This window comes from Salarias fasciatus, chromosome 4 (assembly GCF_902148845.1).
Source record: "Salarias fasciatus chromosome 4, fSalaFa1.1, whole genome shotgun sequence".
NCBI lineage: Eukaryota > Metazoa > Chordata > Actinopteri > Blenniiformes > Blenniidae > Salarias > Salarias fasciatus.
The window spans coordinates 15,925,908-15,997,996 of record NC_043748.1 but is presented as its reverse complement, the minus strand read 5'-3'; the positions used below and the strand labels follow the sequence as shown (position 1 = coordinate 15,997,996).

Below are 72,089 nucleotides of genomic sequence, written 5' to 3'. Positions count from 1 at the left end.
GCATTTGCATCCACCATGATCATGACAAAAGGTCATAATTCCCTAATGACAAACTCCAAATATGAAGTTCATTACTTTTTGGCAAAATGGATGTCCTAGTAGGCAACCAGGTTGAACTACACTGATGTTCCAAATGCAAATGGGTGTTGGTATTCAGAATATTTTATATGTTAACAAGCCCAAAGTTTGGCTATGATTAATTCACAGAATAAGTATGACCCTGTTAAGCCATGAACAAATCCTTGTTTGCACATAAACATTTTACTGTTAACTTGCCAAAAATGGAACAAAACCATGACATAAGATTCTTTATTTGAGAATCACTGGTCTGAGGGCTCCTCCTCCTGTTACAGTCGAGGTGCAGATGGGTTTTTGTAGAGGGGGAGGGCAGTCTTCTGTCACTGTGAGTACCTGGCACAGTAATACACAGCACTGTCTTCAGGCTGCATGTTCAGGCCTTTAAGAGTCACTGTGTTGCTGGAAGCATCCACATCAATTGTAAACTTGCTCTTGAGTGAGTCTTTATAGTGTGAGCCTCCAGTATATCTAATTCCAATCCACTCCAGTCCTTTTCCTGCAGGCTGTCTGATCCAACCAGTCCAGTAGCCGCTAACAGAATAAGACACCTGACAGGCGATGGTCAGGTCTTGACCCTGCTGTATTATCATAGAGGCAGGTTGTGTCAGCTGTTCACACTTCCCATCTGTTTGAAAAAAAGAAAAATAAAAGAAATATATCACTGAGCACTGAGCCATAAAATAACTGAAATATTTTGAAGACTCACAAGATCCAAATGCCAGCAACAAGAACAGAGCTGCAGTAAACATGATGTCTTGAAACTCAGTTGAAACTGATGAGATGTGAACGTCTTCCTGATGTCAGTGCTTTATGTATGTGACTGAAAAGGAAGAACACTGAATTTGCATATTGAATGCATGAATGTGGTTTAAATGACTATCAGGGTAGTAAAACAGTGACTTAAGATGAAAGACAATCAATCAATCAAATTTAAGTTGGTAACGCTTCCTTTTACAGTACGGTAATTACCATGTATTAACGTGGTAATTGCAGGGTAAGTACCATGTAATAAGGAGAAGTTATTGTAAAATTACCATGTAATTACAGGGTAACTATGTTGCTAATTACCTAGTACTTTCAGAGTAATTACCAAGCCAATTCCAGGCAAATACCAAGTAACTACCTGGTAGTAAGTATTAATTACTGGGTAATTATAATGTATATAGCAACTATGTCGGTAATTGCAAAGTACTTACTAAGTAATTGCTAAGTAATTACCATGTAATCATTGGGAAATGTAGACTTTTTACTAGGTATTACTAGGTACTGCTAGGTGTGTACGCTATATATTTCCCTATAAGTCAAGTGTTTTTTACTACTTACCTGGTAACTTCTTACTATTTCCCAGTAACTACAACATTTACCTGGTAATTACGGTTGAACTGTGGACTACTGCAAAAGGAAGTGAGGCCTGTTTCCACACTATTACCTGGTAACTACTTATTCGTTACCCAGGAACTGCAAAAATACCTACCTGGAAATTACATAGTTATTAAAGTGGATTTGTACTGTAAAAGGAAGTGAGGTCTGTTTCCATGTTATTACATGGTAATTACTCATTTATTACCCAGTAAATAGAAAAATATTTACCTGGAAATTACATAGTTATTAAAGTGGATTTGTACTGTAAAAGGAAGTGAGGTCTGTTTCCACGTTATTACATGGTAATTACTCATTTATTACCCAGTAAATAGAAAAAAATTTACCTGGAAATTACATAGTTATTAAAGTGGATTTGTACTGTAAAAGGAAGTGAGGTCTGTTTCCATGTTATTACCTGGTAATTACTCAGTATTTAGCCTGTTACTCGGAAACTTTCACATACCCCACACACTTGCACCAAAAATGCAGCAAACCCCATCAGTGTCTGTGATACAGTCTCTGAACAGCTCACTGTATCTGTCAGATCAGAGTTTCCATCAAAACCACCATCACCAGCCGTCAGATTACATGAAGATGAACGCATTATTATTACACTTCCTCACTCCAAACACTTCACTGTGACAGACATGCAAAACAAGAGAGCTGCCAAAGATAAACATTTTAATCAAATGGAGTTCAACTTCTTATAAAACAATTTACAAAACAGTGCACATTTTTAGCAGTCAGGCACCTTTTTTTTTTTAAGAAACAGAACAGATTTCTTTTGCAAAAAAACAAAATACAAATAACAGTGATAAACAATCACTATAAATCAACATTAATAAGTACACTGCTCCAGTCTTGTGAATTCACATCATGTGTTTTCTGCAGACCCGTCTGGTCTACAGGAACCCTTGATCTCCATCATCCCGAATACCCAGGACCGCCGTCGCCAGGTGTTGTCACGTTGTGCACGTCCAGACTTGTACCTCCCTCGGCGTGATGGAAACGAAGACAGCACAACTGTTCCTTCTTAATGCTCAGGGGTTATTCACTTTAACACCCAAACCCCAAACGTGAGAACTGAAAACATACAAATATACATATTAATAAACAGAAACTTACACAATAAAGAAATATACACATTGCATAAAACACAAATATCTTTAAACCTTCAAACATACACATGAAACCGACATTACAACCGAAACATTCACCCAAGCCTGAACCTCAGCCACCCAGCACCAGCTGCAGAGCTCCACACTACCACCACGATAATTAGGGACCGAGCCCCGGAGGGCAAGGTGGCCGCAGGCCACCTTGCCCGTAGGGCAAGGTCTCTATTGTTTTTCGTTCGTTTGTCGTTCTCGTTCTCTATTATTAGGGACCGAGCCCCGGAGGGCATGGTGGCCGCAGGCCACCATGCCCGTAGGGCAAGGTCTCTATTGTTATTCGTTCGTTTATTGTCGTCGTCGTTCTCTATTATTATACTAACGCCCAAATAAACGCGAATTTGACCCCCTAAACATGCACGAAAACTCACCAAAGTTGGCACGCACGTCATGACCGGCGAAAAATTTTATAAAATGGAAAAATTGACCCCATCTGCTCTCTAGCGCCATCTAGAAACAGTAAAACAGGCGCCACGGCCCACAGGAATGTCGCAGAGAGATCAAACCAACGTCGACGCGTTCGTCTCATCGAGATCTACATTTCACGCGCTGACACCTCTGACCTAAATCCAACAGGAAGTCCGCTATTTCCCTTTCAAAGTAAAATTTTGCTCAAAATCACTCCTCACGAAAAAATTATCTCCTCCGAGACCGTTTGTCGTACAGACATAAGAGTCACACGACGTGAAAGAGGACAAATTTCTCTACAAAAGTTGTGAACAACTTTGTCAAAAGTCTAACGGTATGGATTTTATTAGCGTACAAAGTTGGAAGTCTGAAATCCTGCCTTGCTCCGGCCCTCATCCGTTATAATGGGGAAAAAAGGAAAAAAGTCGCCTTTTTTCAGCACCTCGAACAAGTGGCGACTGTGGCTAAACCGTGACTCCTATCAACAAACCGAGCACACGCAAAGTTCCAGCAGGTTCTCCCGAACAAGATGATGTAACATAAGTGGGGAAAATATCATGTTATATGTATGTTTTCACAGGTAAGAAAAGGTGTGCGCTCTGCATTTTTTGTGCTCTCAGGTATAATGGAGCCGGATGGGGAAAAATCTCGCGCTTCTCACAAGCTGAGGCCTCTGGGGTCCAAACTAAAAGTCTGACTGCTCTGAAAGCCTCACCAACTGAAAGACAACAAATTTTCCTATCAAACGTGATATTTTTGGTTCAGTTATGCCAAACAGCAAAGGAACAAGGAGCAGTTGTTTCCCCAAAAAATACTTTTATTTTCTCCTCTCTCCACTCTAAATCACATTACCATATATGGGCATGCATTGCAGTTACACAGCTGACAGCAGCTGCCAATCAAACTCTGCCACTGATTGCCTTCATTCAGTGACTGTCAAAAGCAGCTGGGAGAAGCTAACAACTCCTTGTTATTTGATGACTGATGCCACCAGCTCCATGTTAATGGATGGAACATGCTAACAACTCAATGTTAGTGGATGGGAGATGCTAACTACTCCATGTTAGTGGATGGGAGATGCTAACTACTCCATGTTATTGGATGGGAGATGCTAACTTCTCTATGTTAGTGGATGGGAGATGCTAGCTACTCCATGTTAGTGGATGGGAGATGCTAACTACTCCATGTTAGTGGATGGGACATGCTAACAACTCCATGTTAGTGGATGACTGATGCCACCAGCTCCATGTTAATGGAAGGAACATGCTAAGAACTCTATGTTAGTGGATGGGAGATGCTAACTACTCCATGTTAGTGGATGGGAGATGCTAACTACTCCATGTTATTGGATGGGACATGCTAACTTCTCTATGTTTGTGGATGGGAGATGCTCGCTACTCCATGTTAGTGGATGGGAGATGCTAACTACTCCATGTTAGTGGATGGGACATGCTAACAACTCCATCTTCGTGGATGACAGATGCCAACAGCTCCATGTTAGTGGATGGGAGATGCTAACTACTTCATGTTAGTGGATGGGAGATGCTAACTACTCCATGTTAGTGGATGACAGATGCTAACTACTCCATGTTAGTGGATGGGAGATGCTAACAGCTCCATATTAGTGGATGGGAGATGCTAACAGCTCCATGTTAGTGGATGGGAGATGCTTACACCTACATGTTAGTGGATGGGAGATGCTAACTACTCCATGTTAGTGGATGACACATGCTAACTACTCCATGTTCGTGGATGGGAGATGCTAACAGCTCCATATTAGTGGATGGGAGATGCTAAGTACTCCATGTTAGTGGATGGGAAATGCTAACTACTCCATGTCAGTGGATGGGAGATGCTAGCTACTCCATGTTAGTGGATGGGAGATGCTAACAACTCCATGTCAGTGGATGGGAGATGCTAACTACTCCATGTTAGTGGATGGGAGATGCTAATAACTCGCATTATAGGGGTTGGACGTCTCAGTCCTGGGCCAGCAAGGAGGCTCGGTCCCGACCAATGCCGCTTGCGGCTTTAATTATACTAACGCCCAAATAAACGCCAATTTGACCCCCTAAACATGCACGAAAACTCACCAAATTTGGCACACACATCCGGATCGGCGAAAAATTCGATAAAATGGAAAAAAAACCAGCATCTGCTCTATAGCGCCACCTAGATCCCGAAAAACGTCTAAAACAGACGCTACGGCCCGCAGGAATGTCGTAGAGAGATCAAACCAACACTCACGCGTTCGTCTCATCAAGATCTACATTTCACGTGCTCACACCCCTGACCTAAATCCAACAGGAAGTCCGCTATTTCCCTTTCAAAGTAAAATTTTGATCAAAATCACTCCTCACGAAAAAATTATCTCCTCCGAGACCGTTTGTCGCACAGACATAAGAGTCACACGACGTGAAAGAGGACACATTTCTCTACAAAAGTTGTGAACAACTTTGTCAAAAGTCTGACGGTGTGGATTTTATTAGCGTACAAAGTTGGAAGTCTGAAATCCTGCCTTGCTCCGGCCCTCATCCGTTATAATGGGGAAAAAAGGAAAAAAGTCGCCTTTTTTCAGCACCTCGAACAAGTGGCGACTGCGGCTAAACCGTGACTCCTATCAACAAACCGAGCACATGGAAAGTTCCAGCAGGTTCTCCCGAACAAGATGATGTAACATAAGTGGGGAAAATATCATGTTATATGTATGTTTTCACAGGTAAGAAAAGGTGTGCGCTCTGCATTTTTTTTGTTCTCAGTTATAATGGAGCCGGATGGGGAAAAATCTCGCGGTTCTCACAAGCTGAGGCCTCTGAGGTCCAAACTAAACGTCTGACTGCTCTGAAAGCCTCACCAACTGAAAGAAAACAAATTTTCCTATCAAACGTGATATTTTTTGTTCAGTTAGGCCAAACAGCAAAGGAACAAGGAGCAGTTGTTTCCCCAAAAAAGACTTTTATTTTCTCCTTTCTCCACTCTAACTCACATTACCATATATGGGTATGCATTGCAGTTACACAGCTGACAGCAGCTGTCAATCAAACTCTGCCACTGATTGCCTTCATTCAGTGACTCTCAAAAGCAGATGGGAGAAGCTAACAACTCCATGTTAGTGGATGGAACATGCTAACAACTCCATGTTAGTGGATGAGTGATGCCACCAGCTCCATGTTAATGGATGGAACATGCTAAGAACTCCATGTTAGTGGATGGGAGATGCTAGCTACTCCATGTTAGTGGATGGGAGATGCTAACTACTCCATGTTAGTGGATGGGCGATGCTAACTACTCCATGTTAGTGGATGGAAGATGCTAACTACTCCATGTTAGTGGATGGGAGATGCTAACAATTCCATGTTAGTGGATGGGAGATGCTAACTACTCCATGTTAGTGGATGGGAGATGCTAACTTCTCCATGTTAGTGGATGGGAGATGCTAACTACTCCATGTTAGTGGATGGGAGATGCTAACTAATCCAGATTAGTGGATGGGACATGCTAAAAACTCCATGTTAGTGGATGGGAGATGCTAACTACTCCATGTTAGTGGATGGGAGATGCTAACAGCTCAATGTTCGCGGATGGGAGAAGCTAACAACTCCATGTTAGTGGATGGGGATGCTAACTACTCAATGATCGTGGATGGGAGATGCTAACTACCCCATGTTAGTGGATGGAAGATGCTAACTACTCCATGTTAGTGGATGGGAGATGCTAACTACTCCATGTTAGTGGATGACAGATGCTAACAGCTACATGTTAGTGAATGGGACATGCTAACTACTCCATGTTAGTGGATGGGACATGCTAACAACTCTGTGTTAATGGAAGACAGATTCTAACAGCTTCATGTTAGTGGGTGGACGTCTCAGTCGCTGGCCGGCCGGGAGGCTCGGTCCCGACCAATGCCGCTTGCGGCTTTAATGATCAATAAAACACCAAGCAACACGGAAATATACACACCTCACTGGCTGCTTCACATTGTAAGCCGTTTGTTTTTGTTCTTTTTACATACTTTTTGGAGCGTTTTCCCTCTCTCCACGTTTGTGTGCACCACTTAATGTGGTCCTACCCGGAACGTCTGCAGAGGGTTAGTTCCGCCACTCGGTGATATTTATATTTAATTAAATTTCGGTTCTACCTCGACTGAGAGAAAGCTTATTTATGGCAGAACGTCTGCAGACACTTGGTGATATGGTGATATTTATATTTAATTAAATTTCGGTTCCTACTCTAATGAGAGAAAGCGTGTTTACGGCGGAACGTTCCGGGTAGGACCACATTAAGTGATGCACAGATAAACGCGGAGAGAGAAAATAAGAACAAAAAACTCCGTGAAAAGAGCAAAAACAAACGGCTTACCTCCTTTACAATGTGAAGCAGCCAGCGAGGTGTGTATATTTTCGTTTTTCTTGGAGTTTTATTGATCATTATCATGGTGGTAGTGTGGAGCTCTGCAGCTGGTGCTGGGTGGCTGTGGTTCAGGCTTGGGTGGATATTTCGATTGTAATGTCGGTTTCATGTGCATATTTGAAGGTTTAAAGATATTTGTGTTTTGTGCAATGTGTATATTTGTTTATTGTGTAAGTTTCTGTTTATTAAAATGTATATTTGTATGTTTTCAGTTCTCACGTTTGGGGTTTGGGTGTTAAAGTGAATAACCCCTGAGCATTAAGAAGGAACAGTTGTGCTGTCCTCGTTTCCATCACGCCGAGGGAGGTACAAGTCTGGACGTGGACAACGTGACAACACCTGGCAACGGCGGTCCTGGGTATTCGGGATGATGGAGATCAAGGGTTCCTGTAGACCAGACGGGTCTGCAGAAAACACATGATGTGAATTCACAAGACTGGAGCAGTGTACTTATTAATGTTGATTTATAGTGATTGTTTATCACTGTTATTTGTATTTTGTTTTTTGCAAAAGAAATCTGTTCTGTTTCTTAAAAAAAAAAAAAGGTGCCTGACTGCTAAAAATGTGCACTGTTTTGTAAATTGCTTTATAAGAAGTTGAACTCCATTTGATTAAAACGTTTATCTTTGGCAGCTCTCTTGTTTTGCATGTCTGTCACAGTGAGGTGTTTGGAGTGAGGAAGTGTAATAATAATGCGTTCATCTTCATGTAATCTGATGGCTGGTGATGGTGGTTTTGATGGAAACTCTGATCTCCTGACAGATACAGTGAGCTGTTCAGAGACTGTATCACAGACACTGATGGGGTTTGCTGCATTTTTGGTGCAAGTGTGTGGGGTATGTGAAAGTTTCCGAGTAACAGGCTAAATACTGAGTAATTACCAGGTAATAACATGGAAACAGACCTCACTTCCTTTTACAGTACAAATCCACTTTAATAACTATGTAATTTCCAGGTAAATATTTTTCTATTTACTGGGTAATAAATGAGTAATTACCATGTAATAACATGGAAACGGACCTCACTTCCTTTTAAAGTCCAAATCCACTTTAATAACTATGTAATTTCCAGGTAGGTATTTTTGCAGTTCCTGGGTAACGAATAAGTAGTTACCAGGTAATAGTGTGGAAACAGGCCTCACTTCCTTTTGCAGTAGTCTACAGTTCAACCGTAATTACCAGGTAAATGTTGTAGTTACTGAGAAATACTAAGAAGTTACCAGGTAAGTAGTAAAAAACACTTAACTAATAGGGAAATACATAGCGTACACACCTAGCAGTACCTAGTAATACCTAGTAAAAAGTCTACATTTCCCAATGATTACATGGTAATTACTTAGCAATTACTTAGTAAGTACTTGGCAATTACCGACATAGTTGCTATATACATTATAATTACCCAGTAATTAATACTTACGACCAGGTAGTTACTTGGTATTTGCCTAGAATTGGCTTGGTAATTACTCTAAAAGTACTAGGTAATTAGAAACATAGTTACCCTGTAATTACATGGTAATTTTACAATAACTTCTCCTTATTACATGGTACTTACCCTGCAATTACCACGTTAATACATGGTAATTACCGTACTGTAAAAGGAAGCGTTACCTTTAAGTTTTAAAATGATGCCTAAAGTGAGTAAAACGCAACTCTAAGTGCTTCACGAGGGCTTGTTAAAAATATTTTTAAATGAGAAATATGTGAAGCGTATACTCATACACACACGTGCATTCATATGTGTGAATGCCTAACTCATACAATACATGCACTCACATATGAGTAAACATCAAGACTAATAAAATTTCACCAACTTAAATTAGGGAGGGGAAGTCGATATATGATCATGGAAATGTTGTCAATTGTAGCCCTTTCATTTCATAACTGCAACATAAACTACAATTTGGTGTGAAGATGTGACAAGGCTTTGAATGTTTGTGTGGTTCCACACTTGTTTTGTTTGATTGAAGGGGAAAATAGGGTTGTTTTGTTGGTTAAGGTCACAAACTCCTGTCATGAATGGATGGATGCAGAAATAAATTAATAATGGTGTGAGAGCTCCACCTCTGGTGACTTTCAGTAGTTCGTGCTGAGTGGTTTTTGTTTAAGTTCACCAGTGTTTTCTCTCATGGTGCATCTCTGGCACAGTAATACACAGCAGAGTCTTGAGGCTGCATATTCTGTCCTCTGAGAGTCACTGTGTTGCTGGAAGAGTCTGTGGAGATGCTGAACTTATTTCTGAGGGAATCTTTGTAATGTGTTGTAGATCCAACTGCCACTCCAATCCACTCCAGTCCTTTTCCTGCAGGATGTCTGATCCAACCAGTCCAATAGCTCCTCACAGAATAAGACACCTGACAGGCGATGGTCAGGTCTTGACCCTGCTGTATTGTCATAGAAGCGGGTTGTGTCAGCTGTTCACACCTCCCATCTGTTTGAGAGAGAGAAAAAAAAAGGAATGTTTAAGTATGAAAGTGAGTCATACAGTAACTGACATTTATAGAGACTCACAAGATCCAAATGCCAGCAACAGGAACAGAGCTGCAGTAAACATGATGTCTTGAAACTCAGTTGAAACTGATGTGCTGTGAACGTCTTCCTGATGTCAGTGCTTTATGTATGTGACTGGGAAGGAAGAACACTGAATTTGCATATTGAATGTGATCCATGAATTAAGGATGGTCTAACTCGACTATCAAGTTAACACTTTACTTTGTCCATAAGTCTTTAAAGGACATCTGTTTCCATAACTCAGGACCAGTACTTTATACATGCAGCTGAATGTTGAAGCATGTTTGAATTAAAAGTGATGATATTCAAGCTTCTTCTCTGATGCAAGAATCAATACAATGTTCTCAAGTCTCTAAAAAACTGAGCAGCGATTCACCAAGAATTTAGACGGCTATGTCATGATTATACTTTGAAACAGTGATGGGAGCAAATTTTGCTTGGATCATTGCTACTTGAACCTACACTGAAGGATTGACTTGTTTATTTTGTCATTCCACACAAAACAAACTAATTTATTCCTGTAGAGATGATCTGTTGAAAGAAAAGTCAGGGGATGAAGAATGAAACTTTGTGGTATTATTCAGTTTTTACTAACCAGGAACACAACAAAAAATTAGAATTTGAGGTTGACATCAGAGTTACACAATGAAACAGGTTTATGACTAATTACATGAAAGAGGCAGAACAGACAGGAACCACTGACATTCCTTGATGAGAGTGATCCAAACAACTGCTGTTACAGCGATTCTTTCACCCCAAAGTCCAGCAAACAAGAACTAATAATTCTCTTCGAGGAGGAGGTCCCGACTCGCAGATACCAACAAGCACTCGCGGAGATATTTCTTTAAACTCAAAGTTCCAGATTTATTTAAACAAACCAAAATGATCTCCGTGGTTGACTTAAATCAAAATAGAACAAAACAAATCAAATCTTTCTATATTTTTGTGGCTCTACTGTCCGCGCTTTCTGTGGTCTAAAAACTGTTTCTCTCCTTCCTCCTTCCACACTTCCACACCTCACCAGAACCCCTCACACCTGCGCTTTTATCCTGATTGCAGGGAGGAGAGCCTGACTGGGAGGAGGAGAGATACAGACTAATAATTATCCACAAAACAAACACGATCCCTAATTTTTCTGACCATAACTTAAATATATATCAAATACAAAATTAAATTTACTTTCTTAATTGGCTCCAACAACTGCAGCAGCCTGAAGAACTGAGGGAGTCTTTACAATGAGAAACGGGGAGAAAGAAAAAACTAATAAATCAATGAATAAATAGATTAATTAGTTGATACAAATGTGAAATGAAAAGTTTGCAAATCAATGCAAATCCAGCCTTATTTCCATTCCTGACTGCCTTTGATCAGATCCAAATTCTTCCATCATCAAGCTGTTGATCCTCTGATACAAATGATGTTTATTGTTACCTCCATTTAATAGCTGATTTAAATCACCAGTGTGTTTCACTGTCAGTGCCGACAAACTTCATGAGGTACTTTGATATAGCCATACTTTATGACACGCTTATATTTGGTTTAATTAAAAGGAAAAGGGAATAAAACCCCTTAACTGTACAAGTGATTGCTGCAGTGAATTTAAATGAAATGAGAAACAAGAGCAAACTGAGGTTTGATCACCGTTGAGGCCATCTGATACATTTGTACGTTGGCATCAATGATCCTCTTTCATAATAAAACTCTGGAACGCAAAGGGACAGAGATCAGCATTTGCTCCTTCCTCATTAAAACAGATCCCATGCAGGCTATTTTTAGCTCATAGGACAACATGCTTGTCCTGTACGGCCACGTGTTGGTCACTGCAGAGATCCTCTGTTGATGTGAGTCATGGTGTCTTTGGCACAATAATACACAGCAGAATCCTCTGGTACTAAATTGGACAGTGTCATATATGTCATGCTGCTGCTGTCGTCTCGACTGACTTCAATACGTCCCCTCAGGCTGCTGGGATAATTATTACCACTAGGATTAGAATAGCTGCTTCCAATCCATCCCAGTGCTTTTCCTGCAGGTTGTCTGACCCAGACCATAACACAGCAGCTAAATGTGAAGCCAGATCCTCTGCAGGACAGACGGAGAGTCTCTCCAGGAGTTTTCACCACTGGACTGCGAGTGATGGACTCCATTGACTGCCCTGAACAGTCTGAGAAACCACAGAAGAGAGTTAGAAAGTCATCTGGAAAATTTCTTGAAATCATGAAGTCGCTGCTGGCTTGTGGTAAAAGCTGAAACCAAACAAGCAGGAGACTCACAGGGCAGCAAGAGGGCAACCAGCAACCAGCATGGGCAACCAGCATGTTCCAGCATGTTCATCCTCCTGAGTTCAGAGATCTGAGCCCTGAAGCTCCACACAATGAACAAGATGAGTCAGCAGGACAGAAGTACACTGCTCAGAGGAAAGATTTGCATCAGGAAATCACATTGTGGAAATGGGTCATGCACTGACTTGTGTTTCCATGAGAAACACAGCAGAGTCTTGAAGCTGCATATTCTGTCCTCTGAGAGTCACTGTGTTGCTGGAAGAGTCTGTGGAAATGCTGAACTTATTTCTGAGGGAATCTTTGTAATATGTTGTAGATCCAGCACGTGCCACTCCGATCCACTCCAGTCCTTTTCCTGCAGGCTGTCTGATCCAACCAGTCCAATAGCTGCTCACAGAATAAGACACCTGACAGTTGATGGTCAGACTCTCTCCAGGCTGCACAACCACAGAGGCTGGCTGTGTGAGCTGTTGACTCCTTACACCTGTGGAGAAACACACTTTGTCGTTAAACACTGTGTTACGTCTGTGCAGACAATCTGCTGTGATCAGAGCGGCAGCATGTCTGCCTCACTGACACTCACAGGATGCAGCAGCCAGCAGCAGCAGAGTCACAGAGAACATGGTGGAGGGAATCTGGTGGGAGCTTCTCCTCTTCTGGACAATGAGCAACATGATGTCAAGTCTTTATAGTAACACTGAGATTCTGGCTGATTTGCATAGAGGACAGTGAAAATACATTAAAGAGGAGGGACTGTCAGACCAGCACCAGTCATCAAATGGAACCGAATTAGAATTTTGTGTTTTGCTTTTAATTTGGACAAATCAGTTGATCAATCAATTAATCAATCCTCCCTCATTTTTAATAGCACTTTTCATATTCATGAAAACAACAACGCCAAGTGCTGGACAGTAAAACCAGTCATAAAAACAAAAAGAACAACAAAAAAAAAACAAAAAAAAAATGCAAAAAAGTCAAAAATGTTGCTTCATATTCCTCCATCTTCTATGCTGCTTTGGAAAATTTGAAGGTTTTGGTGAACTGGAGTCAATCCCAGGTATCAATGAGCAAAGTTAACACACATTCTTTATTGTGGGGGTTGATTTTTGTTGTTGTACATCAGTTCAAATGCTGCACAGCAGGATGGTGCAACCGTGTTTCAGATATGATTAACTATAATACACTTTCTTTTAACTGATGATAATGACATAATATAGTTCAACATGTTGAGTTTTTGTACATCTGCTCAGCTGACTTGAGTCACTGTGAGTCTCGAGCACAGAAATAAACAGCAGAATCCTCAGTCGTGACACTGTTCATCTGCAGATACACCTGCTTTTTATTGTTGTCTCTGGAGATGGTGAACCGGCCTCTGACTGAGTCCGAGTAAAAAGTGCTGCTGCCATCACCGTAGATGTAGGCAATCCATTCCAGTCCTTTTCCAGCAGGCTGTCTGATCCAAGCTGTATCGTAATTGCTTGTTCCAAACCCTGAATATGTGCAGGTCAGTCTGGTTGATTCTCCAGGCCTCTTTACCACTGATTCAGACTGAGTCAGTGTTTGACTGTCAGCACCTGTACCAGAAACATAAGATATTTCAATTGAGCTGTTATTTGAATTGAGGCGTGACTTTTTTTTTAATCATTTGTCCTTACCTGTCCAGTTTATTGACAAGATGAGAAAAACAGCCACATAATGAAGTCTGATCATTGTTGAATCAGTTTGTTTCTGATCAGTCTTCAAGTGTTTTGGTCAATGATGATGAATGAGTTTCTGTCATCAACTGTCTAACATATAAAGGAGGAAGTGATCAGAGTTTGCATCAGCTCCTCCCTCTCAAAAACAAACACACCTTTTCTTTAACTGCATTTCTTGCCATTAGTTGTTATCTCCTTGTCTTACATTTCTCCACTGTCACTGTTTTATCTTATTTGTTTTAGATTTTAGGATCATTCTGTTACGTGAGGATGCTCTTCCTCTTCAGCTCAGCAGCATCTGGTCTCTCCTCATACTTCATGCAGTGTGTGAAAACACACAATTTATTTACCCTGCAACACCTGCACAGCAACATTAAGACATTAAAATAAGACATTTGGTAAAAACAGGAAATAGCAAAACACAGTGTCAAACTGAGTCATACCGCCAAAAACTGAAAATATAAAATGATGATTGAAATCTTTTGTGATCTTTCACTGTTGCTGTTTTCATAAATGTATGTGGTCAAAATATTTCTTGTGGAAAAGTTGAGAATACTTGATAACATGCAGACAACTCTCCCAAAAGTGACGTGTGGTTTAATTAATCCTGCTAATTTGCTTCAAATGCTGAATAGAAAAAAAAAAAAACGTTGGCTGAAGTTCAAGCTTCAAAGAGACAGCATTTGGACAAAATATGAAGGAACAGATTTTTAGACACTTCAGTCATTTGAACTGCATTGATAGTTACCAGCCTGCTGCTGCCCCCTTGTGGAGGATTTACAGTAACACAGTATTCTCAACACTGGTTAGAATTCCAAGAGATGTGAGACAGTGTTGGTCTCTGGTTACTGTGGGGCCACAAAACTTCATCCTCATTACCTGAGAGCCAAATAGTGACTGATCATATCTTACACATGGATTATGGCCACTAATTCAATGAAAAGTCCCACAGGAATCTAATGATAACAAACGTGTTTACATTTGACTTTTACTTCTTGAAATAAACCAAGTGACAAAGTAAACTGGACCAATTTTATTTGATACCAGGTTCAAATAAGATGAACATCATTCTGTGAAACTAATGGTTTATTAATTCCTGGTAATCAGAGCCATATCATTTCCAAACATGAAAACGAGAGGGCTTAATTTTGAAATGGACCTTATTGTCCTTTATTGTACCAGTGAACTGGTCTGACATTATTAACAGTAGAATGCTCTTTTCGTGGCTTCATGTTGCAGCTGTTCAGGCTCTGGGAGGTTTTCACTCTGGTCTGCTGATGCTCTTTGTTCCCAGATGAATCCATGGTGTTTGATGGCTGTTCACTGAATCAGAAAGCTGCCAGGTGATGTTCAGACACTGACCGAGCTGCACAGTCAAGGTGGCTGTCAGCTGTTCACGTTTCACACCTGGAGAAGAAAACATGCATATTTGAACAAAATCTAAAGACACACAATTCAAGATTTCACATCAGACAGTTGGGAAGGTAAATTTCCACACAAGATGCTGAGTTATTCTTGAAGATTAACTTTCTTAATCTAATATAATGATTTAGAGTTTTCCTAAGTTTTCAACCCCGTTAGTCCATTTTCTTTCTCTTTCTGAGGGACTTTCATGATCTCATGCTGCATTTTATCTTAACTTTTATTTTAGAAAGTTGTTGATTCATTCATTCATTTTCTTAGATTTGGATTTGTTTTTTTAACATCTGTTCTGGGCTGAATGTGAATTATTATAATTTCTGTTCATTTGTACGTAAATATAGGGAGAACTTTAAAAATTAGACACTACAGTTGATCGACTACCTGAGTGTCTGTTGTCATGCAGGGAGCAGTTTCACTCTCACATCCTGTTCATGCTCAAGCAAATGCAAAACAGTCCTGTCAAGCATCATTAGCAGAGCAACAGCTACGACTGAAACTGGTTTGCATTGCAAGGTCACTAAAATGGTTTGAACGCAACACATTTTCTCTGAAGCGAGCACCTGCAGAAGCAATAAGAGCACTGAAATAACACTGAGAAACAACAAAATTTTTATCAAAGTTATCTCTGAAGTTTCAGTCATGTGAAAAGTCAAACTAATATGATTTATGAAAGTGTTTATTTATGACCATTCAAGGATACATGAAGACTCTTCATGAATACAAACTTGATAAGTCATGAAACCTGAAGCAGTGAATTTATTTATTTTTTTACTTTATTTATTCTGATGCTGGAAATTTGATAGAATGGACTGGGATAGACTCCAGCATCCATGATGGATGAATGGATGGATTTTTTTTTTTTTTTACTTTTTGTTTTTTTTTACTTTTTCATCAAACTTGTTTAAATTAGTTTGGATCAAGCAGGATCAATCAATCAGACAATATTTATTCTTGATGAACATTTCAATCATAGCATAAATATTTTAAAAAGCAGCCAGTTCTGGAAGAGAGGCTGACACCAGTAAAGTACTTCATGTCAAAGGTCAAAGTATATTCAGCACATTACAATGTCAATTTATCCCAAAACATAAAGGTACGCCATGATGAAGGACTCTTTCATTTATGATTATGACAGAAAAGATCAGAAGAGTGTAAGGCAAAGGAAATGTGATTCAACTATAAGAAGTGAATTCAGTTCATTTATCTGTATGAAATGTTTTAGAAAAGGATCAGAGCAGATACAAAAATATCTTCAAAGTGATCTGATGACATTATTGCATCTGATTTATGTGATGCTGAATTAGTTCGTTCAGGATGATGAAATTGGTGAAGTGAATCAAGATCAGCTTCCTGTTAACTCCTCATTCAGCCCAAAGTCACAGTGTCTTCTGTAACGTTTGTTCACCGTCACAGATTTGGGCAGACTGCCATGGGGTCCCCAGCCAAAAGGGCAACACACTCTGCCAGATCACTCCAGAAGTAGCCAATAGGAAGCCCTGATGTGTTTGGTGTCATCCCTCCCAGATTTGAATTCCAAGAAACCCACAAGGTACACAAATACAGATAGAAACACACAGCTCAGATTGACAGTGACTCTGTGTGTCAGTGTGGATGTATGGAAGAGAGGAGACACAAAAAGAGCCTCTGTACTTTCAGATGAATGCACCTTTCTATCATATACTGCCACAGTGCATCCAGTTCCGATCTGTCAGCATCTTCAAATGTCTCCAGGGCTGCTATTTCACATGGAGGTGGTGCTCTCACACTGCTGCATGTGGAGCTTTGTCTCACTCTTGTGGACGACTGGAGTACTCTGAGAACACTGTGTGGCACAGGAAGAACTTCTGGTCCTGGAGGGCAACACAGGCCTGCATGTTCTCAATGTCTCCACTTGAATTTAATGAATTTGCTTCTACTAATGTCAGCAGACAGCCTGGAAACAAGGCACTGTTTTAAAATCAAGTGTTTTGAAGCCAGGAGACACTGAGACCATGCAGAACTGCAGCCCTCGAGTATGAGATTGAAAGTAAAGCTTTTGAGATTAATTGAAACATTTGAAGGACAGGAATGAAATACGTAATTTATTGATCTTTTTTATGCATCAAGTACATATAAAATCACAGAAAAAGTAGTTTTTTTTTAATTGTTTCTTGACTTTTTTTTTCACACAACACAACACCAGAACTACAAAAGCAAAGCAAAGAAAACTGAACACATCTGGGTGACATGGCATCACAATCCTCAAGTCTGCAGGGAGTCGTCTTGTCATCATTTGGTCTGTAAAAGAAACAAAACACAGGAATGTCTCAGCTTATTGACCAGAAGCAACTGTCAAGCTGAAAGAAAAGGCAGAGTCTCACCTTAAACATGGTAGCAAAAACACCGTAGACAACAGAAATAAGGAACAGGATGAGGAAGGTGAAGGCCATGTACACAGTTTCCACTCCTATATCTTGGCTCACTTCAGCATGGACGATGTGATCTAAAAAATCACACTGCTCCAGGGTGTCTGTGATCAAATATTTTTTGTTTGACAGTTCAAAAGTGATTTTGTGTCTGGCATGCACTGTTAAATATGCTGTTATATCATCTTCTGGAAAACATTGGCTGAATGGATGAAGTCTTACCTGGTCTGGATAGATTCAGGAGCTTTGTAAAGCTTGCATGGGTCACCTTGCAGGTGAACACCACTCCTGGTAAGAAGTCGATTGGAGACAGACGGAGGTGGCTCCGAATGCTAAATCTTCCATCTGCACCTCTTTGTGGCTCACTGGTATTGTAATCCCGCAATTCTGAGGTTCCATCACGAAGCCAGGTGATGTTGATGGCTTCAGGAGTGAAGTCAAAGGCGAGGCACACAAGTTCATTAGAACTCTGAAGCAAGAGGACTGAAGGTTCACTGAGGGCCACTGGAGCTGAGGAAAGAAGCAGAAAAGCTTTTTATTGTTTTGGACTCAGGCAAATGTGAGCAAACAAAAATAAACAACTTACCCAGAACATCCTTCATGGTGCTTCGAAAAGGTGTTTCAGATGATTCATGGATGACAACGCAAGAATATACTGGTGTGTCCAGACTTTTGGATACGTTTAATTTACTGCTCATGGAGAAAGAGCTGCTCCTCGGGTACTTCCACACTGGACCATTGACGTACCGAGAGGATGGAAGTTTCTTTCCATTCTCCTCCCAGTAGACTAATATATTGGATGGGGAAAATCCAGAAACTTGGCAAACAACCGTGAAGATATCTGACACTGACATCTCAGAGGCGGTTGGTTGAATTATCTTCACTGTTGGTGGGAGCAGATCTTGACAAACACAAAAAGACAGAAACCAAGGATCAGTTGTTTTTTCTTTGAACTGTATCTGTTAGTTTATCATGAGAACAAGCAAGTTTCTCAGCCAAGTTACTATTTTTACAATGAACAGTCATATTTTTACCACTACCTCTGCTTTTGCTGATACGGGCCTCGTAGCCTTTGTTGGAACATTGATGTTTTCCCTCACAAGACACTTGTTTATATGCATGCCAATCCTCTGCTGACACACCAAAGAAGCTCTGCATCGTCTCTGTCCCATTGCTGTGGCTCTTTGGTTGCTGTGGATAAACATTTTGTCCAAAATACTTGCTATTGTCAACCTTCCAGCTGATGGAGAAGTCTTTAAGGTGGTGACCGACCAGAAGGCAGGTGATATTCATCAGAGCCTTTTCTTTGCTCTGAAGCTGCTGCACTGGCGGTCCATGAACATAAACCTCAGCAATCTGAGAGGATGCTGGAGTCACTGAAGAACAAATGGAAAGAAAACTGCAACATCAGTCAAATGGAAATAGAGAAATGATTGTGATGAGATTTGATTCAGAAGTGGTGAGACTGTATTGATCATTTCCTGACTAATGTTGAGTGTTGTCGGGTTACCTGAGCAGACACTGATACTCCTGTTGACTGCTGTGTTGAGAGACTTGTCAGAGACTTCACAAGTGAAGACGTTCCCACTTTGCCAATCTGATCGAGGAACTTGAAGTTGACTGGTCACTGCTACACGCCCATCTGCACTCATGGTGATGGCGCCTTTTGTTGAGGAAGAGCTGATCTGGAGCTCAGGCAACCATTTGATTTGAGGGTCGAAGCCACTTCCAGAGCATGAGAGTGTTTGTGAATCAGAGTCCTGACTGGGGATCAGAAGAAGTTCCACTGATGGATCCACTAAATGAGAGATAAATCAGAAAACTGATGAGTGAATACATTGATTTAAACAGATAAATATATTTATGAATATTCCACTCACCAAAAATATTGCCAATAGATTGGGAGGAGCTGCTGCTGGAAAAACCTTGATTCACCTTGCAAGTGAAACTTTGGTCTTTTTTCCAGTATTTTTCAGGAACATTGAAGTGTTTGGTCACTGAATGAATGTCTGAGGCTTTGTGAAAATCAACATATTGACTGTCAGAGATGTCAACTCCATTGGCCTGAATTGTGATGGAGAGATCATGTGAGGAAAGTTGTGTGATTTCACACTTGAGCACAGTACTGTTTCCCTTGAGAAGATCTGGAAGAGATCTGCTTATCATCACCACTGGAGCAGGAACTTCAGGCTCTGAGAGATAAAGACGGCAGAAAACAAAGAACACAATGAATCAATAAGTCTCTTCAGCAGTGTCTGATTTTCAGGTTGAAAGGTGATCTTACCTGTGATGTTTTTGGTCTTTTCCACAGATGAAAAACATGCATGTTCAGCTCTGCATGTAACATGTTTCAGCTGCTTCCACTTTGTTGAAGGAACAGTTACTTCACTTGTTACATAACTTGTGTTTTCAGATTTAGAAACAGTGTTACTTGGTGCAACTTGTTCGTTCAAAAGCCAGGTCACCTTGGCATCAAAAACAGTGCTGATCAAGCATGTGGCTTTCACATCAGAGGTAGCCGTCATCACAGTCTTGAAGCTGGGAGTGTCCAGGATCATAAAAGGAGGAGTACTTGCATGCACTGAGGAGAAACAATAAATGACATGAACCATAATCACTCAGTTCCTCACAAAAATGTTATCTGAACACATTCTGTGAATGTAATAATTTATTTTCAGTGTATTTAATGAAGAAGTTCACATTCATACTTACTCTCACAAATACTTGTTGTTTTTTCATATTCACTTCCTTCATGAGTGGCCTTGCATGTGAAACTGCTGCCTGTTGTCCACTCTGTGATATTTGGCTCAATCTCACTGCTGAGGCTGAAGGTTTTTTCTCTCCCTTCCATACTTTGCAGCTTTAGTTCGTTTGGAACAATATTCAGGGGTCGTTGGTCGTGTTGCCACTCCACACTCAGTTTGTCTGGATAGAAGCCACTGAGAGTGCAAATCAGTCTGACTGCTGAGTTTCCCAGTTTACCTTTCCAGACAGGGTACAATGTGATGTTTGGTGAGACGATCCGTGGTTCTGAGACAAAGAACAGATGATTGTGTCTTCACCATGCTTCACTGTACATGTGGGTTATGAACAATAAACAATAAATAATTTGGCCAAAGTGGTACATACCTTCACATTTTAGAAAGTAATGAACTGTTTTATGTGTAGTGTGTTTGTGTTTGGGCCAGATGGCAGAGTTGTACTTTTACATAGTTTGTGGTGTAATAAATTCAGGTGGAGACAGGACTGGAAGTCTGTTACACAGATGTTAAACATGATAGGGCGGAGTGATCAGGGCAAGCGGCCAGCGGAAGGCTTCACAACACCCAGGCAGCTTTAGTTCGTAGTTAGTAAATGAGTACTGAAATAAACAGAAGTGAAACAATGCAAGGAGCAACGGAGCACAACAGACAGCAGGTGTGAGGCGTGGCGTGCCAGGAAGAGAAGCGAAAAGCACATTTAAATACGTCTTGACAGTACACAGTTGTTATCAGAAAGCCTTAACGGAGCTTTGCATGACTTTGGCTGAAGGTTTTAGTTCTCACATGCAGTAATAATAGTCAAAAAGTAACCAACTGTAAAGATTCTCACATTACACATTGAGTTTCACACACACTGTTGATTCCATCTGCTGGAAATAAACACAACATATTATTTACAGAAATACAGAAAATTAATTTCTATCTTAATAAACAACTCATTTTACAACTACATAAAATACAGTGAAAGAGAGAATAAGAAGCCACATCATTTCTGAACTTCATTTAAACCTTTTATTTCAAGAAGGCAAACAAAGACATAAACAGCAAAAAACATCGCTGTAACTACTTACATGATAATAGGAATTTGTCAGAGAAATGATTTATGATATATACTTCCTTAAGTTTTCATGAAACAGATATGATTGTACTCCTTGTTTCATTTAACCTGAAAAGAGATGTTTTGAAAAAAGATAAGAAAATTGAAAACTCAAATGTAAATGGACAAAAATGACCAAGTGCTTTATATTTAATATCACTTATTATACATATTACATACAGGCATGATGGTGTTCATAATATCATCCCAAAATACAGTAATTATATAAGAAGTAATATTCTTGAAATTGTCAGGAACCCTCAAGTAACAGTCACTACAAGTTTGCACATTTTACCTCTTGGCAAAACAAAAGTATTTTATCTTTTCTTGTAAATGTCAACAGCATCAAAGTGTATAAGATGAGTGCTGTAACTGTGCATGCATCATTTATTGTTGAGAATTCTTCATTAGAATTAGAAGTGAAGGAAAAATGAAACTGTTGGATTAATAAGATGAATAATTACTGAAAATGGAAATTTGTTTCACTTCATTGACAAAACAATTCTGCTTCAAGATGTAGTTATGGAAAATGTTTTGTTTTATAGATATGATTAGGTTGCATTTCTTTTTGTCAGTGTTTAAAACCATCAACTGTGAAGACTTTTTCTGATCCATATCTGTGCTTGACAATATAAAATGACTTGTACCTTGATAGCTGTAGTTCCAATAGTGAACAGCAGAGTGAGGAGGAAGAGGATGATGAAGGTGAGGGCTGTGCTCGCCATGTTGTCCTCTTCTGCCCTCTCAGCATCGTCCTTGTTTGTTTCAATCAGGCGCTCTAAATGTAGAATATAGTCATTGTTTGATTAATACTTGCCACCATTTAGATCTTGCTTTAACGAACAGCTTGTGTGAAAATGATTCTTCACATGGGAATGTTGTCGTCAGTGCAGAATTAAAAAGAATAAAGTTCAGGCAAATGCTCAGTTGTATTTTAGGAAGTATGCACGATAAGTCTCATTTGATTTCATCATCTTAAAAACACAGTGTCAGTGGCATTAGGTTCATTCTGCCTGCAGTGATCCTGACTTGCTTTTGAAATTGATAAATATTGGTGGTTTGCTTCCCTTGGCTTGTACGAGAGTTTCTTCATTGTTCGACTCAGAAACAGCCGAGGTCGAGTCAAACTGTTGATTGTATGTGGAGGGATGAAGGACCCAGTAGAGCAAACAGCCACACACACAAGTCACAGAAGCAGTGCTGCTGCACTATTCAAGAACAATATGAAGATGAATGGGACTGATTGGATCCTTTTCTGAAGTTGGTGAAGAGATTTTGGCAAAGATTTTTTTGTGTTGTTCCAGAACTCAAGGCAGATAAAATCAGTCTCTCTCTATGTATGTACATATCTATATATATTTAAGTATTAATGGCACAATAGACATACAAAAAACAGTCGCACACACAATATTCAGGTTGAAGAACGACATAACTGCACTTAACAAACATGAACAAACATTAAAGGATTTGCAAAGATTTTTTTTTTTATTTTGATTTTGAATCTGCAGTGAAAACACACAAACACATTGTAATATCACAAGCAACAAACATGAACATCCAAACAACAGAGGACACAGCGAGACAGAAGGAAACATCTACTGGGCCTTGCACGTGTCGGGGACATTCATGCTGAGGTTCACCACGTTGTTCTTTTCAAATGTTCTGTAGCCAATGGATCTGACAATGGCTTTTGTTGTGTTGACCAAGGACTCGTGGTAAACGACACAGCTATACACAGCATCACTGTCGCTCCACTGGTCAAAGCTCAGTGTTAACTGGCCGTAAGCAGAATACGATCCTTTGCTTTCTACAGGGCTGGTGGTGTTGAAGTCATATTTTGAACCTGCTTCCTCATCGTTAACAAGCCAAGAGACAAAAACCTCCGGAGGAGAGAAGTCTTTCACAAAGCAAGTCAGGGTCACCCTTTCTGTTTTAGGATGTTCAACTGGTGGCAGCATAAACACTGAAGGCCGCTGACATTGTTTACCTGCAAATATGAAAAAATCCATTAGATATAAAGCCACAGAGGAAAGTACCTTATGTTCCCAAGAGAATATTTCCTAAATAATAAAAACCGAGGTAGTTTGTGGAGTGACAAGTGGAAGGAAGCACTGGTTTTACTGGACACTTGCAGAGCTCTTACCGATGTCCTTTTGGTACTCTTTCTTCAGTGGCTCTATCATGTTGTCATGCTCGACCACACAGAAGAATCCTGTCCCCTGGCTCCATTCCTCATAGGTGATGTCAATAGTATGGAAAAGTGTGCTTTGCTTTCCCTTGCCAGGCTCCAGCTGACTGCCAGCTATTTCTTTTCCGGAGCTGTTCTCCCAGAAAATCTTTTCCACTCTTCCCTTGTTTACCTTGACTTCACAGGTCAGAGTTCCTTTTCTGTTCACAGACATGTTTTCAATTGAGGGACCTTCAATAGTTACTTCCACATCTGCTTCTCGACACCCATCACCTAAAAAGTGAATAAAAACATGACCTGAATGAAAAGTGTTCATCATGGAAAGTGAACCAACATAAATGATTAAAAGAACATGTCATGGTGTACTTACAGGTTGTGGTGGATTCTTTGTAGGTCACAGATTTGCTGATATTGTCTTTCCCTTTCCTCTCAAACACACATGTATATGTAGTACCTTTACTCCACTCATCGGGCTCAACACTGAGAAAACTTGATGCGCTGTACAGTGTGGTTTCATTCCCCGCTCTTCCTGCAGAAATGGTCTCAATCTTGTCTATTTTGCCAGTGATTTCTCCTGTATTTTTCTGCCATGTTATGTTGTGTTCCTTTGGAGCAAAATCTTTGGCAATGCAGGAGAACGTAACCTCATTGTCCTCTTCAGAGAAACACACTTTAAGAGTTGGTTCAATATATTTCACCTCTGAAAAACAAACACACACACATATGTATGCAGAAGCTGGAAGGAATATAGATATATATACAGAAGCTGATCATGTGTCACAGTGTTCATCAAATCTGGATGAACAGAAGTGAAAAGATGACTGAATATGCAACTTTGCACATGCATACATGATGCTGCTCAAATAAAAGCTTTCCTTTAAAAATTAAGTGTATTTTTTATAAAATGACGATGGATTGAAGTTGAAATGTATTCAGATTGTGATGCTTTGCTTCTGCATATACATTCACTGTCAAGCAACATAAATGTTATTTAAATGGTGTTAATGTACAATCCATATTGAAGCAGGCAGACACCAGGAGAGAACTTGGAGCAGTGCAGAGAGATGAAAAAGGAAAAAAATCAAATATTATTCTAAGACAGAGTTTGTTAGTGAGGGGAAAAAAGAAAAAGCAAAGTTTTGTCCGTCTTATTCCACCTGCAGTAACAGAGTTGGTCTTTTAGATGTGAATTGTATTATATTGATGAATACTAATAAATTAGGTTGTATCGCTCTTTTATGTTAACCAAATATCAATCTGTTCATTTATCAACACATGAAAATCTGACGCAGTAAAACAAAGTACAACCTGTACTAAATATTTCAGATCATCCACTAAATAGGATAATAATTTTTTGTAGCTGTTTGACAAAACTTATCAGAAATAACTGCTAGATATATTTGTTTAATTCTGCAATTCAGTAAAAAGTCCATGTGAACAGGCCTGCCTTGCAGTTACACTCAATCAATCACATTTAATAACAATCATATTTTCCTTAGCTGGAGACTTACCAGGGAAGACAAAAGCACCCGGGGATTGCCCGACAGGATGACTGGCCAGACATTTGATGCTGTCCAGCTTGTTCCAGTCTTCTCTTTTCACCTGGATTTGACTGATGCCAGTGTAAGTTTCTCCTCTCTGGACTGCAGGATACTGGAGGAAATCAGTCAAGGCCGTGTCGCTTTTGGTCCATGAGAAAGTGAGTGAGGCGGGAGAGAAGCCAGTGGCCAGGCAGGCAAGAGTGAAGGTGGTTGCACTGTCAGAGCTGCATGGACTCAGAGGAAACACCGTTGGCCCAGTAGAAGTGGCTGGAAGCAAAAGAGGAACAAGAAGAAGAGAAATAAATTATACGTGTGTGTATTATGTAACAATGCAGATTTATATTAGGCCAGTTTCATTACACAGTCACAGTTAAAACAGCATGAAAGAAATTCAGAATGTTGAACATGATAAATGTCCTCCAAACACACACTGACACACTTTCAAATCATTCAGTAAACACAGAAAGGATGACAACTGGATGAAAAAAAAAACTTAAAACCTTTCCATTGAAAGTGTAAAGCATTGCAGTGAAGTTTCCTTTAAAAGTCATGACAGAAAAAAAAAGTAAAAAAACAACAACAAACAAACACACTATCGGACATTGCAGAAAGGCCAGTTATTACAATTAAAACTTAGAAAACACATGAAAAAAAAAATTGTGAGAGAAGAAATTACTGATTCAACAATAAACTTTTAAATGTATTTTTCTTCCTTTTTTTTAAACAAAGAATGAATCAATGAACGAACAGGGATTGCTTAAACTGATTCAAACCTGAACACATCAATCAACACATCAAGTTCACGGTATTTATCATAAACTTGTATGATTTTTAATCCACTTTAGAAGTTGTATATGATGTATAATAATTGTCTTACCTGATGAAGTTACAGTTGTACCCTTTGACCAGTAGTCGGAACCATAGCTATAGTAGTAGCACAGTGCTGAATTTATCCAGCCTGCACTATTAAAAGCCCATTTACTAACTTTAATTTTCAAAAAAGTCCACTTTAAAGTTTAATTATTAAGTGCACTAATATAACTAACTTTGATCTTATTTTAACAACTGTGAGTGTAATATTTCTGTCAGAGAATTCAATATTACACATTACAAAGACATTTCGTTATGTTGCACATAAAATGTCTTTCTTTTTCTTCTTACCTTATGACTCTATCGTCAACTTAAACTGAAATTTATATTAAAAAAGACTGACTTGCCAGTGTTACTTTGATCTTGTTGCCTTTTTGTTCAGAAAGCATGATCACAGTATATACCCGCCTCTCAACAACAAAAACATGTCAAATAAAGATTTGCCACTGAGGTTTAAATGTAATGCAAACAGAGTAAATATTACATTGTCATCGTAAACAATATAATGAGGAAATTATATTTTACCTGTTGTTACAGTCACCATTGTTCCTTTTCCCCAGTCGTGAAAAGACCAGCCATCACAGTTCTGATAGTCTTTTGGCACTCCTAACAAAAACTCATTCTGGTTTTGAGTCTCTCACATATGTTTTTGGTGATCTTCAGAAAGAATCTTCCACAAATTATCATTCATAGAGGAATATTCTGATGCACTTGTGCCACAAGGTTTAATCTATTTTTGCAAGACATTGCTGTGGTTTTATCTGTTGTTCTTCAAAAGCAGTTTAAAGGTTTAAGAAATAAATTTATGCATTTGTGTGTATATATATATATATATATATATATATATATATATCTGTGTGTGTGTGTGTATATATATGTATATGTACACACATGTCCTGGATTTTTTTTTTCATTCTTGCAAATACTGCCTTTTTCAACAAGCTATTAAAATAATTTTATCATCAAAGAAAAGTCTACACCAAGGCTACAGTTAACGCATTCAACATTTAATAATTTGGCACATGGAGTCAAAACTGTCTGCCCTCAAGGAAGCAACAATATATGATTGTAACCTGTGTACCTTTGACATTCATGACAACAGTTTGAGAAGAAAAAGCTTATTTTACCTGATGTGACAGTCACCATCGTTCCTTTTCCCCAGTAGTCAAAAGCAACTTTGCAGTGAAAAAAGTCAATGCAACCAACATACAAAAACATGCTGGGAGCAGCTCGAAACTTCTTCAAAGAGTTGTTTTTCACCTTTAGTTACGGATATTCCTTTATTTTCAAGGAATCAACGGCCCAGTCACAATGAACAACACATCTATCACATAAAAACTAGGATGTATAGTTATTCTTTTTTTTTTTAGTCAGAAAGCTGTATTTTGCCTGTTGTCACAGTCACCAGTGTTCATCCTCCCCAGCAGGTTAAATAATCTATAACATGCATAATTTTTTTAAATCAGTTAAACCTAATATGTCATCCAGCTCTGCTAATGTGGAAGACGTTTGAATTCACATTCAACATACATGCATACGTTTAAAGATAAAATAACAGGATAGCATAAAATATGTCTTTTCAGTCCAAATAAATTAATTACTTACCAGAAGTTACTGTGACTTGAGTCCCTTTCCCCCAGTAGTCAAAGCCATATTCACAGTGTTACATGTCATATGACAGCCTATGACAGATACTTATCAAACCTGGAAGCAGCAAGATTACAGTGATAAAATAATTCCCACTGTATTATCTATGTGCATTTCTCCTGAGATGTCCCATTTCCTCTTGGTTACATAAAATGAAGTGTGTGTGCCATCTGTTGGTGAACAACACTTCCTCTTTCTCAGCCCCTCTCCTCAGCTTCAGTCCCTTCAGGGGTTCAAACAAGACATCTTTACTGGAAGTTGAAGACAACAATATCAACTTTAATTGGTTTAGATAATGGCCTTGGCTATTTCATGTTCATTCCTGATCCTCAAATCACATCTACAGTGACATTGTAACAACAGAAACACATTTGTAGTGAGTGATTACTAAGATGGTTCATGAAATGCTAAATATTTCAGGTTTTAAGCAGTGTTGTTCAAGTTACTTTAACCTGTTAAACCCTAGGGCTTTTGCAGGCAAGGTTTGCTACACCTATCCATTTTAAATTAACAATATGTCCACAATAATTAGGACAATATGCATAATCCTGGTCTCAAATAATAGCTAAGACCTTACAGAATATATTTCCAGTGTCAGAAACACTGTGAATTTTAACATGACCGAGCAAATTTTGATAACTTAGAAGAAAAAAATGATACATTTTTCACATTACACATTGAAAAACACCATGATAACAATGAAGCCAACCATAATGATGCCACTGCTTGCATTCAGCAACTCTTGACGACAACTGTACCAAGTTTCATGAGAATCGAACAAAGCACATAGATTTTATCAAGTGTTTAGTTTGGATAGTACCAGGCAAACCCTCCATTTGGTCACTTGAAGACCAACCTGTGCCAAATTTCACCAAGTGGGTTTACTTCTTTGAAAGGAATCTGACTTTAAAATACTTGTAGTTTCCACTACAGGAGTCTGTGTATATACAATGCACCCTTTGGCTCTGACATTTAGCCACTATATTATAAGTTTCTGCACAGTTTTAGGAGCCCGGCCACTTCGCACGGGACTGCCCGGTGCCCGGACCAAGAGAACGGGCTCCGGGAACGAGAAGGGGATGCTGGTGGGGAGGATGTGGCCATACCAAGGGGCTGTGCCTCGCTGACGTCCTCCGGAGCTGCTGCGTAGTCTACCTGGATGACCTGCTGGTGCACGCTGATGGATATGCGGGGCCATGGCCAATCTGAGGGAGGTTCAACGATATTCGCCAAGCCGGACTGAAGCTGAACCCAGCCAAGTGCAGCCTCCTGACCAGGGAGACTGAGTTCTTGGGGCACGTGATCTGCAAAAACAGGGTGGCCACTAATCCCGCCAAGGTGGCCACCGTCAAAGACTGACTCCATCCCTCCAACGCTGTGGAGTTTCTTGGTTCTGGCCTCCTATTACCACCGCTTTATTAAAAGCTTCGCCATCATCGTCAGTTCACTCCATCGCCTAACGAATAAGGGCCAGCCGTACCAATGGGACAACACCTGTGCTCCTGCGTTCATCCAGCTCAGAACAGTCCTCACTGAAGCTCCATTCCTGGCCTTTCCAGACCCGGACCAACCCTTTATTGTGGACATGGATGCCAGCAACACTGGGGCTGGGGCGGTGTTGGCGCAGCAGGGAGAGGAAGGTGAGCAAGCGGTAGCCTACTTCAGTGGCACCCTCAGCAGAGCTGAAAGGAATTACTGTGCGACACGGAGAGAGGTGGTGGCTGTGGTTTCGGCTGTGCAGCATATCCGCACATACTTGCATGGGAGCCGTTTCGCTCTTCACATTGATGCCTCGCTTACCTGGCTGTTGAGTTTTAAAAAGCCAGAGGGGCAGGTGGCGTGGTGACTGGGGACTTTGACCTCCATTGTTGGGCAGGGCATCACAGAATCAGAATCAGAATTGCCTTTTATTATCATTGTAGCATTTAGATACAAGATTGTGCCATCTCCCTTTTGTAATATAAAAAAATAGACAATAAAATATACATATATGTACATAATAAAATAAATAAAGGACATAAAGACAGGTGTGTATAAAGTGAATGAGGTGCAGAGTGTGTGGATTTTTGGCCTATGCCCCGTTTGAGTTCACAGAGCTGACAGCTCTGGGATAAAAACTGAAGAGGTGATGGCCAGGGTGGGATGGGTCCTTGATGATGCTCCTAGCTCTACTGAGGCAGCGGGAGTTGTAGATGTCTTGGAGAGAGGGCAGAGGGTAGCCGATGATCTTCTCTGCTGTCCTCACTACCCTCTGCAGCCTCTTCCTGTCTGCCTCAGTGCAGCTGGAGAACCACACTGTGATGGCGTAGGTCAGCAGACTCTCTATGGTGGAGCGGTAGAAGGACACCAGCATCTGAGTGTTCAAGTTCTCCCTTCTGAGTACTCTCAGAAAGTGGAGTCGCTGCTGGGCCTTCTTCACCACTGCCGTGGTATTCACAGTCCAAGAGAGGTCTGCTGCGATGTGGACACCAAGATGCTTGATGGTCTCCACCCTCTCTACACATTGACCGTTGATGAACAGGGGTGGAGGGACAGCTTTGTTTTTCATGAAGTCCAGGATGAGCTCCTTTGTTTTGGTGGTGTTCAGTGTCAGATTGTTGGCTGAACACCATGCTTCCAGGTGGAGGACCTCGTCCCGGTAGGCTGCCTCCATATCACCATGGCAATGCTGACACCAGACACCCCTTTGTCACTGCATGTTTTTGTATTTATTTATTTGCGTGTCATCATTATTTGAATATCTTTGAGTGTGACGTGTTTTCACTGGTTATTTTTTGGGGGTGGAGGGGGGTGTACAGGGTACACTGAGGCATGAATGAATGGACAGAGAATGAGCGACCTCCTCGCTTAATGTTCATACTGAAGCCAAATGAAAACATTGGGATTCCTGAGAGTTACGCCAGTGTTGGGATTCATGGTCGACAGAAAAAAACACTTATCTTGCCATGATTTAGAAACTTTCAACAACATAAATCACACTGAGTCAAACATAAATGGGCTTTTACATAGTTAGACTTGAAGAATCGAGTCTGCTGGAGAGAGCAAAGAGAGAGTGAGCTCTGACTCTTCTGGTTGGATCTCAGGGGAATCAGGGCCTGTTCTGGCTCTGCCCTCTTCCCCTGGATGCTGGATGCCTCTCTGCAGTCTGTGTTTTGTGGATCAGGCTTCATCTCTGCCAGCTGTTAGCTCTTCTGTTTGGCCAGCAGTGTGGAAGCTCCGTGCTCCACACGGATGGAAGTTCAGGGAGCCAAAGGAGAGCAGGATGCAGAAACACATGGCTGGAGCAGACCACATTACAGCTGTGGCAGGTTGAGTGAAAGCTGACCAATCAGCCTCTTCTCTGCCTTGAGGGGGCTGCTTCCAAATGCGGGAGGTGACCCTGCTGCTGTGAGCTCCTGCAGCCAGGCCAGACGATGCTACAGATGCTGAGCTTCAACTTGTGACAAATGAAAAGTTTCTTTGTGTGTAATGAATCCCAACAGTGACTTGGACCAGTAAAATGACCTTTAAATTTAAATTTGGAAGATTTTTCTCTGTTGTGGCACAGAGCAGACGTGATGTAAATGTATATATTTTCACAAAAACAAACAATACCAATGATGACCACAATCTCTACATAAAACCAATTTTCATTAGATCTTATTGTGAAAAAATATAATGCAAAAAAGAAAACATCTCCTACAGCTGTTACATGATGTATATTTTTAAAAAACTCATTCTGACAACATGGTTTTGAGACAAATTTGAGACTGTTCTCTGTCTTCAGTTTATTGTCACCTTAACATCTTAACAGTGTGGATGAATTTATGGGGGTTGCAGGTTGTTGGTTATAATGGCCATGTTTACATGAGAATTTTAATTACCAATAAAAGTTAATTCCACTTTAAAATGACCTTGTAAACATCTAATTCTGAATGGAAATGATTATCGGTAGTAGACATGTAAATGTCACTTCAGTTCCGTGTCCAATCAGAACCCTTCCCAAGCCCCAATGATTAAGTGGAATTAAATATCTGGCCTTACCGTGCACAAAATTGCATACCGAGACCACCAGAGGCACTACTCCAGCTTGCTCTCTGCAGCCAAATCTGCGTACTATTCTAATTTAATCAATAACAACCCTGGGAATTCTAAACAGCTTTTCACAACCATAAATCATCTTCTCAAACCGAGGGCATCTTCTGGTGTCTGTGCAACAGAGGAGCAGTGCAACAACTTTAGTGACTTCTTCTCACTCAACGTAGATAGCATACATCAACATTTTGCCATTACTACGTATCCGCCTTCAGTGTCTGCCGCCCCCCAGAACACAGTGACAGACTTCATTGTAGTCGAGCCGCAGGAGGTTGTGCGTATTATTCATAGTATGAAGCCGTACACCTGCACTCTTGATCCACTTCCAACGTTTTTGGTTAAATCGAACGTCAATGCACTTAGTCCGCTCATCACCAAGATTATAAACTGTTCACTCCGCTCTGGTTACATCCCATCTGTGCTTAAAACTGCTCTCATAAGGCCGCAACTTAAAAAACATAACTTGGATCGAGAGAACCTGGCCAGCTACAGACCCATCTGAAACCTTCCATTTCTATCAAAGGTTTTGGAGAGGGTTGTTGCCCGCCAGTTACATGACCATTTACAGTCAAATTCTCTGTTCGAAAAATTCCAATCTGGTTTCCGGTCAGCTCACAGTACAGAGACAGCCCTGGTCAGAGTCACCAATGACCTCCTGATGGCATCTGACCAGGGCTCTCCCTCACTTCTCATTCTACTTGACTTAACAGCTGCCTTTGACACCGTCGACCACAACATTCTCCTCCATCGTCTGCAATATAACATTGGTCTGTCCGGCACTGTGTTAAACTGGTTCAAATCATAACTGGCAAGTAGAGCTGACGGCCTGGTCACAATCAACATTGACTCCAGGTGGACAGCAGACTAAAAAATTCAGCCTCAACAAACTGTGCCAATTTTTATTTTCACTATACTACAGTTTTCGAGCAATCAGATGCAAAAAAATGCATCCAGTAATCTTATTTGGTAGTAAAATGGTGATCAGTTAAAGATGTCGAGGTAAAATGGGGTATGGACTCTACATTAGCATGACTTGGATAGCATAACAAGACTTAAAACAGATGAAGAGCATCACTACAACTTAATAAACTCAGTTGTTTGTTTAATTTAGTAAAATATATGAACAGAACTCTGCTTTATTGCCCATCAAATGACCACAAAAGACTCTATAACGTGCAAATGTGATGAAATATGTGGAAAATAAATTATCTTTTCTGCAAACTTAATATAAATGTCTGCACATACAATTTGCATATTGCTGGATTGCTGTAATTTATGTTTCTTAACTGATTTGTATCAAATTACGGAGCCCCTAAAGGGACATCAAAAAAATTATTTTTTTAAGTGAGTTCTACGTGCTCACGTAAAGCTTTAATGTGCGCACGTAGAACTTTTACGTGCTCGCGTAAAGTTGTTTACGTGAGCACGTAGAACTTTTACGTGCTCGCGTAGAGTTGTTTACGTGAGCACGTAGAACTTTTACGCGCTCGCGTAAAGTTGTTTACGTGAGCACGTAGAACTTTTACGTGCTCGCGTAGAGTTGTTTACGTGAGCACGTAGAACTTTTACGTGCTCGCGTAAAGTTGTTTACGTGAGCACGTAGAACTTTTACGTGCTCGCGTAGAGTTGTTTACGTGAGCACGTAGAACTTTTACGCGCTCGCGTAAAGTTGTTTACGTGAGCACGTAGAACTTTTAAGGGAGCACGTAAAACTCAGCTCCAGTCCGTAAGCTCCCGTCCGCGCAGATTCCTCCAGGGACATCTGCGCACAGCATTGGGTGTACACAGCAAACAAACCAGTACCGAAGTTAACATTGAAAAGTGAGTCTGTGAAGCCATCAGGCTGTAGCTTAGTCAATAAAAGACACCCAGGCTAGCCTCTCATTTATGAATCAATCATAAAACGGCACAAGGGTGCACTGCCATATGAAAGAGAGATCGGCATTCGTGCATAGCTCCTTTTATATTTTCATGTTATATATAAAGTTAGATCTTGGATTTCTGCTATTATTCTTAAGATTCAAAATTATTCTTACTCTTCATTTGCACATTTCAATCGCTTTGTTGCACCCCCATGTGTGTTCTTGCCTCTGTAACTTGAAATTTCTCCGTGGTGAGATAAATAAAGTCTATTCTATTCTATTATGATATTTATCAATATGATAATGGTATAGAAAGATGAAATCAGGTCTGACATCATGTGCATAAGTTTGAGTCAGTGTGGATTTGCGGTGCAGCACAGAAAAACCTGGCGGAGCGTAATTATAAAACGAACCTCCAACATGTCGTAAAACACAAGCACATATTCAGTACAGATTCAAAAGTGAATGTATATTAAAAAAAACTAATGCTCTTAAAGAATATCTAATAAAATTTCCTCTTGTGGGATTAATAAAGGATTTTTAACTTTCAATAACTGATGGATCCTGCCACGGAGAGCGCAGTTTTAACAGTGCGCACGCGCTGCTGCAGAGCGCATTTCAGACGCTCAGATCCAGCAGGGAAAGGTGCTGTTTAGCTCCGAAATGGTGTGTGACTTTATTTTGTCCTGTGTAGTTTTAGAAAATAGTGTACTAGCTGATGGAGTTACTTTAGATGCACTGGTGCCATGAGAGGACTTGATGTAGGAACCAGGAGAGGCTCGGACTGGAGGCTGGACGGAGGAGACGGACCTGAAGAACCATGACTGAAATGTAAATATACTATAAGTTTAGCAAATGATTTATCTAATCAGTGATTTTATTCAGGAAAATAACTTAAAGGAGGTAGTAGAAGTAGTTAATGTAGAACTCAACAAGATAAAATAGTGGTTTGACAGCAACAAATTAGTTTTAAATGTTAAAAAAACTAATTTTATATTGTTTAATGATAGAGAAAATAATATACATATATCAATTTAAATAGATGGAATTCAAAGGGTACATAAAACAAGATTTTTATTTGTTATTATTGATAAAAACCTTAGCTGAAAGTCACATATAAATTATATTAGAAATAAAATAGCTAAATCGATTGCAGTATTACATAAAGTAAAAGCAGTTTTAAATCAGTCAGCATTACTTAAGGGAACCAATCTGTGCAATGCCCTTCAGAAAGAAGTGAAAGAAATGCGAATAATCACAGCATTTAAAAGAAATGTAAAAACTATATTACTGGAAAATTATGCAATGTTGGACACCTGAGATTATGTGTCCAACATTGCATAAGTTTACTCTGACAGAATGGAATTCATTTTTGAATTTTGATTACAGATGATTGAAATTGGAGACGGAATATAAGCGGTTGGATAAAGAAGAGGTAGATAGAGAAAAAAATAATAGGTGTGTGTAATGAGTGTAAAATTCGGTGAAAAATATTATGGTGTTTGTAAATATTGTGAAAATATGTAAAAATATGAACTGATGAAAGAAGAGGCAGACATAAGTTATTCTTCTTTCTGCTCTGTTTTCATTCATTCATGTATTACTTTCTTTTATGTATATTTTTTGTGTCATCTTTTGAATGAAAATAAATCTATAAATAAAATAAATAAAATGTGATGCCAGTAGCCCAGATATAATATATTAGCTGACGGAAGATTACATACAGACAGTGGACGTTTAGTCAAATATTTTATTCAGACTTCGACAAACTGTCATTAATTTTGTTCAGTGTATTATTGATTATTGGTCACTATGCGGTCAATGAACGGCAGATTTCTGTTTATCTTTCCAGGATCTCTGCCATGATGACGGCTGCTCTCGGTCCAGCAGCACCGCTCGGTCCCGTGTCCTGCTCAGCACCAGTCCGGTACTGGGTGTGTGTGTGTTGGGGGGGCGGAGGCCTGGCCATGGTGCAGCTGCTGTATGAGACATAAATAAACGAAACAATCAAAATATGAGCTGTGTAAGTGTGTCAGCCTCATTATTTGGTATATCAGGGTTACATGAACGGACCTATTCAAACCTCAGCTGGTGTCCGTTCATCCTCGGTGACGCTGCTCATTGCGGCGTGATCTTCCTCCAGACAAAGTGTTTCTGTCCTCCTTTAATTCCAGTTTTTAGTCATCCACTGAGCCCCTCCTTATTTACCTCCACCTCAGACCTGAGAGGATCGATATCCAGAATCCGGAAAAGTTTATTTTTTGCCAAAATTGCGGGACTTCTGAACCATGAATATAGCCGTGCCATCCGCTGCCGGTGCAGCTGAATCAAGACCAGCAATCATGTTTGCTGTGGCGCTCCGGAGCATGCTTTTAGTGGTGCGATCGGTGTACACCCAATGCTGTGCGCAGATGTCCCTGGAGGGATCTGCGCGGACAGGAGCTTATGGACTGGAGCTGAGTTTTACGTGCTCCCTTAAAAGTTCTACGTGCTCACGTAAACAACTTTACGCGAGTGCGTAAAAGTTCTACGTGCTCACGTAAACAACTCTACGCGAGCACGTAAAAGTTCTACGTGCTCACGTAAACAACTTTACACGAGCACGTAAAAGTTCTACGTGCGCACGTAAAAGCTTTATGTGAGCACGTAGAACTCCCTTAAAAAAATATTTTTTTTGATGTCCCTTTAGGGGCTCCGTATCAAATGAACAACATGAACTGCATTATTTCTGAAATCTTGACACTCAGAAGTTTGTAAAACGTCCTATCGGGCCGATGAATCGGCCAATCCGATGAATCGGTCGACCTCTAACTGGTAGTGCAGTAAAATAACATAAAGTCACTGAAATTGTTGTTTAAATTATCTGGCAATTACCATTACCAAATTTACCAAATGAGAATTTTCCCGTAGCATTATGCGAGTTATTCAAATCGGGGTATCGGGGTACGGACACTACCGGAAATTCTGGACATCGAGATACTATATTAGTTCAGCCTTTGTAACTTCATAGATAGTATATTGCTGATGCTATTTTTGGTGAGAAACTGATCCAATACCATAATAGATATATTTTAGACATGACCTTGGCTTATATTGTGCTTATTTAAAAAAATAAGTCTCCATTAAGTCAAAAATCAGCTGAAATAGAGAAATATATAACGAGTTGAGCTTCCAGCTTCGCGGAACACAGCTCGGCCCCCACAGCTTGAATTTGCACGAAACAACCTGCAAAATAAAAGTAATCACATCCATTATCAAAAAACATCACAGTATTTCAATATATTTCTGATTTCCTTTGAAAATGAAGCTCCTAAAATTCAAACAATCTTGTTTTGACCAGATATAACGCCCTTTTTCCTACAAAAAACCTTACATCAAATCGACTTGGCGAAGATGATCAATGAAACATGCAGAAATAAATGCATGTTGTTGTTTCAGTAAGCCATTGGCTGTCCAAACACACTCTCAAATGCATTGAAACACTAGCCTACACCACATTAGAAGACAATAACAACACACACAACACATTTCACAGGAAGATTGTGACCAGGCCGTGAGTATGTGGCCCTGGGGGATGCCAGATCAAAGCCCCATTCTGTCACCTGTGGGGTTCCTCAGGGCTCTGTCCTTGGTCCTTCACTTTTTAACATCTATATGCTCCCCCTAGGCCACATCATCGGCAAGCATGGGGTTTCCTTCCATTGCTATGCCGATGATACTCAGCTCTACTTGCGCACCGGCCCCTCACCTACACCAGTTCTGCTACCAGCTCTGGCAGCCTGCCTGGAGGAGACAAAGGCATGGTTGGCAGAAAATTTCCTTCAATTAAATGCATCTAAGACTGAGGCCATTCTCAATGGAACCCCCCACCAGATCAAATCCTCTCAAATTGACAATATTTCACTTTCTGGTTACACCATTCCTCTTTCTTCTTTTGTCAGAAATCTTGGAGTCATTTTTGACCCACACTTGTCATTTGAACAGCACATCCAAAATCTCTGTAAAATATCACTTTTTCATTTAAAAAATATTTCAAAACTCCGCCCCAGTCTTTCCCCCTCAGATGCTGAAAAACTGGTCCATGCCTTTGTCTCCTCTAGGCTGGATTACTGCAATGCTCTCCTCGTCGGGATCCTGGCAAAGAGCCTTCAAAAGCTCCAGCACATTCAGAACACTGCTGCCAGGATCCTGACGAGGACACCAAAACATGAACACATTACTCCTGTTCTCCGCAACCTCCACTGGCTTCCGGTCCACCAGCGCATCCACTACAAAGTCTGTTTGCTTGCATACCAATGTATTCATGGCCACGCCCCGGACTATCTCACAGAACTCTTGACTCCATACTCCACTTCCAGACACCTCAGGTCCACAGAAATGAACACCCTCTCAGTCCCACGAACTAAACTCCGGACAATGGGGGACCGAGCTTTCCAGACAGCTGCTCCGAAACTGTGGAACAATCTTCCCGTACATCTCAGAGCCCCACAAACCTTGGACTCTTTTAAGAAAGGGCTAAAGACTTTCCTGTTTCCATTCTAATCTTTGCTGTGTTGTTTTTGATCTATTGATAGTTCTTAACATCTATTTTTTTTTTTCTTATTGTTGCACTTTAAGATATTTGTATGTAAAGTGCATTACAAATTAAAGGTATTATTATTATTATTATTATTATTATAAATACATTAAATAAAGGCAAGAAACCTGTTTTTCATGTAAACGCTAATTCGTAATTAATATTCCTATGTAAATGAAAAGAAGAATATTTTAATTTGGAATTATTTAAAATTATGAATTAAAAAACATCATGTTACTGTAGCAAACGATCTCTTTGTATCTGTTTCTTCAGTTCAAAGCAATTCTACCAAATCCTACACAGCTTTGGTTTTGAAAGCAGAATTATCAGTCAGATTACAATGCCCCCATGAAAGCTGAAGCCCCGTGAAGGTTTCATCATTTGGTTGCTGGTTGTATTCAAGGCACCTGTGAGTTTGGCTGGTTATATGATCAAAGTAGACTTTTAATCTGAAAAAATTTAGGCTTTGACCACGAGATTGACCAAGGACAAGACTAAGCACCTGTCTAGGGCAAACTCTGCTCCATGAATTGGACAAATTGGATAATTAGATAAATTGATAACTGCAAACTGTTCAGGATGGCACTCATAACATTAATATATTGAGAAAATCAAATTTCACCATCAGTGAGACCTCAATGTTTCTTATTTTTTCTTGCTACTTGAATAAACAGCAATGATTTAGTCTACCTTAGGTAAATGTTAAATTTTACTTCAATTCCATATTGTTTTTTTCACTGCTTAAGAAGAATAAAAATCCCTGAGCACTGTCTGCTACGTTCAGTCATTCAAAAACAGAAACAGTTGCTGAACCTCCAATGGAAGCAATTTGGGCTTCAGTATTTTGCAAAGGGACACTTTGACACATCAGCTTTGGAACTGGAAGACAACACCCTTCCCCCACTCAGCCACAGTCGCTCAGTCTGGTGAGGCTTATTGAACTGGGAGATCTGTTACAGTTTGGTCTTCCAGTCTGAAGTGTCAGTTTGTTGGCTCGGTGCGGAAGCACCTGCTGTGGTTTGGATGATTTCCTGTGTTAAATATTAAGCAGAGAGGACACTGAAAACCACAAGTCTAACATATATATATATATATATATATATATATATATATATATATATATATATATATATATATATATATATATATAATATATATGTGTGTGTGTGTGCTGATATTATCATTCATATGTTGAAAAGATACCTTATATTATCTGAGTGAATATTGAAATCTTCTGATAAGTAAATAAATTTTCGCTTAACTTTCAAAATTAAAATATTGAATAATTCTGATATAAGTGTAGACAGATATTTTTTTTTATACTAATTAAAATATGTCTTTGAACAGACAATGAATTGAAAAAAGACAAGTTTTCCTGCTTATTTTACTTTAGCAGACACTTTTATCCAAAGTGACATACAGCACTGGGGGCAATTCAGGGTTCAGTGTCTTGCCCAAGGACACTTCAACATGCAGACAGGGGGAGACAGGGATTGAACTCGCAACATCCCGATTGTTCGACAACCGCTCTCCCCACTGACCCACAGCCACCTTATTGTGTCTTCTGTGGCTAAAAATGAAAATAAAAGGCAACTCTATGCTTCAGATCAGTTTCATGAAGGTTTTTGTAATTCCACCAAACACTGTGATACCAGCCTCCACTGTGCTGTACACAACACCATACACTCTGACAGAAACAGTCTGACAAGGTGCATGGTCAGCATTTTCTGGTGCATCTTAACATTTGAATTTCTTTGTGCTTGGATCTAAATATCAATAAACTTATATGCAATACTACTTTCAGTGTTTTACCTTTTTGCAATGTATGCAATGCAGTTGTTTCTTTATTTACTGTTCTTCTATTGATTGAAATACATTCAACATGTTAAAAAAAAAATCAATAAGTTAGGATAACTATGCCATGTTTAGAGTCTGTCAGGGTCAATGTTTGTCAGGTGTATTTTTTGTTAGATTATGTTTCTGGTTTCAGGCTCCTCGGCTTCCCCTCATAGTGTTTGATTGCTGTTCTGCCCTGATGTCTTTCATTTGTGCCTGATTGTGTGATTGTCTGCACCTGATTGCTGCTCTATAAGTTGGGCTTCAGTTGGTCTGTGTTCTTCTCTGGGTGGACTGTGTTTCTCAGGGATGTTTTGTCCTTGTGTCTGTTTCTTTGAGTGACTGCATTTCCCTGTGTTCCGTGTTCCTTAATTGCTGGAGTTTCTGTCTATCTGTTGTCTGGCAGCCTGTGACAGTCATTGAAACAATATCAACATTTGAGCATTCTTACCCCCACACAAAAAAAACAAAAAAAATTTATTCGATACATACAATCAGCAAAAAATTGACGTACTTTTTCTTTTTTTTTTTTGCACATTTCATTTTTTGTTGGTATCACTGTGACTGTTGTGCAAACTGATTCAACACTTAACAAAAAAAAAACTTCACATCTTTCCATTAAAAATTTGCATAACACTATAATTTTTTCATCTCCTCTGTCCAAAACTATCATAACTTTCATAAATGAGGAAATTATCCAAGGTTTTAATTTTCATATGAAGTGCTTCAGATCATCCTCTGGCAGGTTTTTATATTTCCTTGTGCCGCTATGGCTCCCAGTATAGGCACACTGGCTCACACCAATACAAAATTTAATGTTATAACATGTGATAGTGCAATACTTTTTCTTCACCAAAATAAAAATTCTGAACTCAAACACTTCTAGCTTCTTTTTTTTGTAAAAAATAGATAGTACAAGATCACATTAATAGTTCAGTCATACTATTGTAACAATCACCAATAGAAAAAACTACATTAGTGTATATTCTTCTTCTTTTGCATTCAGACACATTTCCAGGTGAAACCAGTAATAAGCTGGTTTGGTTGGTCTTTCTGAACTTCCACATAAACCTGTTAATTCATTTTGCTGAGGAAAGAAATTGTGCGAGCTTTAATATGAATTCAAAAATATCCTTGTTCATTTCAGTTTTTGGGAACACGTGATAGTTTGACGTCTGGTCTCGTAGTCAATATTTCCCCAGTTGAAGTCTTGGCTTTGAAAAATTCTGCATTGAATTTGTACAGTGTCTTTGGTGGTCTGTCTCACTGGTCTTTACAAACATGAAAAAAGTTGATCTCTTCAGTCCAGTTCAACGCTTTTTGTGTTGAATTTGAAGCATGGACTTTCAATTTCCCTTCTGGCACAAAACACTTTCGACAGAGGTGAAACAGGTTGTAAAAGTTGCTTTTCATTTTTAAGAATCAAATGTTATGAAGAAGCTCCCAGAAAGAGGCAGGATGCTGTAGCTCTGAGCTCTTTTTAGAATTATTTGATAACCTTTTTAACTTGCTTCTCCCTTTCAGAACAGCAGTCATGTTGTACTGCATACCCTTGTATTGATTTAAAAATAGTTTCCTTGTCTAGCCTGAGGGGATTTAAAGTAAAAATAATCGAGATTATGTTGGATTCAGACAGTTGTGTTTGCAGAAGTACCAAGGTTCATCAAAACAACACAACAAATCAGCAGAAACTGTTGGTCTTCTTCATCTGCATTTCAGAAGCTGATAATGTTTAGCTAGATTTTTGTTGTCATTGAATGTGGTGCTTTTATCTTACCTTAATCAACTTAATCCATTTTCAAAAACTGCTTTTCGTAAAAAATTGTTTCCTCTTTATATACTCAGAATAATGTAATTCTTTTATTCATTTCAGCCAGTTCTTTGGCAGTCAGGATGACTTCATTATTGTGAATGTTAAAGAAAGATAGACATAACAATGATTGTTTTGTTTCTACTGTTGAAGTCTGTGCATGTGTGAACAGTTGGCCAGAAATACAGTCTCCATCACAGCTTCGAGTCCTGCTGTCTGGTCCTCTTCTCTCTGGATGACACCCTGCTCCCAAAAACAACAAACATAACGCAGAGCTCTGCAGGTTTTGCGGAGAGGTGCCCAGCATGGAGCAGACACGGCTACAGTCTTAGGATTTTTATAAATTGCCTCATGTATATGCACACACAGTCGTGTGTTTACACACACACATGGACTTTGACCGATACAAAAGACAATGCAAAAAATATACTCAACACCAGATTTGGTTGTTTCATATAGTCGCCATATTTATTGACAGTATCCCAACACAGATGTGAGTGTGCATTATGAGAGTACATGAGTCCCCATAATGATCCATACTAAGCATGTTACATTAGTTTGACAGCTTTCATTTTTTTTCTTTCTAAATGTAAAATAACTTCAGTTCAAATCATTCAGGGATTAATGATTATTTTGAATCCACTTTATTCGTCTTAGTAAACATTATTGCTCAATTGTAAGTGTAAAATGTATCATATTTTTCAGGACGCTTTAAAGTCTGTAGGGAAATCTGAAAAAAGCTGTTTTATATTGGGATGGTTTCATAAGTGCAATCTGGCAATCGATGGAAACTCGGCCTCCCGTATGTGCAGTTCATACAGGATCAAGCTGACTTCCCTTGACAGGTTTTTGTAACTGTGTGATTCACTGTGGCCACCCCAGCTGCACACTGTGTCATCCTCATACAAAAACCTGTCCCACTGTCTGACTGCTGAATGTTTACTGGCAGCTGGTAAAAAAAAAAAGCTATACGAGATCAGAATCGGAAAGCGTCCAAAGCTTTAGCTTCTATCAATTTCACTTTATGCATAAACTTTGTATACTCCAGACAATTATTACTGAATTTGTTTATTTGATTTTGATCTCATCCAGTACATTAACAAATCCTCCAACATGAGCTTTGCAACTGCTGAACGTCCTACAACAGAGCTCAATTATTTTATGTTTATTGATAAAATAAACTAAATTAAAGGTAAGGATAGCAAGACTGCAATCAGGAGTTTGCGGAATTGATTCCATCTGCTGACAGGTCACTGCTGTGGATCTCTCAGCAAGGCTTAACTAATGAGAAAACCTCTCGATGATTTTATTAATTGACTGAAATAAAGGAGAATACAAATAAAAAAAAGATTTTAGAGTCATTTTGTCATGTATTTATCATTATTATTATTGTACTGTAATTGTTCATTCACAGGGACCCTCACTTCAAACCTGATTACCATGAGACATAGAGATGAAGAATGCCAGAATGGAACAACAAAGCTTGATTTTATATTATTAAAATTAAAAAAGTAGTGACAATCAGTTCTCAAAATCATTTTTTCAAAATCATAGTTTTTGGTGCTGAGAGGTGAAGTTTTAGTTATGAAGTGTGGAATTCTTCAAATCATTGCTGCATTTTAACAAAATTTTCTGTCTTCATTTCTGTCTTTTTTAAATTAGGTGTATTGACTGTGACCGACATTGAAACAGGAAGAGACATGAGCACAATAACACAACCTCAAGTTATTTTTATATTTTATGAACACTCTTTAAAAAATTATACATTCAAGAGATGCTTTGTTGCTCTCTGCTGTTTTAATTGATTTGTCTTGAAATTCTTTTTTGCATCAGTGCTAATTGACAATCATTCTTTATTTTTTACATTTGTATTCTTTGTAAATGTGACAGTTTTCCTCATTTGACTCATCCTGAGTTTATCACCATGCAAATGCTTGTGGTAGAAATGAAAGTCATCTCCTGCACAGAGCTTGCATAACAGAACAGCATCACTGCACTGACCTCTGTTGGAAAAGTTGAAGCCATGCTGTGCTGAGTGGAGTCATCACGTTTCACAGCAGTGTCTTGGGAAATGGATATTTTGACCACGAGATGACGGTTCAAACAAGATTTGGAACTCACTGATGGTGAAACACTCAATCCTTTGTCTATGTCTTCTAAATGTTCTGTTTTCTGTTAATTCACTCATATTGGAGCCAGTTTCTCAGAGCTGCCACAAAAAATGAAGTTACTCCTCACTCAATTACTCTCCAGTTCCATAAACTGAAATCAGAGTGGTTATTAAATAAGGTTTGACCACTAATGTTTCACACAACTTCAAAAACTTTAAAAATACTGATGATGTTTTAGTATTCAATGAAAAATATCTAAATTGTATCATATATATGCTTAATTTGTTCATTTGTATGCACGATTTCTATGGTTTGTAAAGGATGGAGGTCAAAATTAACAAGTACTTTGTTGTTGACTCCGTCAATCTCAAGAGATCATGGACAAGCCAAGGCGAAGTTATGGAGGAACTCAGACGCCCAGTCGACAGATCCCCCTTCTCAGCCTCGCTGGTAGTGTCCAACGGAAGGGACAGACCCATACGGTTGGTACCAACTTGGCTACAGGAGTTGCCGGAGGGTGCCGCAATACAAGGACCAACCGCCTTCAAGGCTCCACTCCAGATTTTTTCTGTAGGGGGGGGTCTCCCTTAGCCTTTGTCACTCCCATGACGACCACAAGGCAGTGGTGCTATTTACAAAGTACAAATACTTCATTACTACAGGATGCTTAAATATTTACTTGAATAAATACTTGATGTAACTTTTAAAATACTGGATTGTTTTAACCTCCCCCCTGACCTGCCACCTTAAAGTGGTGGGGGAGTTTGAGGTGGCAGGTCAGGGGGGAGGTTAAAACAATCCAGTATTTTAAAAGTTACATCAAGTATTTATTCAAGTAAATATTTAAGCATCCTGTAGTAATGAAGTATTTGTACTTTGTAAATAGTACAAATACTTCATTACTACAGGATGCTTAAATATTTACTTGAATAAATACTTGATGTAACTTTTAAAATACTGGATTGTTTTAACCTCCCCCCTGACCTGCCACCTTAAAGTGGTGGGGGAGTTTGAGTGCCCACGTGATCCCAGGAGCTATGTTGTCCGGGGCTTTATGCCCCTGGTAGGGTCTCCCATGACAAACAGGTCCTGGGTGATGGGCCAGACCAAGGGCAGGTCAATAGCCCTTATGAATATATTACAATCGAAGCCCGTGACGTCGCCCGGTATGGCGCAGCCGGGGCCCCACCCTGGAGCCAGGCCTGGGGTTGGGGCTCGCAAGCGAGCGCCTGGTGGCCGGGCCTTTGCCCACGGGGCCCGGCCGGGCTCAGCCCGAAGGGGCGACGTGGGCCGACCCTCCGGTGGGCTCACCACCCGCCGAGGGAATCGTAGGGGCTGGGTGCAATGTGGATTGGGTGGCAGCCGACGGCAGGGTGCCCGGCGACCCGATCCTCAGACACAGAGACTAGCTCTAGGGACATGGAATGTCACCTCGTTGGGGGGGAAGGAGCCCGAGCTTGTAAGGGAGGTTGAGAGATACCGGCTAGATATAGTCGGGCTCACCTCCACACATAGCCTGGGCTCTGGAACCCAACCTCTCGAGAAGGGCTGGACTCTCCACTTCTCTGGCGTTGCCCGCGGTGAGAGGCGGCGGGCTGGTGTGGGTTTGCTTATAGCCCCGCAGCTCAGCCGCCATGTGCTGGAGTTCATCCCAGTGAACGAGAGGGTCGCATCCCTGCGCCTTCAGGTCGGGGATAGGTGCCTCACTGTTGTTTCGGCTTATGGGCCGAACGGCAGTGCAGAGTACCCGGCCTTCTTGGAGTCCCTGGGAGGGGTGCTGGACAGTGCTCCGACTGGGGACTCCATTGTTCTACTGGGGGACTTCAACGCCCACGTGGGCAGCAACAGTGAGACCTGGAAGGGGGTGATTGGATCGCATGGCCTCTCTGATCTGAACCCGAGTGGTGTTCTGTTATTGGACTTCTGTGCTAGTCACAGTTTGTCCATAACGAACACCATGTTCGAGCACAGGGGTGTCCATAAGTGCACTTGGCACCAGGACACCCTAGGGCGGAGGTCGATGATCGACTTTGTTGTCGTGTCATCTGACCTTCGGCCGCGTGTTTTGGACACTCGGGCGAAGAGAGGAGCAGAGCTGTCGACCGATCACCACCTGGTGGTGAGTTGGATTCGCTGGCGGAGGAGGAAACCGGACAGACTTGGCAGACCCAAACGTATTGTGAGGGTCTGTTGGGAACGTCTGGTGGAACCCTCTGTCAGCATGGTTTTCAACTCCCACCTCCGGGAGAGCTTCTCTCATGTCCCGAGGGAGGTTGGAGACATTGAGTCCGAGTGGACCATGTTCTCCACCTCCATTGTCGAAGCAGCTGCCCGGAGCTGTGGTCGTAAGGTCTCCGGTGCCTGTCGTGGTGGCAACCCCCGAATCCGGTGGTGGACACCAGAGGTGAGGGCTGCCGTCAAGCTGAAGAAGGAGTCCTATCGAGCCTTGCTGGCTCATGGGACTCCCGAAGCAGCTGACGGGTACCGGCAGGCCAAGCGAACTGCAGCCCGAGCGGTTGTGGAGGCAAAAACTCGGGTCTGGGAGGAGTTCGGGGAGGCCATGGAGGAGGACTATCGGTCGGGCTCGAAGAAATTCTGGCAAACCGTCCAGCGCCTCAGGAGGGGAAAGCAGGTCTCCGCCAACACTGTTTACAGTGGAGGTGGGGAGTTGCTGACCTCAACTGGGGATATTGTTGGACGGTGGAAGGAATACTTCGAGGACCTCCTCAATCCCGTCGCCACGTCTTCCGTGGAGGAAGCAGAGGCTGAGGTCTCAGAGGTGGACTCGTCCATCACCCAAGCTGAAGTCACTGAGGTGGTTGGTAAGCTCCTCGGTGGCAAGGCACCGGGGGTGGATGAGATTCGCCCTGAGTACCTCAAGTCTCTGGATGTGCAGGGACTGTCTTGGTTGACACGTCTCTGCAACATCGCGTGGCAGTCGGGGACGGTGCCTCTGGATTGGCAGACCGGGGTGGTGGTCCCCCTGTTTAAAAAGGGGGACCGGAGGGTGTGCTCCAACTATAGGGGGATCACACTCCTCAGCCTCCCCGGGAAAGTCTATTCCAGGGTACTGGAGAGGAGGATCCGACCGATAGTCGAACCTCGGATTCAGGAGGAACAATGCGGTTTTCGTCCTGGTCGTGGAACAGTGGACCAGCTCTATACCCTCCACAGGGTGCTCGAGGGTTCGTGGGAGTTTGCCCAACCAGTCCACATGTGTTTTGTGGACTTGGAGAAGGCATTCGACCGCGTCCCTCGTGGTGTCTTGTGGGGGGTGCTCCGGGAATACGGAGTCCGGGGCCCCCTGTTAAGGGCCGTCCGTTCTTTGTATGACCGGAGTAGGAGTCTGGTCCGCATTGCCGGTAGTAAGTCGGACCTGTTCCCGGTGCATGTTGGACTCCGGCAGGGCTGCCCTTTGTCACCGGTTCTGTTCATCATTTTTATGGACAGAATTTCTAGGTGCAGCCAGGGGTCGGAGGGGGTCCGGTTCGGGGACCACAGGATTTCATCTCTGCTTTTTGCAGATGATGTTGTCCTGTTGGCTTCATCGAACCAGGACCTACAGCATGCACTGGGGCAGTTCGCAGCCGAGTGTGAAGCGACAGGAATGAGGATCAGCACCTCCAAATCCGAGGCCATGGTCCTCGACCGGAACAAGGTGGCTTGCCCTCTCCAGGTAGGTAGAGAGACCCTAGCCCAGGTGGAGGAGTTTAAGTATCTTGGGGTCTTGTTCACGAGTGGGGGACGGATGGAGCGTGAGATTGACAGGCGGATCGGTGCAGCGTCTGCAGTGATGCAGTCGTTGTATCGGTCCGTTGTGGTGAAGAGGGAGCTGAGTCGAAAGGCGAAGCTCTCGATTTACCGGTCAATCTACGTTCCCACCCTCACCTATGGTCATGAACTTTGGGTCATGACCGAAAGGACAAGATCCCCGATACAAGCGGCCGAAATGAGCTTCCTCCGTAGGGTGGCTGGGCGCTCCCTTAGAGATAGGGTGAGGAGCTCAGTCACCAGAGAGGAGCTCAGAGTAGAGCCGCTTCTCCTCCACATCGAGAGGGGCCAGCTGAGGTGGCTCGGGCATCTGTTCAGGATGCCTCCTGGACGCCTCCCTGGGGAGGTTTTCCGGGCATGTCCCACCGGGAGGAGACCCCGGGGAAGACCCAGGACACGCTGGAGAGACTATGTCTCTCGGCTGGCCTGGGAACGCCTTGGGATCCTCCCGGAAGAGCTGGAGGAAGTGTCTGGGGACAGGGAAGTCTGGGCATCTCTGCTGAGACTGCTGCCCCCGCGACCCGGGCCCGGATAAGCGGCTGAAGATGGATGGATGGATGGATGGATTGTTTTAACTTCGTGGATTGGTAACTGAACAACACAAAGAGAGAAAGTCCTTTGGGAAGAAAAGGCAGAGAAATGTTTTCTGTGATACACAAAAAAAAGTCAATTAACTTGAATAAACTTCCTCAGTGTCAAAATGATGCATTGGTTTAAACAGGGAGTGAAAATATTAAGGTGTTCGTCCATGGGCGCAACGGACACGGAGTACGTCCCCTGCACTTCGCATTCTCGAGGGCAGCATCACGTCGGAGCGCATCACTTCCTCACGACTAAACGCCGCCTTCTTATAAAGGCTCATAAAACACGAGTGACCATAAAGACTGCCCATGCCACACCGTGTTAGGCTCCGTCATCAGTTCCGTTCGTCAGTTTGTTGTAGTTCCTGTTCCCTTGCCTTCCGGGTGGTCTACCACAGCACATGACGGATGGATGATGTAGGAATGTAAACGTGTTTGGGTTACGCCTCATTCACACATATGCGGCTGTGCGGGCGCGGATCTGTCCGGGTTTGCACGGTGTCTGCACGGAAAAGTCAGAACTGCATGCAAACAGATCAGTCCTTTCACACTGCACGCGCGTCGCCCGTTCAAATCCGTGCGGCGATTTCTAAATAGAAATCAAGTCTATTTTTCTGCGCGGACTTGCGCGGACTTGAGCGGGCTGTGCGCGTTGTCCCATTGAAACCAATGGCATAAACACACATCTCGTGTCAACTAGGCTTTCTATGCATGTATTGAGCTAAACTGGTCTACACAAGAGGCTTTTGCCAGTGTTCTGGTCCGTCTATTTTTCCGCACGGCCTGGAGCGGGGTCCCATAGAAAACAATGAAGACAGGGCCTAGTTGTCACTTGCAGATATATGTTCCGTTTGAATTTACTATTCGGCGCAGTTGAGAGGAGCGCACGTGTCTAGATACATGTATCTAGAGATCTGTATCTATAGGTCTATGCCGGAGCTACGGAAGCCGCATTGTGTTGTGTGTTTTTGACTGCCGATGCACGTTTTCGGATGCCTGCTCTTGGGAATAAACATCCTTTCACTCCCGAAACACCTCTGGAATTACTTCAAACATATTACACTAGTAGCCCATTGCCGCGAAAAAAACCCGCTCACGCAGACCGCACTGGTGAGAAAGGGACACCTCAACACGCCGCTCTAGCGCCCGCACGGTTTACGCGTCCGCCCCGTGCCCGCGCAGTGCCCGCGCAGTGACCGCGCAGTGACCGCGTATGTGTGAATGAGGCCTTAAGCTAGGTTTACACTTGCACAACTTTTTGCCACAATGTTGTCGTGGCAAGGCGTGCCAATCTGGAGTCACCGAACTGGCAGGCTCCCGCATTGTTCATGACCAGTTCACGAATAGTTCAGGAATGCACACAAATGCGCGCCCGTCAGTGTCACGGACTGACACGACGCATTCACACATAGTTTGCGCATAGTTTAAGTGCTTCCCACATTGTCATGACGTGGTTGCGCAATTCGGCTTGGGCTGTTTGTGAACTATTCGTTGCAGTGCGTGGCAGTGTGTGCCATCCTCCCGCATTGTCCCGACACGTTCATGAGGCATTCGCGGACACTTGGCGCATAGTTCACGGCTCGGTCGTGATATTTTGTCGTGCCCAAAATTTTGAACATTTCCAAATTCTCGTTTAGGGTTGACTGGCTGTGTATGAGTGTGAGCGTGAGTGTGTGTTAGTGTGAGTGAGTGTGTGTGAGAGGGATGGGGCCGGGGGGAGTGAGGCAGGAGAGGACAGGGGGAGTGGGGGGGGGGGTGCCTGTGATGCCCTGGATCTTGGGGTGCGTGGCTGGAGTGCTGGGGGGGCTCTGGCCTGCGGCGGGTAGCCGCTGGTGCGGGCCGGTTCTCCTGGGTATGGTCATGACCCTCCGCCTGAGTGCGGGTTGATTGGCTCTTGGGCTCTTGTGCCTTGGGCTCTCGGCTCTGCCCGCCCCGGGCGTCCCGTGCGTCCCGTGCCTGGGGTGGGCCAGGTCCTGTCGGTCCTGTCTCCCTGGGGCCCGGGTCCCGGGGCCGCCGGGGTTCCCGGCCGGGGCGTTCCTCTGCCCCTTCTCTGGACCAGCGCGTGGGCGTCTGCCTCGGGGGGAGCTGCTCGGATCTTGGCTCTGTGATGGCCGCCGGCTGTCTTAGCCCTTTCAGGGGTCAGAGGTCATATATGCATGAAACACTATCACTGTCACATTGGCATGATCACGCTGATCTTTAATCACTCATCACATTCTACCTGTGGACTGAGTTACCTTGTCTTCTTGTGGTGGGTTAGACTAAATTCCTCAGTATGCTTCCCCGTCGCAGCGACGTCGTTCATACAGCGGCAGCCCTACACCGCCACTGAACATATCTTGCTTCTGCATCAAGGGAACGCTGCAATTTCACCGCCAAGCCGCCAGGCAGGCGTGGCGGTGTCTGTTTCGCAATCGGTAGTCACAACAACAATGCGGCTTCCGTAGCTCCGGCTTTACCTAGACATCGATGTCTAGACACACGTGCACTTACCGAACATATATCTGCACATATGACATATCTGGCGACACTGGGCTGTCGTGGAGGAGAGGCGTGAGCGGACCATGATGAAATATTGGTGAAATTAATGAGCTTTTGGACGATTAAAGCCGTTTTAGGAGCGGCTATACAGATAGCCCCGTCTGTAACAGTATAGGGATGTGCGCCGCTCAATTTTGGATCTAAATTTCTCCCGAAGCACTGTTTGGATCAGAAAAGCATTCGGGGTGAGTTCTACTTCATTCTATAAACAACGCGGACCAATCGCAGCCCTTGACGTTCACGTTACCGCGCGTCGCCTCGACACGAAGTCAGGATTTTTGGGAGATGCGCGTCAAGCCCTAGTGTAGCCCGACGTAGGGCTACGGCGTAGACGTCGTAGGAACGATGTCGCGGCGACGGGGAAGCATACTGAGGCCTTAATGGTGATCTGTAGTAGACCTCTCTTGATGCTCCAGTGTAATTTCATACTCAATCTCTCAGTTTTCATGCCCCCAAGTAACTACTAGCTATATTCTCCAAAAAAAAAAAAAGTTTGTGGTGTCTTTGCACTTCCTTCCTTCTCTACATCTCCCTTTTGTTGTTGTGGCCTTGTCTGTTCATTTGTTAAAAAAAAATAAGGAAAGAAATATTCTGTAAAATCCAGTGGTGGGCCGTCAGGGCCTGCAAAGCCTTCTCTGCTGGCCTAAAAATGATCTGAATTACAGACTGATGTAAATTATATTTTGTCCATAAATAATTAATAAATGATTCCAAACGGTATGTTCCAGTTCCTTTCATAGTTTTCCCGTGGTTGCGCTGCTTCCAGACATGTTTTTTTCATAATAAATCATTTAACCAATCAGATTTCAGGCATCATCTGTTGCTAGGGTCAAAGTAATCTGCCCGAGGCCTTCGCTATCCGTTCCCGATGGCGCAGTAAAGTAAAGTGAAGCATCAAACAGAGAGCTGCTTCAACCAATCAGACAGTTGCTTCAACCAATCAGATTTCGAGTTGGCGACTCAGCGCCTTCTAGCTTCTAACAACAGCAGATCCAGGCCCTCTGATTTACATTCACCAAGAGATACAGTAGAGGGCGGTATGCACCTAAGTTGTTGGTCGCCTACCTCAATTATTCCAAAGAAGAAGAAGAAGAAGACCTGAAGAGAAATATAACTTACACCAGAAATACCACAGGGCAGCTGGACTTTCAGCCCTGGCTCTATGGAACTGAAACGCACGGATAATCTATATGACAGAGCAGTTGAACTCTTTTTGAGGAAGGAAAGGAGGATGTATTTTGTTTTCAAATAATCGGGATTTTGGTGAGTAAAATGTTCCTCTTTCCCTAAATAATATTGCTGTTTTATTAAGTTGTTGATGCTTATTGTATGTACACAGATGTAGTAGGACAATTGTGCACTTCAGCAAAGGCATTTATTCTGGCTGCACAAGTATCTATCTGCTGTGCAACAGCTCTTTATGTGCATATCTGCATAATAAGATTTTTTTTTGTAGACAAAATAGTTATTGAGAGGCGGATTGGTTCAGGCGGATCTGTTCTGAAGGCCTTAATGTGAAATGCACGGTCCGCCACTGGTAAAATCACAAGCAGCACTTAAATTTGGCTGCAGAACTAACAAATTATTGGCAGAGCTAACCCAGACTTAAACAGGACAACTTAACAAGGCTCAAACTGGAATAATTATCAAATTACCCATAAGTCATAAGTGAGAAAGAAATGACATTTCCTGAAAAACGCACACAAAAGCAGGAAAACACACAAAGTCCACGCAGCTTCACAACGTCTGCCTGCGGAATTGGTCTGCAGCTGGAGTGCAGTTGACAATGTCTGAACTTATACAGGCTGCATTTATCAGGTCACCAGCAGATAGTGATGTTGGACCTCTACCTGTAGGGCTCTCTCACAGTCACGATGTGGTTTAGATCACTATTTTAATATCCATCTGTCTAAAATTCTCTTTCAAAATAACTTCTGACTGGAACAAATTTTGTTTTTATAATATCACTGTTACATTCATTTAATTTGAGGCCATTTTAGCAAGTGCTTGCTTTGACATAAGTTTAACTAAAAAGTGTTTATATGGTCACACTATATAATGAATGACTGTATTCAGTTTCTATGTAGCCTGCAGCACCAAAAAAAGGAATAAAGCTCCCAAACTGCAGGATCAAACCTGTTTTTTTTTTTTTTTCTGTCCATATTAATGATTATGCCCCAAAAATACGTTCAAGTTTCTCTGGAGAAGTAACAATACATTTTTTCGGAATGATTTGTGACATTGTGGTGATCATTAGAATAATTAAGATCATTTTTGTGACCTTTTTTTGTTAGAAATCTTAAAAGAAACCAGTTAACCTGACTTGCATGTTTTTGGATCATGGGAGGAAGCTGGAGTACCCAGAGGGAACTACCACACAGGGAGAACATGCACTCCGCACAGAAAGCACCTGTGCCCCAGGTCGGTATTTAAACCCAGGACCTTCTTGCTGTGAGGTAAGAGTGCGTATCACTGTACCATTGTGCGACCCCATTCAGCGCATGGTTGCTCGATCATATTTATCTGAGCTTCTAACCATCCACCGCCCCAGCAGTATCCTGCGGTAGTCCTCTCCGATGGTGCTGGACGTGCCCAGGTCGCGGGACGAGCAGTGGGCAGATCGTTCCTTTGCTGTTGAAGCTCTGAGACTTTAGAATGCATTGCCGCTGCGGAACCTGGGGTTCTCACCGAACGGTCGCTGTTCAAGTCCAAATGAAACACACAGATTCAGACTGGCATTTGACTCCGTTTTGTTTTAGCTTATGCCATTCCAGAAAACTTGTTTCAATGTAGTTGAGTCGCCTGTGCTGTAATCTGATTTTATAGTTTTTATGGCTTTATGGTTTCCATGATTTATTGTTTCAATGGATGGTTGTTATGACTTTAATGGTTTTTATAGCTTTTTTCAGCTTTGGTTTTGTAATAACTAAACTCTATTGTTTTGTTTAGTCATACCATTGAAAAGCACTTTTGCTCTTTTTTTTTTTTTTACATTGTTAAAGTAATCTATAAAACAATTGAATTGATTAAATTTAAACTTAGGTTTATTAATCTTTGAGAAACATTTAGGAAGTATTTTGAAGTCAGTCGAATTTATAATAAACACAAGTATCACCAGTAAAAAGTAAAAACCTTTGCAAACAATCTTGGATGCCTGAACACAGACTACAGTGGGATTTTGTACAGCTGTAACACGAAGCTCACACACTGTGTCTCGCACAGTAATAAACAGCAGAATCTTCCATTTTTAGACTGTTCATCTGCAGAAGCACCTGATTTCTGCTGTCGTCTCTGGAGATGGTGAAGCGGCCCCGGACTGACTCAGAGTAATATCTGTTGCTGCTACTGCCGCTGTGGTGCCAGGCAATCAACTCCACTCCTTTCCCAGGAGCCTGTCTGATCCAGGCCGTATGGTAGCTACTCATTGTGAACCCAGAGCCTGTACAGGTCAATGTGTGGGACTCTCCTGGCTTTTTGACCACAGGATCAGACTCAGTCAGAGTCTGACTGCGAGCTCCTGTCAATACAAAACACACAGTTTCACTTGCTGTCAGTGACAATATATTGAAATAGAAAACCAACATAAGGTTTGTGAAACGCTTCACCTGCCCAGCAGAGAGTTAAAAGCAGTAGTCTGAAGCTGCTGGAGGCCATTGTGTTAAACTGCCTGTTTACTGCTGTCTGTCATTCTCTGAGCAGCCAGTAAGTAGAGGTGGAAGATGTGTTTTGCATTGACTCCTCCTAAAGAGTTTAGTCATTTGTATTTGTTTAAAGGGATGGAAATATGACAGACTTTTTAATTTCAATGTCTTATTCATTATCTAAATTATTAATATTTTAACTTTTCTATTTCAAAAACATGAAATTAGATTAAATCAGATTATAATAAATCCTTCTTCGAGACTACTTTATCCAACTAGTGTCACAGGGCGCTGGAGCTGATCACATCTGTCAATGGAGGAAGTCAAGTTACACACTGGACATGTTTTCATTCGGTCACAGAGAAGAGAATCACACAAAATCACATCAACATCTACAGACAGTTTAATAGTCACCTGTCAGCCTCAAATGCATGACTGATTGTTTTAAACCAGGAAAAAAGAAAATCATCGTGCTCGGGGAGAACATGCAGACAGGTTCAAACTTCCAGATTCAAACTTGAAATGTTTCTTTGAAGTGATGGTCTGTCAGAAATACAATTGATTATTATAGAGTTCACTGATTGGACTTTTGTTCCAAGCATTGAGACAGAGGAACATCTGTTGATTTTTGAGTTGTTTCTTTATATTCTATGAGATGTGAGTTTATTTTTCCTGCATTTCTGGGTTCATGTGCAAAGCCTCTCACAGCCATGATGATTTATACAGTGATTAAGTTCCCTGCTTCTTCTTTTTGTGGTATTGTAGCGCCTCCTCTGGTCATTTCATACCATCAGTTTTCAGGTTTTTTGTTCACATTTCACATCTGTAAAAATATTCATGAAAATGAAAAAAGTGTATTAAGTATTAAATAGATAACAAGAAATGATCCTGACAAATTCCCATATCACACAGCAAAGACACATGAGCTTTGTCAAAGACAGAGAGGACTCACAGGAGCCAGCTGCACAGAGCAACAGGACAGCAACAGAAAACATGGTTGATGGTGAGCAGATGTGCAGCAAACTGGTGAGAGCTGGATGTTTTTATAGCTGCTTCATGCAGAACGCCACCGTGTTTGTATAAAGTTTATCAAACTGCTGCTGTTCCAACTGGAGCCAGTGGAACAGAGTACTTATTTTAAGTTTTAACACATTTACTGAACTGGGATATCACATAATCTTTATTATTAATATTAATCTTTAATATTAAAGGTTCGTTTGAACGGCTCTTTTAAGTGAACGACGAGAGCCGGTTCACAGCTGTCTGAGAGCCGTTCCTTTGTGCAAATTGTAAATGCGTCCTTCACGTGTCTCCTGAGTGTCTCCTGAGTGTCTCCTGAGTCCAGCTGTCACTGCTGCCTTCATGTGAACGACCGAGTTTCAGTTTTCCGCAGCTCGCTCCAGTCACCTGAACGCAGCAGCTAACAAGCGGAGGAGGAGTGTCTGGAAACCGGAGCTTGAGCCGGTGTTTTGAAAAAACTGGTTTCCCTATTAATTGGCGACTGGGTTTCTTTCTCGTCCCTTGTTGCTGATAGATGCTGAAAACCAGACAAAAAGCTGTGTCGGACCTTTTATGAGTCTGATTTCAACATTTGCTGCTACTAGCAGCAGCAGCTGGAAGCGCTAACGGAAGTCAGTCACTCGTTAACAAGGAAACCAGTTAAATTATAACACTGTATTTATCGCTTTATCAGAGGTTTTAGCAATGGAACACACACACAGACACACACACAGACACACACACACACACACACACACACACACACACACACACACACACACAATGCTCAGTTCAAGGACACCTAGCAGCATTTTGAAGCTCTTTTCTGGGGACAACGTGCAAGGTAAGCCACAATGTAATGTGTATCAGAGAAAAAATCATCTCTGAAATCTGTGTCAATAAACAAATTAAAGCATCAAATGACAACTCATAACTGACAGTAACCGTGTCAGTTGTCAGAAAGTAACGGATTGACTCTTCACTAATGAGGGTAATATCTCTAATAGAGTCACGTGACGTTCATCAGGGAATCAGTCTTTTGAACGGCTCTTTCAAATGAACGGCTCCTCAGGAGCTGGCTCCCTTCAAAGAGCCAGAAATCCCAGCTCTACCATCTACCTCCTCAGCCACATGTCCTTTGTAGGACTCCTTAGGTGTGTGTGTGTGTGTGTGTGTGTGTGTGTGTGTGTGTGTGTGTGTGTGTGTGTGTGTGTGTGTGTGTGTGTGTGTGTGTTCTTGTATTTCTATCCTTGTCGGGGCCAAATGTCCCCACAAGGATAGCAAAACGTGGAACGACGTGCCTTGTGGGGACCTTTTTCCGGTCCTAAGTAGGAGAAACAGTGTTTTCTCGACCATGTTGTTGTTACTGAAAAAAGTAAAAGTGCAAAAACATTTCTTTAGGGTTAGGCTTTGTTGTGGTGTGGGTTAGGGTTAGGGTAAGGGTCAGGGTTAGGGGCTAGACATGAATGGGAGTCAATGGACGGTCCCCACAAGGATAGAAATACAAGACTGTGTGTGTGTGTGTGTGTGTGTGTGTGTGTGTGTGTGTGTGTGTGTGTGTGTGTGTGTGTGTGAGTGAGAGAGAGAGAGAGATTATATATAGAGTTGCCTTTTTTACTTTGTTCAGATATTATTCAAGCATGAACAATTTATATACTGTAATTTATTTATTGGTCTTGTTCATCCTTTGTTTTTATATTTAAGATTATATTTAATGAAATACTCCAAAAATGATATAATGTATTGCTATATATTGTTGTTTTGGTGACGGGATTTGGCAGTAAATTTTTGTTGGGTGTGGGGCGGGGCTTGGGGGGGAGAGGTTTCGACGGTTCTCGCCCAGGGCGCAATTGTAGCCAGAACTGCCTCTGTACGACTTGAACGGTGGCTGGTAAAGTCAGTTTTGTAATTATTTTTTACTCTCAAGTTGTTTCAGCAAAACTGTTCTTTGAACAGGTTTGATTCTGGGTTTATGACCTGCAGCCTGGAGCTTCCATATTCCACTTTAACATGATTAATGATCTCCACGAGCTCTGGCCTGTTGCTGCAAAGCAACGACATGTAGAGTCAACAGATGACTCTGAGTCTGGAGTCAACTGTCACTTCAGTAAGATCGCTATTGGCAAGACAGAAAACAACTTGATGCAATAACAAGACATTTTCCTAAAGCTCCATAGTCTTTTATTGTGTTTCATATTTCAGATGCTTAAAGAATTTATTTGCTTTCCTTCCTTTTAGAAAAGTGGTCAGCATATCCTCTCACAGTATATTCCTGTTTTTTTAATATATTTTTGTCATATTGCAGAACTGCCTAAAACATGTTGTTGGTGAACTTGAGAATTGGGACGTTAAACCACAACAGCTGCTGTTTCTTCAGTTTAGCACAAGGATTTTTTTATTAACTTTTTAAATGATTAATTCAGAGCCTGTACTGCCCCCTAGTTGTTTTTGTGGAGCTTTTTTGAAGGATGTTTTGATCCATTTTTCCTCTCACATCAGTTTCTCATGTCAAAGTTTGATCTTTTTAGTCACTGCAAAAGAGACTAAAGTGTGTAGAATAGTTCAAGGTGAGAAAGACGGAGGAAGGTTCAGAGATGGAAAAGAATATCAGAGACAGCCTTTTCCAGTAGACACGTTGGGTTTTGGCAACAATGCATTACTTTTTATTTACATGTCACATATTTTCTCAATTTTGGAGGGAAATTTAAGTTTATATGTAAAATCACAAAAAAAGTAAAACATAGAAAATGTTTAAGCTCCTGCAGCCACTCAGTCACTTACACATGATCAAATAATTTCACAAGGTTTACTGAGCCCTAACCCTAATAATGATGTCATGAGGTGGAGAAAAAGACTGTCTTGGCCCGTCTCTGTAAAAAAATATTTTTGCTTTGCCTCCTCCTCAACATACACATGTGCATGCACGTGCAGGCAATATAGCCTCTTATGTTTTATTTATTTATTTAATTGTTCACTAAGTTAATTAATCAGAGAGTCAGTCATAGAAGTAGTCTTTGTCGTCATGCGTGACTGAGCCTCATGTGAATGAAGTTCTTGTGAAGGCGTGTTGGTGACTTGTGTCACTGTGGGGCTTCGTACACAGTAATAAACGCCAGTGTCCTCAGGTTGCAGATTCAGCCCTGTTAATTCCACTCTGCTGGTTGCAGCCAGTGTGCGGTAGCTGAATTTGTTTCTTAGAGCATTGTTTTGGTAAAACTCTCCTGACCCCCATCGAACCAAGATCCAGTCCATTGCTCCTCCTTGGCGCTGTCTGATCCAGCCTGTAGCGTAGCTGCTGTCAGTCAGAGAATAACCAGAAACCTGACAGGTGATGGTCAAAGACTGTCCAGGCTGCACGGACATTGAATCAGGCTGACTGAGAATGACACTATCTACACCTGTTGAAATGAGAAACAGATATTAGCTCATCATGAATGTTATTATTCAGTGTTTCTGGGATCTTTCTAGATGACTGAAAACTCCTCACAGGATGCAGCTGCCAGCAACAGAAAAGCAGCCACAGAGAACATGATGGAAGCTGCAGCTGAACTGATGTGAGCTCTTCTGCCACACGGCTGCGCCCCTCGCCTCCTTATGAGCCAACAGAGGGGGGGGAAAAAAAAGCACAATTTACATAGTGATTTTTAACAAGACATTCAAATTTGATTGAAATTTGTCAAAATGAAAATGATATGCTTTGAATTTGCACAAATGCTAAATACTAAACTGGATTTTGACTTTTACCTTCATTTTAAATCTGCTGTGGCTCAGTTCTGATTGTCCTGCTGCTATTAAGATATTTTCTGGACATTACTTCCTACTAACACAAGATCCTGGGTGCTTTACACAGGAATCTAATGCAAACTTAATCAACAACATCTTGATGTTGCTGTTATCTGTAGTTGATTTTGTTCAATCTTGCACAAAGCACAAATACTCAGATTGTCTCTGAAGTATCCAACCTTCAGGTGTTTGGACATCAGCTGAAGCAGCTGGACGAACTGAGTCACTGTCCAGGTGGTTTGATTCAGCCATTTCCATCACTGCACACACAACAAGAGAGCTGACAGCTCGTAGTCAGAGACTCACACAGGTTGGCTTTGCCTCTTTAAAATTCTACAAACCAAACCTTTTTTATTCAGCAACTGAAAGGAAATATAATACTGAAATACAGCTTCACCAGATGTATATGAGCCTTTTAGATATAATTAATTTTAGTACTGAATTAACATTTCTATAGCATTTACAGAAAAATATGAGGAAGTGTGATTTCTGAAAGTCACATGGATGACGCAGGTTCCTCTCAGGTCATGTTTCCTGACCTTAAATTTACTGGTTGGATGCCGTCTGGACAGTTTCGACTCACTCTGTATTCAAGTCGTTCTAAGCTGTTGCGTTTGGCCGACAGGACGATTTCTGTTACTGGAACTTGAAGCATTTTGGTCAGAATGGACTTACATCGAAATAAACAAATACTGAAGAAAAGAGGTCAAAAACCTTTGAGAGAAAACAAATGAAGTTCTTTATTGTGCAAAACCTGTGAAAAAACTAAAATGTTCACAAACTTTGTCACTTTGGTGTATAAATGTAACTGCCTTGTGGTTAAAAACGAACCTGTTGTAAAAAGAAAAACTGTGATGTTTGCTCCATCACCAGCCTATTTATATAATTACAAACATTTCTGTGGAGTTGAACAAAACTTTTTTTTCAATAAAAAATCGCATTTTCCCATCTCGAATCAAAACTGTAAGTGACAGACAGGTTTATGGTAAATCACCAAATTCGCATTTCAATCACAAAGTAAACGGCTTCAAGCTTCCTCCTGTTTAGTTTACTGTTCGTCCGCCAGAACATGACTTTACTGCAAAGAGGAAACACTTCACAGCTGTATCTCTAGAGTAAACTAACATTCAGGCTTTTCTCCTGATTCCACTGTGGTTACAGCTTCGTTCCTTCCTCTGTTTGCTGCTTTGATGGCATGAGGGTCATTAACGGGACGCAAGAGAACCAAAAAACGCTGTTGAAGACAAAAAGATAAAGACAGAATACCAGTCAGATGAATTCCACATATTTAAATGTACTCATGAATTTTTTGCTTTACCTCTTTGAGGGGGCCCTTGGTGAGGCAGATTTTACAGACAACCCAGATAGGTGCCGCAACAACAGAGGAAAGAGCGATGGCCCAGCCCAAAGCGTACGCCCAGTCTGGGAACACTTCCCCGCTGCTGGATTTCAAGTGTGTGTCTTCCACAAAGCAACAGACAAAACAAACCTTGAAGGAAATAACAGAGGACAAAACAAGTATCTTCCATATCAATCCATGAAGAGAGTAACCTCTCACACAGCTCAGGCTCGTTTTAACTGAAAACAAAAATATATATGAACATATCTTTATGCTCAATTGTCATTTCAGAAATGTTTCATAGATCCAATCATGATGAGAATGAATGAAATGTCAACCGCTTCTGTGTCAAGAATCTCAGAAGTCTTCAGGCTTTTCTATTAAATTTGGAAATTGTTTATTTAATTAACAATAAAATTTCCAATTTAATAGCATCATGTATCTTTTAAGATTGATATCAATGAATTGGCTATGATTTGTTGTTATACTGGTGGTGCCCTAATGGCTAACAAACCCATGTCTCCATTTAGTTAGTTAGTTAGTTAGTTAGTTAGTTAGTTAATAGTTTATTTCAGGCAATGACTTACAAACAACATGATTTCAATGGAGGTATCATTTACACAATAGTAACTTGTAATACATGTGCTTACATAGCCGATATAAAGTGCCTGAAAGGGAGTGGGAAGAAGCAAACTTATTTAATCCCACCCCAATACATGAATTACAGACATAAATTCAAAGTCACTTCCTGTTCATTTCTATAATATAACAAACATAAAACAACATAAATTAGAAATATGGATAAATAATAGGCAAGTGTGTGACAGAAGTATTGGAATATTTTTTGTTGCCATGGGCAAAAAATACATTGCAACAACGGTTACATACCAACAACGGTAAGAAATTAAATACCAACAATGATAAAGAAGAACTGTTCCAGTAAGGGTGATAGACAGAATACCAGCAATGGTAATGAACAATAGTACCAACAAAAGTAAGGAAATAAACACACAATCGCACAAGCACAACAAAATACTGATAGAAATTTAAGAACCACTTTCTTTATACTGTGACCAGACCATGTTTTTCTATAATAATTTGAATCTGTGAATATTATGGCATTGCTTGTGCTGAGTTTTCAAATTGTTCCAAAGTTTCACTCCACATACAGACACACAAAAAAATTTACGATTATTTTTGGCACGAGGCTGTTTGAATTTTCCATAACCTCTCAAATTGTGAGCATTTCCTCTTTGAATGAACAATTGTTGTCAGTTAGATGGCAACGATTTCTTAAATGCTTTATAGAGAACTATGACGGTACTATATTTAACTAGATCAATAAATTTAAGCAACCTCGAGTTGATAAACAGATTATGAGTGTGTTCCCGAAATCCCACCTTATGAATGATCCGCACAGCTCGTTTCTGTAATTTAACTCGTGGATCAATTGTGCACTGATAAGTGTTGCCCCATATTTCAACACGATACATGAAATATGGGAGTACCATCGTGTTGTACAAAGAGCGGAGAGTATTCTCATCAAAGTAAAACTTCACTTTGTTTATAATTGAAATGCTTTTACAAATCTTTGTTTTTATGTGTCTGATGTGAGCTATTGCTATCAATCATAACTCCTAGGAACGCATTCTCATTTACAGGATCGATTTGGACACCATCAATAATTAGATCTAGTTTCAAATGACTGTTAGAACTGCCAAACATCATTATTTTGGTTTTGTTTAAATTTAAAGATAGTTTACTTACAGCCAACCAATTTTTTACCCTGTTCATTTCCTCATTTAGTGTATTTACAAGATCATCATAGTTTTCACTACTACAGAATATTGTATCATCTGCAAAGAGAATGAGTTTCAAGGATTCAGACACATCAAAAATACCATTTATATAAATTAAACAATGTTGGCCCCAAAACAGACCCCTGAGGCACCCCACAAGCATTATCAAGTTGTTCAGATGTATACTTCCCCATTTTCACATACTGTATATTTCATTTACTTGCTCTGCTGCTTTGTTTCACACCGAAGCATTGATTAACAGTTATTGGATTTCAACTCACAGCAGAGAGCAGAGGGGTGAAGTATCTCCAGCACAAGCTGAAGAAACGGTTTGGCCTCTGGCCAGTCATCTTTTCAACTTTATCGCTCATCCGCTCAGCACCTGTAATACAAATGATGCAACTTTTAAGACCCATACCGACAAAAAAATGTTATTATAAAGTAACTGAGATTGGAAATAACAACTTTGCATTGCTCCTGCAGTTTGAGTCTCCTGCACTTAAAAGAACAACCTCACAATAGTACCGCTTACCAAAGCCCCAACCTGCGGCCACACACTGCAGCAGGCCAATGAATAATATGCTGGCTCCACTCGCACCATAGTAGTCAATCAGCTGGAAGAGATAAACTCCCCCCTGGACATCACAGGGCAAAAGATGCAGACATTATATTCTCTTTACATTAGTCTTCCTTTATAAATAATCAGTGGGCGTGAGTTCAGTGTTAGACCAGTCAGGTAGTACTTGAGTGACGGCGGGGATCTGGAAGATGAAGCAGATCAAACAGAAGAACAGGAGAAAGATCTCTCTGCGCCAGGGTCTGCGCATCTGTCTCGGGAACATGTCGACAACCGTTGATGTTATCGTCTCCAAACCTGTAAACTGACACACACACACACACACACACACACACACTCAGTTGAAATTACTTCTCTTTCTTTGTCACTGAAGATCCATTAAGAGGATCAGTCTTTAGTCATTTATTTGTGCAACAGAAGGTTTTGACGACGACTGCAGTATAAATGGCTGTCATGCACTGGCATGTTCAGCAATCTTCATCCAGTCCAGGAGTCATATGAAATATTAACGGTGTGAATGTTTTGTTGAGTGACAAACAACCAGTTCTGGCTTGAGTTCAATTTTATCAGAGACAGTGAATGCTTGGCAGCAGTAAACACTGTGCAGTCTTACCAGTGTGTCCAGCCCCAACAGAATGAGCATGATGAAGAAGCAGGAGGCCCACAGCTGAGGAAGTGGCATCATGGCTACAGCCTGAGGAAAAGCAATGAATGCCAAACCAGGACCTGCGAGGAAATGAAGGGGAAATTAAAAAGTCCGAGTGCTTTCCAGAAAACGTATGACGATATGATTGACATTTTTGAAAGAAGACTCAGTGTTAGGTTTTAAGATACCTGAGTCGACCACTGCATGGATGGGAATTCCCTGATTATAGGCCATGAAGCCCAAAGTTGAGAAAACTGCAAAGCCTGCAACTAAGCTGGTGCAACTGTTGAGTGCACACAACCACAAACTGTCCCTGTATGTGAAAGGAACAAATCAGAGAGACGCAATGTGCAATGTATTGCGTCCATTTCTTTTAGAAAGATATTTCTTTTACAGCAAGGAAAAAAAAAACCTTTTGACCCATCCCAGCCACATCAGGTTCACCTAAACACCCCTCAAACTATCAATAATAGAGTGACAATCACATAGCTTACTTGTAGCAGTTGTTTTTCTCTTTGTTGTAGCTGCCCAGTGTGATTAAGCTTCCAGATGAAACACCATAAGAGAAAAGGACCTGAGAACAAGCATCCATCCACACCTGATGGAAAAAGGTGAAGGGAAACACAGTTGTGGGTTCTGCCAGTAAAGACCAGCCACTGGTGAGGAATGTACATTGTTCGCTCCTTTGTTTTTGACAGTCGAACAAGAATGCTACAAACAACAGGACTCTCTGCTTTTGTAGACGTCATCAGCGAAATAAGCAAAACATACTAAAGCTGCAGGTTGAGCCCACCTGAAGGTCAGTGAGACGAGAAGGGTCTGGATAGAGGTAATAGACGACACCCTGCCAGGCTCCTGGCAGCGTCAGACCCCTGACCAGCAAGATGACCAGCATGACATAGGGGAACACAGCGGTAAAATAAACAACCTGAAATTCCAGCAAACACATTTGAGATTAGAAGATTATGTTGCTATTATGTTATGAATAAATGAAAAAAACTCACCAAAAAACAAGTACTTCAACTTTTTTTTTCTATTATTCCCATATTTGTCCTTGTTTTATAAATAGAAATCAAATTACTTTTGAAAATAATGATCTACCGTGAGGTTCTGTTTCAGATCGTAAATGACTCCTTGTGTGAATGTTCAGACCTTTCCAGTGGTGCGAACTCCTCTCCAGATGCTGAAGTAGCAGGCCAGCCAGCAGGCCAGCAGACACAGCAGCAGCTGCCACTGCACCGCACCAAGGTCCTCGATTCCCGCAGACACGGACAACAGTTTTCTCCTGTGTTCAATAACAGACAATGAGGAGCATGAAGATCAAATGTGAAGCAGGTCCAGAAACCTTCATCCCTCATGTCAGTTGAGAAGTATGGTGAATTATAAATTCAAAGACTGAATAAGTGTTACAGGTGGGTTTTTTTTTTTTTCATTTTATTTTGTGCACAGGTTGCACACATAAGAAGCATCGTATTGTTAGAAAGTGGAACAGTGTTCTGACTTCAAAAGTTCACAATTTGATGCGAGATTTATAAGATCATTAAAATTCATAGCTTGACAGAGGAAGCATTACAGAGCCCTTGAGGCTGTCGTCTGTCAAATATAAACACATCAGTAGAACAACATCGACTCACTCCCAAAACTCAGAAACTGAAGACTTGGTGAAATGTCCAGATGTCCAGTTCAGCGTCATGTTGCCACCGAGGGCTGTAGCGTTGACTGAAGTGACGTCCACACATTTTTCTATTAATATGAGGAGAAAATGTATTTCAGTTGTCAGGATCCTCTAGATTACAGACCAGTGAAGCTTTATTTCAGTCTTTAAACGGGTGTTCACAATTAATTGGTGTCGTAAAAATTGTTTGTAGGTGTGAAGGGGAGTGGCTGTATCTCTCCCCTATGTATGTTTCCCTGTGATGGAACAGTGATCTGTTTGAGGTGTAACCAGCCTTCACCGATCGTCAGCTGGAATCAGGTCCAGCTCTCTGCAAACCCGAGTTAAAAAAATCGGTCCAGACTATAGGATAAACATTCAGAAGATGAGTGAAAGTGCTAAAAGAGGGCAGGCTACTTCATAAGGAGAGGTTATATGCAAAGATTTTCCTGCATTCAGAATACTTGAATAACAACAAGGTCATTATTGTATACAGTGTGTTTTCAATCACACCTGAAGACAGGATGATTTAGTTAATCTCATATAAATAGCATGATATCAAAAATTGTGTTATTAAAATGAAACTCATGGAAACAAAGTTCATGTTTGAAAGCAGGATTTGAACAATTCTGACCTGTGTTCCATGGATTGTTGCAGGTCGCCCAGGGCAGAGGGTCGCTGAAGCAGTAGATGAGGTACAGGAGAGCCCAGGTCAGGACAATGATGTAGGCTCTGGAATACAGCTGGATCCCAATGATAGAATAACCAACCCCTGGAAGGTAAACACAACTCTCCCATATTAAGATCAGGCAGAATGTGCTTGTTTGAGAGGCTGAAAGTACATCTCCTTGCCACAAGTGCATAGAAGACATTGTTACTCACGTGTTATATTGGGTTATTTGAATTAATTAGTCTTCATTTTTCAACTGCAAATACTGAACTGCACAAGCTTCCACTTGTAAATGTGCACTATTTTTGGAACACTTCTTTTTTTTTTTCAATAAATCACTACGGTAAATCAAAAAAAAGGGAAAAGGCAGAAGCAAAACAGCAGAGATCAACCTCCAAATGCAAACAGCAGAAGAAAGCTCTTCAACAGACAAACTCATGTTAATTACAAAGCTGCAGATATGCCTCTGGCACTGTGAGGGAAAATAATGTCCTCTAACGGCTGAAGAGTGGCCTTGGGGAAGAAACCAACCAGCCTGTATTTAAAGAGCAATTTTCAAACAAGACATAACTTAAAGGAATACTCCGAAGATTTTGGACCCACGCCCTATCCCTATCATTTACAAAGTGAGATAAGCTCATAAATACCTTTTTTGTGTTCGTTCATCCAGCGGCTGGCTCCCAGCTGTTAGCATCGTAGTTAGCTTAGCTCAGCTGCGGGAGGTGAATAGGAGACAGAGCTGGACTGACGAAAGTGGACAAAATACTCCTTCCAGTGGTCCAGGGGATGTCGTATTAGCACGTCAAGTAAATCCGAATGGATATAAAACATTTTAAAAGACGTGTTTTCTTTTCAATCCGTTAAAATAACATTTTGATACACACAGACCTGCGCATGCGCCGTGCTCCACGGAAGGATATACCAGAGCACAGCAGTAGAAGCCATAGACTCAGCTGCTGTGCGCCTGGTATATCCTTACGCGGAGCACTATGCGTCCCCTGGACCACTGGAAGGAGTATTTTGTCCACTTTCATGTGTCCGGCTCTGTCTCCTCTTCACCTCCCGCAGTTGAGCTAAGCTAACTACGATGCTAACAGCTGGGAGCCAGCCACTGGACGCACAGACACAAAAAAGGTATTTATGAGCTTATCTCACTTTGTAAATGATAGGGATAGGGTGTGGGTCCAAAATCTTCGGAGTATTCTTTTAAGTACTTTAAATGTTAAAAACTGAGCCCTCCCTACTCTGACAGACACAAAAAACCTTTTCATCAGCACTACTCCACCTGACCCCTTCATTTTGATAAAAAATAGAAAGAGATTCTTTAAAGAAAAAAACTGACCTGGAACAACATGACAGATTTATTGAACAAGAACAGTCCATTCTGCTCTATTTCTGAGGAGACTGAGGTTTATCAGTGTCTGCAGGAGTTTACTCAAGTCAGTCTTTGACACTTTCATCTGCTGACAGACAGGGACAGAAGGAGGCCAAAAAGACAAGCCTGAAGACCCCTCTGGTGTCCATTGGGGAGGTGATATAGACGAGGATCTTAACCAAGGTAAGAGCCATCCGTCACTCCCTTCAAAACAACGGAGGAGCTTGTTTAGCCTAAAATATTGATGAAGAATGCTGCCAGAAAAAGTTTACTGTGGATCCTGCCTCAGGTATGAGTGTGATGCAGGACAACAAACAAAATGTGGACTCACTGACTCACCTGTGTTCAAGGTAAAATGATCTTCAGTAGCTTCAGCCGTATGACTGACTTAGAAGATGAAATTTTTTTTAGATGAACTGTTGGGATGTGTGTGAACCTGAGGCTTCGAGAAGAAATGCAGTGATTACCTTGTGCCATCGGGCAGATCTTGGTCCAGCAGGTGATGGTACCCTCTTGGGTATACTGACCAATGACAGTCTCCAGGAGGTAGAGTGGCACACCACACAGCACAGCAAAGAAACAGTAAGGGACCAGGAAAACCCCTGTGCACACACACACACTTCTATAAGGGTTGATCAAATGTTTCAAAAATTATGTAATACATCAATCATGCAATCAAATAATCTGTAAATGGTGATTTTATTATTTTTTCTTTGTTGTTGTTGTTGTTGTTGTGTTTTTCCACTTTGAAATGTGTCCGGTGTACCTGCCAGTTTAACAAGTGTTTATTTTCAACTGCACAAGAACTCGCTGTGACAACTAGATTAGAGGTTTGGGGGTTTAACACATACAAAAAGTCCAACATGTATAGAAAATAACAGTTTATTATCAGGTTTTGCAGATCAAAAAAAGTTATGTGACATTGTTGTTGACATGTAGTTCAATTGGCAGTATTAACTTAGGCCCCTGTCTCCCACCAGCTTCACTTTAGATGAGACATATGAGTTTTTATCACGCGATACGACTGAATTTAAACACACTATAGTTTTATGGATTTGAGTTCTTAATACATGAACCATGTTTGTCATTATGTCTTAATGTACACATGAAAATATAAATTAAAATGAATGAGTTACATGTCTGAGATATAAATGATCACCATGAGGTACAATAAAATGCTTCAGCTTACCTCCTCCATTCTTAAAGCACAGGTAAGGGAATCTCCACACATTGCCCAGGCCCACCACATTTCCCGCTGATGCCAGGATATATTCCCTTTTCTTGGCCCAGTGTTCCCTGTTTTCCAGGAGGATCTCCATTCTTGCCTTCACTCTTCAGTTTTCTCATCAGTCAAACAGGTTCACATTCCAGTGGGCGTGGCAGTTATCCTCCTACCAGAGGAGGTTCTGGCTACAATTGCGCCCTGGGCGAGAACTGTCCAAACTGTTGCCCCCCCAAGCCCCGCCCCACACCCAACAAAAATTTACTGCCAAACCCCGCCACCAAAACAACAATATATAGCCATACATTATATCATTTTTGGATTATTTCATTAAATATAATCTTAAATATAAAAACAAAGGATGAACAAGACCAATAAATAAATTACAGTATATAAATTGTGCATGCTTGAATAATATCTGAACAAAGTAAAACAGGCAACTCTATATATATAATCTCTCTCTCTCTCTCTCACACACACACACACACACACACACACACACACACACACACACACACACACACACACACACACACACACATACACACACACACACACACACACACACACACACACACACACACACACACACCTAAGGAGTCCTACAAAGGACATGTGGCTGAGGAGGTAGATGGTAGAGCTGGGATTTCTGGCTCTTTGAAGGGAGCCGGCTCCTGAGGAGCCGTTCATTTGAAAGAGCCGTTCAAAAGACTGACTCCCTGACGAACATCACGTGACTCTATTAGAGATATTACCCTCATTAGTGAAGAGTCAATCCGTTACTTTCTGACAACTGACACGGTTACTGTCAGTTATGAGTTGTCATCTGGTGCTTTAATTTGTTTATTGACACAGATTTCAGAGATGTTTTTTCTCTGATACACATTACATTGTGGCTTACCTTGCACGTTGTCCCCAGAAAAGAGCTTCAAAATGCTGCTACGTGTCCTTTAACTGAACATTTTGTGTGTGTGTGTGTGTGTGTGTTCCATTGCTAAAACCTCTGATAAAGCGATAAATAGTGTTATAATTCAACTGGTTTCCTTGTTAACTAGTGACTGACTTCCGTTAGCGCTTCCTGCTGCTGCTGCTAGTAGCCGCAAATGTTGAAATCAGACTCATAAAAGGTCCGACACAGCTTTTTGTCTGGTTTTCAGCATCTATCAGCAACAAGGGACGAGAAAGAAACCCAGTCGCCAATTAATAGGGAAACCAGTTATTCCAAAACACCGGCTCAAGCTCCGGTTTCCAGACACTCCTCCTCCGTTTGTTAGCTACTGCGTTCAGGTGACTGGAGCGAGCTGCGGAAAACTGAAACTCGGTCGTTCACATGGAGGCAGCTGTGACAGTTGGACTCAGGAGACACTCAGGAGACACGTGAAGGATGCATGGACAATTTGCACAAAGGAACGGCTCTCAGACAGCTGTGAACCAGCTCTCGTCGTTCACTTAAAAGAGCCGTTCATTAAACGTCACAGCACTAGTTGATGGCTCCTCATCAGAATCCAGGACCATGTCTGAGGCTGCTGTGCAAGTGTCTGACTGCTCATCTTGGTCAGTGGCTGCTCCAGCCCCAAAATATTTCAGAAATGCCCCTACATTTACAATTAAGATAGTATATATGTTAAATCACACTGACATCCCACATGCATCAGTTACCCAATTAAAATGACCATAATGCACATTTTATTAACATTTGTCAACATCCTATTAGCTAAGCATGACACACTGCAAATTATTTAAAAAGCCATATCACATGTATCTTACAAAATGCCATGTCAATTTATGTTAGAAGTTATTGATCTTAGCATATAGCGTATAGGAATAAAAAAGTCCACAGTCAGGATGTCTGTCTAATTGCATGACATGATGCCTCAATTACAATAGTTGGTAGTTCAGCAAAACTAAATACCTCATACAGTCGTCTTCTGTGGCTTAGCAACATATTAGCAAAAGGCTAATAAATGGCCTACAATGTCATTCACATCACTCATAAAAATATGCATACCTTTATCTTTTGCCCGTTCCTCCTCTTCTTCTTTTTCTAAACTGGGCACCTGATAGCTTCTTTGGTCTTTTACTTGGATCCATGATCAAAACATTACCTTTCGCCAACACCTTCCGGTCACGGTTCACCCGTAAATCAACCAGAGTCCGGAGTCACATGACATTTACGTAGATTTTTTTTCCATTTTTTTTATTCACATAACCCAATCAGTTACATGTGGGTCTCTGTTAATTATGAAATACAATTAATTTTGAAGCAGTATATGTTGGCTTCAGTCTGCCCCCCAACCCCCTCCCCGTGCCACTGTGCACCACCGCCGAACAGACACACAAGCTGTATGGTGTGACAAATGACGGCACCCCAGCGCTCACGCCACTACCTTGACATGGGAATGAGTGCAAGTCTGGAAAACTGGCGAGTTTTTTTTTTTTTTTTTTTTTTTTTTCTCGTGCGCACGGCGACCTCAGATAGATTGCGCCCTGGGCGGTCGGCCACATTGCCCATAGCTAAAACCGGCCCTGCCTCCAACTGCCTGCTGTGTTGGATGAACGACGTCAGAATGTGAACCAGCAACGACAGTCTTTCTTTGATCAAGGTCAACTGAATTACAGTACTTTAATTCAAATCATACATTGGTATGTTTGTTTTACATTTTTGTGGAGACATTTTGTCAAAACACACAATGTCATGGCCACAGAACAAACAGATCTGGAATGAATGGAAATTCTACTTTAGTTGTTACTGAATCTTAGTGTTTAGCACTGATAACAGGGCTGGGGGGGGGGGGAATCAACGAGCGACTGAAAAGGTTGGCAAGGGGGGGGCGGTGGTGCGCAGTGGCACGGGGAGGGGGGTTGGGGGGGCAGACTGAAGCCAACATATACTGCTTCAAAATTAATTGTATTTCATAATTAACAGAGACCCACAGGTAACTGACTGGGTTATGTGAATAAAAAAAATGGAAAAAAAATCTACGTAAATTTGTTTACGTCACGTGACTCCGGACTCCAGTTGATTTACAGGTGAACCGTGACCGGAAGGTGCTGGCGAAAGGTAATGTTTTGATCATGGATCCAAGTAAAAGACCAAAGAAGCTATCAGGTGCCCAGTTTAGAAAAAGAAGAAGAGGAGAAATGGGCAAAAGATAAAGGTATGCATATTTTTATGAGTGATGTGAATGACATTGTAGGCCATTTATTAGCCTTTTGCTAATATGTTGCTAAGCCACAGAAGATGACTGTATGTGGTATTTAGTTTTCCTGAACTATATTGTAATTGAGGCATCATGTCATGCAATTAATTTCACCCAGAGGCAGCCTGGTATAGTTTGTGTTTTTCAAATGCAACAAGCAGTGCAAATTCAC

The 72,089-nt window shown here is 41.3% G+C and overlaps 1 protein-coding gene and 2 gene segments (V, D, J or C); all 3 read right to left on the bottom strand.

The window, feature by feature from the left end:
• Positions 1-17,425: 17,425 nt before the first annotated feature.
• Positions 17,426-21,669, bottom strand: LOC115387519 (Ig mu chain C region membrane-bound form-like). The segment is given in 9 exon segments: positions 17,426-17,618; positions 17,702-17,850; positions 17,969-18,256; positions 18,333-18,647; positions 18,787-19,122; positions 19,257-19,544; positions 19,627-19,938; positions 20,031-20,327; positions 20,459-21,669. Coding segments are annotated over 9 exon segments (2,133 nt in total).
• Positions 21,670-23,062: 1,393 nt separating this feature from the next.
• LOC115387520 (immunoglobulin mu heavy chain-like) lies at positions 23,063-54,674 on the bottom strand. The segment is given in 8 exon segments: positions 23,063-23,591; positions 23,748-24,065; positions 24,163-24,492; positions 25,304-25,600; positions 27,331-27,378; positions 40,042-40,047; positions 54,221-54,529; positions 54,618-54,674. Coding segments are annotated over 8 exon segments (1,749 nt in total).
• A 5,881-nt stretch (positions 54,675-60,555) lies between these two features.
• On the bottom strand, positions 60,556-68,814 carry LOC115386823 (sodium- and chloride-dependent betaine transporter-like). Its single transcript, XM_030089294.1, has 14 exons — positions 68,685-68,814; positions 67,963-68,097; positions 66,085-66,222; positions 65,431-65,539; positions 64,949-65,081; positions 64,590-64,724; positions 64,291-64,394; positions 63,985-64,109; positions 63,764-63,876; positions 63,317-63,454; positions 63,106-63,208; positions 62,855-62,955; positions 60,754-60,924; positions 60,556-60,669 (listed from the first exon to the last, which is right to left on the bottom strand). The coding sequence occupies exons 1-14, from the start codon at positions 68,812-68,814 to the stop codon at positions 60,556-60,558; spliced, it is 1,749 nt and encodes a 582-aa protein (XP_029945154.1).
• Positions 68,815-72,089: the final 3,275 nt, after the last annotated feature.

Bases quoted from the DNA above. Each gene is read 5' to 3' on its own strand.
- LOC115386823 (XM_030089294.1), bottom strand. From the start codon at position 68,814: ATGGAGATCCTCCTGGAAAACAGGGAACACTGGGCCAAGAAAAGGGAA. The intron at 64,725-64,948 runs GTCTGAACATTC...CTGGAATTTCAG, and splicing joins GAGTTCGCACCACTGGAAAG to GTTGTTTATTTTACCGCTGT. The intron at 60,670-60,753 runs GTAAAGCAAAAA...TGTCTTCAACAG, and splicing joins CCAAGGGCCCCCTCAAAGAG to CGTTTTTTGGTTCTCTTGCG.